General features: G+C 43.7%; 3 protein-coding genes and 1 pseudogene across 3 annotated transcripts; 2 read left to right on the forward strand and 2 right to left on the reverse strand.

The window, feature by feature from the left end:
- Positions 1 to 17,310: 17,310 nt before the first annotated feature.
- LOC117553101 (olfactory receptor 11A1-like) lies at positions 17,311 to 18,225 on the forward strand (the record flags this gene model as incomplete). The annotated part of the gene is made up of 1 exon (XM_034226888.1): positions 17,311 to 18,225. A coding segment is annotated over one exon (915 nt), but the record flags the coding sequence as incomplete, so codon positions are not given.
- Positions 18,226 to 28,216: 9,991 nt separating this feature from the next.
- On the reverse strand, positions 28,217 to 29,143 carry LOC117553099 (olfactory receptor 4D1-like). Its single transcript, XM_034226886.1, has one exon. The coding sequence runs from the start codon at positions 29,141 to 29,143 to the stop codon at positions 28,217 to 28,219; it is 927 nt and encodes a 308-aa protein (XP_034082777.1).
- Positions 29,144 to 37,471: 8,328 nt separating this feature from the next.
- Positions 37,472 to 38,477, forward strand: LOC117553097 (annotated as a pseudogene).
- A 26,690-nt stretch (positions 38,478 to 65,167) lies between these two features.
- Positions 65,168 to 66,106, reverse strand: LOC117553091 (olfactory receptor 2A14-like). The gene has a single exon (XM_034226871.1). It carries the CDS (start codon positions 66,104 to 66,106, stop codon positions 65,168 to 65,170), a length of 939 nt encoding a protein of 312 aa, XP_034082762.1.
- Positions 66,107 to 72,089: the final 5,983 nt, after the last annotated feature.

Raw genomic sequence — 72,089 nt, forward strand, 5'->3', positions numbered from 1 at the left:
TCAACATCTTGGTTTCTAGTCGTCAACATTTATTTTATTGTTCATCAACCTTTATTTTTTTGGTCGTCACCCTCCTAGTTTCTAGTCGTCACCATCTTGGTTTCTGGTCGTCACCATCTTGGTTTCTGGTCGTCACCATCTTGGTTTTCTACTCGTCACCATCTTGGTTTCTACTCGTCACCATCTTGGTTTCTACTCGTCACCATCTTGGTTTCTATTCGTCACCATCGTGGTTTCTAGTCATCACCATCTTGGTTTCTAGACGTCACCATCTTGTTTTCTAGTCTTCACCATCTTGGTTTCTAGTCGTCACCATCTTGGTTTCTAGTCGTCACCATCTTGGTTTCTAGTCGTCAACATCTTGGTTTCTTGTTGTCATCATCTTGTTTTTTGGTCGTCACCATCTTGTTTTCTGGTCATCACCATCTTGGTTTCTAGTCGTCACCATCTTGGTTCTAGTCGTCACCATCTTGGTTTTTGGTCGTCTCCATCTTGGTTTCTAGTCGTCACCATCTTGGTTTCTGGTCGTCACCATCTTGGTTTGTGGTCGTCACCATCTTGGTTTTTGGTCGTCACCATCTTGGTTTCTAGTCGTCACCATCTTGGTTTCTGGTCGTCTCCATCTTGGTTTCTAGTCGTCTCCATCTTGGTTTCTAGTCGTCACCATCTTGGTTTCTAGACGTCAACATCTTGGTTTCTAGTCGTCACCATCTTGGTTTCTACTCGTCACCATCTTGGTTTCTACTCGTCACCATCTTGGTTTCTACTAGTCACCATCTTGGTTACTATTCATCACCATCTTGTTTTCTGGTCTTCAACATCTTGGTTTCTAGTCGTCACCATCTTGGTTTGTAGTTGTCACCATCTTCTTTTTTGGTCTTCAACATCTTGGTTTCTAGTCGTATCCATCTTGGTTTCTACTCGTCACCATCTTGGTTTCTACTCGTCACCATCTTGGTTTCTACTCGTCACCATCTTGTTTTTTGGTCGTCACCATCTTGGTTTCTGGTCGTCACCATCTTGGTTTGTAGTTGTCACCATCTTGTTTTTTTGTCGTCACCATCTTGGTTTCTAGTCGTCACCATCTTGTTTTTTGGTCGTCACCATCTTGGTTTCTAGTCATCACGATCTTGGTTTGTAGTTGTCACCATCTTGTTTTTTGGTCGTCACCATCTTGGTTTCTGGTCGTCACCATCTTGGTTTCTACTCGTCACCATCTTGGTTTCTACTCTTCACCATCTTGGTTTCTACTCGTCACCATCTTGGTTTCTATTCGTCACCATCGTGGTTTCTAGTCGTCACCATCTTGGTTTCTAGACGTCACCATCTTGTTTTCTAGTCTTCACCATCTTGGTTTCTAGTCGTCACCATCTTGGTTTCTAGACGTCACCATCTTGGTTTCTAGTCGTCACCATCTTGGTTTGTAGTTGTCACCATCTTGTTTTTTGGTCATCACCATCTTGTTTTCTGGTCATCACCATCTTGGTTTCCAGTCGTCACCATCTTGGTTTCTAGTCGTCACCATCTTGGTTTTTGGTCGTCTCCATCTTGGTTTCTAGTCGTCACCATCTTGGTTTCTGGTCGTCACCATCTTGGTTTCTGGTCGTCACCATCTTGGTTTTTGGTCGTCACCATCTTGGTTTCTAGTCGTCACCATCTTGTTTTTTGGTCGTCACCATCTTGGTTTCTAGTCGTCACCATCTTGTTTTTTGGTCGTCACCATCTTGGTTTCTAGTCATCACGATCTTGGTTTGTAGTTGTCACCATCTTGTTTTTTGGTCGTCACCATCTTGGTTTCTGGTCGTCAACATCTTGGTTTCTACTCGTCACCATCTTGGTTTCTACTCTTCACCATCTTGGTTTCTACTCGTCACCATCTTGGTTTCTATTCGTCACCATCGTGGTTTCTAGTCGTCACCATCTTGGTTTCTAGATGTCACCATCTTGTTTTCTAGTCTTCACCATCTTGGTTTCTAGTCGTCACCATCTTGGTTTCTAGACGTCACCATCTTGGTTTCTAGTCGTCACCATCTTGGTTTCTAGTTGTCACCATCTTGTTTTTTGGTCATCACCATCTTGTTTTCTGGTCATCACCATCTTGGTTTCCAGTCGTCACCATCTTGGTTTCTAGTCGTCACCATCTTGGTTTTTGGTCGTCTCCATCTTGGTTTCTAGTCGTCACCATCTTGGTTTCTGGTCGTCACCATCTTGGTTTCTGGTCGTCACCATCTTGGTTTTTGGTCGTCACCATCTTGGTTTCTAGTCGTCACCATCTTGTTTTTAGGTCGTCACCATCTTGGTTTCTAGTCGTCACCATCTTGGTTTCTACTCGTCTCCATCTTGGTTTCTAGTCGTCAACATTTATTTTTTTGTCGTCACCCTCCTAGTTTCTAGTCGTCACCATCTTGTTTTCTGGTGGTCAACATCTTGGTTTCTAGTCTTCACCATCTTGGTTTTTGGTCGTCACTATCTTGGTTTCTAGTCATCACCATCTTGGTTTTTTGTTGTCTCCATCTTGGTTTCTAGTCGTCACCATCTTGGTTTCTGGTCGTCACCATCTTGGTTTCTAGTCGTCACCATCTTGGTTTCCAGTCGTCAACATCTTGGTTTCTAGTTGTCACCATCTTGATTTTTGGTCGTCACCATCTTGTTTTCTGGTCATCACCATCTTGGTTTCTAGTCGTCACCATCTTGGTTTCTAGTCGTCACCATCTTGGTTTTTGGTCGTCTCCCTCTTGGTTTCTAGTCGTCACCATTTTGGTTTCTGGTCGTCACCATCTTGGTTTGTGGTCGTCACCATCTTGGTTTTTGGTCATCACCATCTTGGTTTCTTTTCGTCACCATCTTGGTTTCAGGTCGTCACCATCTTGGTTTGTGGTCGTCACCATCTAGGTTTCTGGTGGTCACCATCTTGGTTTCTAGTTGTCTCCATCTTGGTTTCTAGTCGTCACCATCTTGGTTTCTGGTCGTCACCATCTTGGTTTTTGGTCGTCACCATCTTGGTTTTTGGTCGTCACCATCTTGGTTTCTAGTCGTCACCATCTTGGTTTCTGGTCGTCACCATCTTGGTTTCTGGTCGTCACCATCTTGGTTTTTGGTCATCACCATCGTGGTTTCTAGTCGTCACCATCTTGTTTTTAGGTCGTCACCATCTTGGTTTCTAGTCGTCTCCATCTTGGTTTCTAGTCGTCACCATCTTGGTTTCTAGTTGTCTCCATCTTGGTTTCTAGTCGTCACCATCTTGGTTTCTAGTCGTATCCATCTTGGTTTCTAGTCGTCACCATCGGTTTCTAGTCGTCACCATCTTGGTTTCTAGTCGTCACCATCTTGGTTTCTAGTCGTCTCCATCTTGGTTTCTAGTCGTCAACATTTATTTTTTTGGTCGTCACCCTCCTAGTTTCTAGTCGTCACCATCTTGGTTTCTGGTCGTCACCATCTTGGTTTTTGGTCGTCACCAACTTGGTTTCTGGTCGTCACCATCTTGGTTTCTGGTCGTCACCATCTTAGTTTTTGGTCGTCACCATCTTGGTTTCTAGTCGTCACCATCTTGTTTTTAGGTCGTCACCATCTTGGTTTCTAGTCGTCTCCATCTTGGTTTCTAGTCGTCACCATCTTGGTTTCTAGTCGTCTCCATCTTGGTTTCTAGTCGTCATCATCTTGGTTTCTAGTCGTCAACATCTTGGTTTCTAGTCGTCACCATCTTGGTTTCTACTCGTCACCATCTTGGTTTCTACTCGTCACCATCTTGGTTTCTACTAGTCACCATCTTGGTTACTATTCATCACCATCTTGTTTTCTGGTCTTCAATATCTTGGTTTCTAGTCGTCACCATCTTGGTTTGTAGTTGTCACCATCTTCTTTTTTGGTCTTCAACATCTTGGTTTCTAGTCGTATCCATCTTGGTTTCTACTCGTCACCATCTTGGTTTCTACTCGTCACCATCTTGGTTTCTACTCGTCACCATCTTGTTTTTTGGTCGTCACCATCTTGGTTTCTGGTCGTCACCATCTTGGTTTGTAGTTGTCACCATCTTGTTTTTTTGTCGTCACCATCTTGGTTTCTAGTCGTCACCATCTTGTTTTTTGGTCGTCACCATCTTGGTTTCTAGTCATCACGATCTTGGTTTGTAGTTGTCACCATCTTGTTTTTTGGTCGTCACCATCTTGGTTTCTGGTCGTCACCATCTTGGTTTCTACTCGTCACCATCTTGGTTTCTACTCCTCACCATCTTGGTTTCTACTCGTCACCATCTTGGTTTCTATTCGTCACCATCGTGGTTTCTAGTCGTCACCATCTTGGTTTCTAGACGTCACCATCTTGTTTTCTAGTCTTCACCATCTTGGTTTCTAGTCGTCACCATCTTGGTTTCTAGACGTCACCATCTTGGTTTCTAGTCGTCACCATCTTGGTTTGTAGTTGTCACCATCTTGTTTTTTGGTCATCACCATCTTGTTTTCTGGTCATCACCATCTTGGTTTCCAGTCGTCACCATCTTGGTTTCTAGTCGTCACCATCTTGGTTTTTGGTCGTCTCCATCTTGGTTTCTAGTCGTCACCATCTTGGTTTCTGGTCGTCACCATCTTGGTTTCTGGTCGTCACCATCTTGGATTTTGGTCGTCACCATCTTGGTTTCTAGTCGTCACCATCTTGTTTTTTGGTCGTCACCATCTTGGTTTCTAGTCGTCACCATCTTGTTTTTTGGTCGTCACCATCTTGGTTTCTAGTCATCACGATCTTGGTTTGTAGTTGTCACCATCTTGTTTTTTGGTCGTCACCATCTTGGTTTCTGGTCGTCAACATCTTGGTTTGTACTCGTCACCATCTTGGTTTCTACTCTTCACCATCTTGGTTTCTACTCGTCACCATCTTGGTTTCTATTCGTCACCATCGTGGTTTCTAGTCGTCACCATCTTGGTTTCTAGATGTCACCATCTTGTTTTCTAGTCTTCACCATCTTGGTTTCTAGTCGTCACCATCTTGGTTTCTAGACGTCACCATCTTGGTTTCTAGTCGTCACCATCTTGGTTTCTAGTTGTCACCATCTTGTTTTTTGGTCATCACCATCTTGTTTTCTGGTCATCACCATCTTGGTTTCCAGTCGTCACCATCTTGGTTTCTAGTCGTCACCATCTTGGTTTTTGGTCGTCTCCATCTTGGTTTCTAGTCGTCACCATCTTGGTTTCTGGTCGTCACCATCTTGGTTTCTGGTCGTCACCATCTTGGTTTTTGGTCGTCACCATCTTGGTTTCTAGTCGTCACCATCTTGTTTTTAGGTCGTCACCATCTTGGTTTCTAGTCGTCACCATCTTGGTTTCTACTCGTCTCCATCTTGGTTTCTAGTCGTCAACATTTATTTTTTTGGTCGTCACCCTCCTAGTTTCTAGTCGTCACCATCTTGTTTTCTGGTCGTCAACATCTTGGTTTCTAGTCTTCACCATCTTGGTTTTTGGTCGTCACCATTTTGGTTTTTGGTTGTCTCCATCTTGGTTTCTAGTCATCACCATCTTGGTTTCTGGTCGTCACCATCTTGGTTTCTGGTCGTCACCATCTTGGTTTCTAGTCGTCACCATCTTGGTTTCATCTTGGTTTCTAGTCGTCTCCATCTTGGTTTCTAGTCGTCAACATTTATTTTTTTGGTCGTCACCCTCCTAGTTTCTAGTCGTCACCATCTTGTTTTCTGGTCGTCAACATCTTGGTTTCTAGTCTTCACCATCTTGGTTTCCAGTCGTCACCATCTTGGTTTCTGGTCGTCACCATCTTGGTTTTTGGTCGTCTCCATCTTGGTTTCTAGTCGTCACCATCTTGGTTTCTGGTCGTCACAATCTTGGTTTCTGGTCGTCACCATCTTGGTTTCTGGTCGTCACCATCTTGGTTTTTGGTCGTCACCATCTTGGTTTCTAGTCGTCACCATCTTGTTTTTAGGTCGTCACCATCTTGGTTTCTAGTCGTCACCATCTTGTTTTTATGTCGTCACCATCTTGGTTTCTAGTCGTCTCCATCTTGGTTTCTAGTCGTCACAATCTTGGTTTCTAGTCATCTCCATCTTGGTTTCTAGTCGTCACCATCTTGGTTTCTAGTCGTATCCATCTTGGTTTCTAGTCGTATCCATCTTGGTTTCTAGTCGTCACCATCATGTTTTCGGCTCGTCAACATCTTGGTTTCTAGTCGTCACAATCTTGGTTTCTAGTCATCTCCATCTTGGTTTCTAGTCGTCACTATCTTGGTTTCTAGTCGTATCCATCTTGGTTTCTAGTCGTATCCATCTTGGTTTCTAGTCGTCACCATCATGTTTTCGGCTCGTCAACATCTTGGTTTCTAGTCGTCAACATTTATTTTATTGTTCATCAACCTTTATTTTTTTGGTCGTCACCCTCCTAGTTTCTAGTCGTCACCATCTTGGTTTCTGGTCGTCACCATCTTGGTTTCTGGTCGTCACCATCTTGGTTTCTACTCGTCACCATCTTGGTTTCTACTCGTCACCATCTTGGTTTCTACTCGTCACCATCTTGGTTTCTATTCGTCACCATCGTGGTTTCTAGTCATCACCATCTTGGTTTCTAGACGTCACCATCTTGTTTTCTAGTCTTCACCATCTTGGTTTCTAGTCGTCACCATCTTGGTTTCTAGTCGTCACCATCTTTGTTTCTAGTCGTCAACATCTTGGTTTCTCGTTGTCATCATCTTGTTTTTTGGTCGTCACCATCTTGTTTTCTGGTCATCACCATCTTGGTTTCTAGTCGTCACCATCTTGGTTCTAGTCGTCACCATCTTGGTTTTTGGTCGTCTCCATCTTGGTTTCTAGTCGTCACCATCTTGGTTTCTGGTCGTCACCATCTTGGTTTGTGGTCGTCACCATCTTGGTTTTTGGTCGTCACCATCTTGGTTTCTAGTCATCACCATCTTGGTTTCTGGTCGTCTCCATCTTGGTTTCTAGTCGTCACAATCTTGGTTTGTGGTCGTCACCATCTTGGTTTGTGGTCGTCACCATCTTGGTTTTTGGTCGTCACCATCTTGGTTTCTAGTCGTCTCCATCTTGGTTTCTAGTCGTCACCTTCTTGGTTTCTGGTCGTCACCATCTTGGTTTTTGGTCGTCACCATCTTGGTTTTTGGTCGTCACCATCTTGGTTTCTGGTCGTCACCATCTTGGTTTCTGGTCGTCACCATCTTGGTTTCTGGCCGTCACCATCTTGGTTTTTGGTCGTCACCATCTTGGTTTCTAGTCGTCACCATCTTGTTTTTAGGTCGTCACCATCTTGGTTTCTAGTCGTCTCCATCTTGGTTTCTACTCGTCACCATCTTGGTTTCTAGTTGTCTCCATCTTAGTTTCTAGTCGTCACCATCTTGGTTTCTAGTCGTATCCATCTTGGTTTCTAGTCGTCACCATCTTGGTTTCTAGTCGTCACCATCTTGGTTTCTAGTCGTCACCATCTTGGTTTCTAGTCGTCTCCATCTTGGTTTCTAGTCGTCAACATTTATTTTTTTGGTCGTCACCCTCCTAGTTTCTAGTCGTCACCATCTTGTTTTCTGGTGGTCAACATCTTGGTTTCTAGTCTTCACCATCTTGGTTTTTGGTCGTCACCATCTTGGTTTCTAGTCATCACCATCTTGGTTTTTGGTTGTCTCCATCTTGGTTTCTAGTCGTCACCATCTTGGTTTCTGGTCGTCACCATCTTGGTTTCTAGTCGTCACCATCTTGGTTTCTAGTCGTCAACATCTTGGTTTCTAGTTGTCACCATCTTGATTTTTGGTCGTCATCATCTTGTTTTCTGGTCATCACCATCTTGGTTTCTAGTCGTCACCATCTTGGTTTCTAGTCGTCACCATCTTGGTTTTTGGTCGTCTCCATCTTGGTTTCTAGTCGTCACCATCTTGGTTTCTGGTCGTCACCATCTTGGTTTGTAGTCGTCACCATCTTGGTTTTTGGTCATCACCATCTTGGTTTCTAGTCGTCACCATCTTGGTTTCTGGTCGTCACCATCTTGTATTGTGGTCGTCACCATCTTGGTTTTTGGTGGTCACCATCTTGGTTTCTAGTTGTCTCCATCTTGGTTTCTAGTCGTCACCATCTTGGTTTCTGGTCGTCACCATCTTGGTTTTTGGTCGTCACCATCTTGGTTTTTGGTCGTCACCATCTTGGTTTCTAGTCGTCACCATCTTGGTTTCTGGTCGTCACCATCTTGGTTTCTGGTCGTCACCATCTTGGTTTTTGGTCATCACCATCTTGGTTTGTAGTCGTCACCATCTTGTTTTTATGTCGTCACCATCTTGGTTTCTAGTCGTCTCCATCTTGGTTTCTAGTCGTCACAATCTTGGTTTCTAGTCATCTCCATCTTGGTTTCTAGTCGTCACCATCTTGGTTTCTAGTCGTATCCATCTTGGTTTCTAGTCGTATCCATCTTGGTTTCTAGTCGTCACCATCATGTTTTCGGCTCGTCAACATCTTGGTTTCTAGTTGTCACAATCTTGGTTTCTACTCGTCACCATCTTGGTTTCTACTCGTCACCATCTTGGTTTCTAGTCGTCACCATCTTGGTTTGTAGTTGTCACCATCTTGTTTTTTGGTCGTCACCATCTTGGTTTCTAGTCGTCACCATCTTGTTTTTTGGTCGTCACCATCTTGGTTTCTAGTCATCACGATCTTGGTTTGTAGTTGTCACCATCTTGTTTTTTGGTCGTCACCATCTTGGTTTCTGGTCGTCACCATCTTGGTTTCTGGTCGTCACCATCTTGGTTTCTACTCGTCACCATCTTGGTTTCTAGTCGTCAACATCTTGGTTTCTCGTTGTCATCATCTTGTTTTTTGGTCGTCACCATCTTGTTTTCTGGTCATCACCATCTTGGTTTCTAGTCGTCACCATCTTGGTTCTAGTCGTCACCATCTTGGTTTTTGGTCGTCTCCATCTTGGTTTCTAGTCGTCACCATCTTGGTTTCTGGTCGTCACCATCTTGGTTTGTGGTCGTCACCATCTTGGTTTTTGGTCGTCACCATCTTGGTTTCTAGTCGTCACCATCTTGGTTTCTGGTCGTCTCCATCTTGGTTTCTAGTCGTCACAATCTTGGTTTGTGGTCGTCACCATCTTGGTTTGTGGTCGTCACCATCTTGGTTTTTGGTCGTCACCATCTTGGTTTCTAGTCGTCTCCATCTTGGTTTCTAGTCGTCACCTTCTTGGTTTCTGGTCGTCACCATCTTGGTTTTTGGTCGTCACCATCTTGGTTTTTGGTCGTCACCATCTTGGTTTCTGGTCGTCACCATCTTGGTTTCTGGTCGTCACCATCTTGGTTTCTGGTCGTCACCATCTTGGTTTTTGGTCGTCACCATCTTGGTTTCTAGTCGTCACCATCTTGTTTTTAGGTCGTCACCATCTTGGTTTCTAGTCGTCTCCATCTTGGTTTCTACTCGTCACCATCTTGGTTTCTAGTTGTCTCCATCTTAGTTTCTAGTCGTCACCATCTTGGTTTCTAGTCGTATCCATCTTGGTTTCTAGTCGTCACCATCTTGGTTTCTAGTCGTCACCATCTTGGTTTCTAGTCGTCACCATCTTGGTTTCTAGTCGTCTCCATCTTGGTTTCTAGTCGTCAACATTTATTTTTTTGGTCGTCACCCTCCTAGTTTCTAGTCGTCACCATCTTGTTTTCTGGTGGTCAACATCTTGGTTTCTAGTCTTCACCATCTTGGTTTTTGGTCGTCACCATCTTGGTTTCTAGTCATCACCATCTTGGTTTTTGGTTGTCTCCATCTTGGTTTCTAGTCGTCACCATCTTGGTTTCTGGTCGTCACCATCTTGGTTTCTAGTCGTCACCATCTTGGTTTCTAGTCGTCAACATCTTGGTTTCTAGTTGTCACCATCTTGATTTTTGGTCGTCATCATCTTGTTTTCTGGTCATCACCATCTTGGTTTCTAGTCGTCACCATCTTGGTTTCTAGTCGTCACCATCTTGGTTTTTGGTCGTCTCCATCTTGGTTTCTAGTCGTCACCATCTTGGTTTCTGGTCGTCACCATCTTGGTTTGTAGTCGTCACCATCTTGGTTTTTGGTCATCACCATCTTGGTTTCTAGTCGTCACCATCTTGGTTTCTGGTCGTCACCATCTTGTATTGTGGTCGTCACCATCTTGGTTTTTGGTGGTCACCATCTTGGTTTCTAGTTGTCTCCATCTTGGTTTCTAGTCGTCACCATCTTGGTTTCTGGTCGTCACCATCTTGGTTTTTGGTCGTCACCATCTTGGTTTTTGGTCGTCACCATCTTGGTTTCTAGTCGTCACCATCTTGGTTTCTGGTCGTCACCATCTTGGTTTCTGGTCGTCACCATCTTGGTTTTTGGTCATCACCATCTTGGTTTGTAGTCGTCACCATCTTGTTTTTATGTCGTCACCATCTTGGTTTCTAGTCGTCTCCATCTTGGTTTCTAGTCGTCACAATCTTGGTTTCTAGTCATCTCCATCTTGGTTTCTAGTCGTCACCATCTTGGTTTCTAGTCGTATCCATCTTGGTTTCTAGTCGTATCCATCTTGGTTTCTAGTCGTCACCATCATGTTTTCGGCTCGTCAACATCTTGGTTTCTAGTTGTCACAATCTTGGTTTCTACTCGTCACCATCTTGGTTTCTACTCGTCACCATCTTGGTTTCTAGTCGTCACCATCTTGGTTTGTAGTTGTCACCATCTTGTTTTTTGGTCGTCACCATCTTGGTTTCTAGTCGTCACCATCTTGTTTTTTGGTCGTCACCATCTTGGTTTCTAGTCATCACGATCTTGGTTTGTAGTTGTCACCATCTTGTTTTTTGGTCGTCACCATCTTGGTTTCTGGTCGTCACCATCTTGGTTTCTGGTCGTCACCATCTTGGTTTCTACTCGTCACCATCTTGGTTTCTACTCGTCACCATCTTGGTTTCTACTCGTCACCATCTTGGTTTCTATTCGTCACCATCGTGGTTTCTAGTCATCACCATCTTGGTTTCTAGACGTCACCATCTTGTTTTCTAGTCTTCACCATCTTGGTTTCTAGTCGTCACCATCTTGGTTTCTAGTCGTCACCATCTTGGTTTCTAGTCGTCAACATCTTGGTTTCTCGTTGTCACCTACTTGTTTTTTGGTCGTCACCATCTTGTTTTCTGGTCATCACCATCTTGGTTTCTAGTCGTCACCATCTTGGTTCTAGTCGTCACCATCTTGGTTTTTGGTCGTCTCCATCTTGGTTTCTAGTCGTCACCATCTTGGTTTCTGGTCGTCACCATCTTGGTTTGTGGTCGTCACCATCTTGGTTTTTGGTCGTCACCATCTTGGTTTCTAGTCGTCACCATCTTGGTTTCTGGTCGTCTCCATCTTGGTTTCTAGTCGTCACCATCTTGGTTTGTGGTCGTCACCATCTTGGTTTGTGGTCGTCACCATCTTGGTTTTTGGTCGTCACCATCTTGGTTTCTAGTCGTCTCCATCTTGGTTTCTAGTCGTCACCTTCTTGGTTTCTGGTCGTCACCATCTTGGTTTTTGGTCGTCACCATCTTGGTTTTTGGTCGTCACCATCTTGGTTTCTGGTCGTCACCATCTTGGTTTCTGGCCGTCACCATCTTGGTTTTTGGTCGTCACCATCTTGGTTTCTAGTCGTCACCATCTTGTTTTTAGGTCGTCACCATCTTGGTTTCTAGTCGTCTCCATCTTGGTTTCTACTGTTCACCATCTTGGTTTCTAGTTGTCTCCATCTTAGTTTCTAGTCGTCACCATCTTGGTTTCTAGTCGTATCCATCTTGGTTTCTAGTCGTCACCATCTTGGTTTCTAGTCGTCACCATCTTGGTTTCTAGTCGTCACCATCTTGGTTTCTAGTCGTCTCCATCTTGGTTTCTAGTCGTCAACATTTATTTTTTTGGTCGTCACCCTCCTAGTTTCTAGTCGTCACCATCTTGTTTTCTGGTGGTCAACATCTTGGTTTCTAGTCTTCACCATCTTGGTTTTTGGTCGTCACCATCTTGGTTTCTAGTCATCACCATCTTGGTTTTTGGTTGTCTCCATCTTGGTTTCTAGTCGTCACCATCTTGGTTTCTGGTCGTCACCATCTTGGTTTCTAGTCATCACCATTTTGGTTTCTAGTCGTCAACATCTTGGTTTCTAGTTGTCACCATCTTGATTTTTGGTCGTCATCATCTTGTTTTCTGGTCATCACCATCTTGGTTTCTAGTCGTCACCATCTTGGTTTCTAGTCGTCACCATCTTGGTTTTTGGTCGTCTCCATCTTGGTTTCTAGTCGTCACCATCTTGGTTTCTGGTCGTCACCATCTTGGTTTGTAGTCGTCACCATCTTGGTTTTTGGTCATCACCATCTTGGTTTCTAGTCGTCACCATCTTGGTTTCTGGTCGTCACCATCTTGGTTTGTGGTCGTCACCATCTTGGTTTTTGGTGGTCACCATCTTGGTTTCTAGTTGTCTCCATCTTGGTTTCTAGTCGTCACCATCTTGGTTTCTGGTCGTCACCATCTTGGTTTTTGGTCGTCACCATCTTGGTTTTTGGTCGTCACCATCTTGGTTTCTAGTCGTCACCATCTAGGTTTCTGGTCGTCACCATCTTGGTTTCTGGTCGTCACCATCTTGGTTTTTGGTCATCACCATCTTGGTTTCTAGTCGTCACCATCTTGTTTTTAGGTCGTCACCATCTTGGTTTCTAGTCGTCTCCATCTTGGTTCCTAGTCGTCACCATCTTGGTTTCTAATTGTCTCCATCTTGGTTTCTAGTCGTCACCATCTTGGTTTCTAGTCGTATCCATCTTGGTTTCTAGTCGTCACCATCGGTTTCTAGTCGTCACCATCTTGGTTTCTAGTCGTCACCATCTTGGTTTCTAGTCGTCTCCATCTTGGTTTCTAGTCGTCAACATTTATTTTTTTGGTCGTCACCCTCCTAGTTTCTAGTCGTCATCATCTTGTTTTCTGGTCGTCAACATCTTGGTTTCTAGTCTTCACCATCTTGGTTTTTGGTCGTCACCATTTTGGTTTTTGGTTGTCTCCATCTTGGATTCTAGTCGTCACCATCTTGGTTTCAGGTCATCACCATCTTGGTTTCTGGTCGTCACCATCTTGGTTTCTAGTCGTCACCATCTTGGTTTCTGGTCGTCACCATCTTGGTTTCTGGTCGTCACCATCTTGGTTTCTAGTCATCACCATCTTGGTTTCTAGTCGTCACCATCTTGGTTTCTGGTCGTCACCATCATGGTTTCTGGTCGTCACCATCTTGGTTTCTAGTCGTCACCATCTTGGTTTCTGGTCGTCACCATCTTGGTTTCTGGTCGTCACCATCTTGGTTTTTGGTCGTCACCATCTTGGTTTTTAGTCGTCACCATCTTGTTTTTAGGTCGTCACCATCTTGGTTTCTAGTCGTCACCATCTTGTTTTTATGTCGTCATCATCTTGGTTTCTAGTCGTCTCCATCTTGGTTTCTAGTCGTCACAATCTTGGTTTCTAGTCATCTCCATCTTGGTTTCTAGTCGTCACACTCTTGGTTTCTAGTCGTATCCATCTTGGTTTCTAGTCGTATCCATCTTGGTTTCTAGTCGTCACCATCATGTTTTCTGCTCGTCAACATCTTGGTTTCTAGTCGTCAACATTTATTTTATTGTTCATCAACATTTATTTTTTTGGTCGTCACCCTCCTAGTTTCTAGTCGTCACCATCTTGTTTTCTGGTCGTCACCATCTTGGTTTCTAGTCGCCACGATTTTGTTTTTTGGTCATCAACATCTTGTTTTTTGTTATATTCCACAATGTCAAATGCTTTATATTTCAGGAAGCTCTATACTTATATACTAATGCCCCTGTTCCACCAAACAGGATCCGGTTCAAGATCCGTTCTTGTGCTTTTCTGGTGCTGAACCGGTTCTTCTCTGTAGCACCACTTGTGTTTCCACCACTCAGAGCCTGAGTGAAGCTCCAGTGAAGCTGCGTCATTGCGTCATCGTTTGTGTCATCACGTAAACGTTTACGTGCCTTCTTATGACACCCACACGGCGCGGAAATCCCTCATATCGACAGCGTTAACGTTCGTTGCCATGGAGATACATGCTGTCTAGCATTAGCATGCTAGATCTATCGTTTGTTTACTTGCAAGCTCAGTAGCTGTAGTAGGCCAGCTTTAGCTTTGTTGTTAGTTAACTTTTTATTTTGTATTATATTTTTATTATATCATAACATAGTACTTTTTTTAATGCATGTAACATATGTAACATATGTAACATTAAGCTGTTTGTGGCTCTTTTTCCTGCTGTAACTACGCAAATGCCCCTTCCGTGGGACTAATGAAGGTATTCTGATTCTGATTCACTGGCATCCATCCTGGCTCCTAGTTGTCTGTGTTGCTGAACAGAATTTGCGGCATTTTGTTGTTGTTGATTAGGTTAATCCTGCACTCCGACGTAAGCGTGAAGTATTGGTTCTTGGGTCTTGGTTCTTGGTTCTTGGTTCTTGGTTCTTGGTTCTTGGTTCTTGGTTCTTGGTTCTTGGTTCTTGGTTCTTGGTTCTTGGTTCTTGCGAGTGGGTTCAGCTAAGAACCGGTTTTTAGTGCTTAGAGCTGGCTCAGCTGCGGTGGAAACAGGAAGAACCAGCTTTATGTATTCAGTGTGTTATGACCTGTCTACATTAAAACACTTTATTTTTGATACTTTGTTTGTCTCTGCATCGTGCATTTGATTCCACGCCCTTGTACAACCCTAACATTAGGTTAATCCCGCCCTCCGACGTAAGCGTGAAGTATTGGTTCTTGGTTCTTGGTTCTTGGTTCTTGGTTCTTGGTTCTTGGTTCTTGGTTCTTGGTTCTTGGTTCTTGCGAGTGGGGTCAGCTAAGAACCGTTTTTTGGTGCTTAGAGCCGGCTCCACTGCGGTGGAAACAGGAAGAACCAAAACTAAATCAGGCTGTAGCCCGGAACTGGCTCTGGAAGCGGTTTGGTGGAAAAGGGGCATAAATATAGACATGAAAGAGTGTAAGGTCTGTTATAGTTTGTCCCTAATGGCGTCACTATTCAGCAGTGGGGAAACCCCCTTACTCTAACAGCAGGAGGCCCCTGACTCAATGGGATTTTACTGTAAGCTTTAGTTTCATTTTCGAGGAAAGTCTGGACATGTCCAGTCTCACAGTCAGAAATGACACACCCCCACATATATGGGTATGTTGGTGTGTACTTGCTTCTGCTTCTCTTACCTGTTAACCTAAATTAATTATGAGCTGTCCTCTCCTGATTTAGGGTAAGATTGCGCACACTTAGATAGGGCCATACCTCATTAAAGATACTAGAATCCTAAGGGATCGCTTAAACAGATTTGGTAAGTCGTCTGCCTTAAAACAGCAGTTCATTGAACCTGGTTCTTCAGGAGTTAGTAGAGGTGAGACCTTGCTGATCCAGGTGGATCCGAGCCTGGCGGTAAACTTCCATAGACTCAATAGCTTCTGATAGGTCAATTAGAAGGTTTGAATTAATAGTCAGAAGGAAATTAATACAGACCCGCTGACCTCAAGACAACACATATCCGACCTAAAACATAAGCTGGTTCCAATTCTATTTTAGTCTAAATTAATGCAACATTTACAAAATTAACAATTTATTTTCATATCAGGATGATTTTTACTTAGGTAAGAGGATAAAGAGACCCAGACATCATAATATTCTTACCTTTGCTGTTGTTCTGATCAAAAGTTGTGTTCAATGGCATCAAAACGATTAAAACGCTGCTGAACGTTAATCCAATGTTTAATCCAAATGTTCTGTGTCACTTTGAAATGATTTCAGATAATCCATCCAAGAGTATGTTTATTTTCTCTTTCGTTAGTTAAGATTTTTGTGTTTAAAGGTTTGTTTTAACATAATTGTGTTACGCCCAGGTCTGGGGGAACTTAGGCGCAGCACAAAATGTGCACTCTCCCCACTCTCCCCACTCTTCCCACTCCCAAGAACACGGACACTGAGTCAGAGAATGCCGTTTGGTACATTTAATTACCAAACAGGAGTAACAAAACCATAAAACAAACAAACCTTTAAACACAAAAATCTTACCTAACGAAAGAGAAAATAAACATACTCTTACCTACTCTACTATAAAAACAGGAGAAAACGAATATTCAACTTTCGCACTCCTAAGAAAAAAGTAAAGTGTGTCTACAAAGACAGGTTCAGTAGCTTTTCATACAACAGTCTCACGACAGAAGAGAAGAACCGGTATAAATAAGTATTAGCACAACAGGACAGATATCGTACGCACATTTGTGTTGGGAGTAGGAGAAGTCAAGTCAGAGAGAGCGGCTGAGGAACTGCATGGCTGCAGCTTAATACCCTCCCGTCTCCCCAGGTGGACCAATCAGCATGCAGAAGATAGCTAATCAGCTAACGGGCACCACCTGCTTGCTCACACACACACACAGACACAGGAGGAGGGAAAAATGTACACACAAATGACCTAACGACCCAGGGTCGTAACATTAGTCATCACCATCTTGGTTTGTAGTCGTCACCATATTGGTATTTGATCGTCAACATCTAAGTTTTTGGCCGTTAACATCCTGTTATTTTTCTTCAATATCTTAGTAGTTGGTCCTGACCATGTTGGCTTTTGGTCGTCAACATTATCACAATATATTTACTTTCTGTTTTATTTGGAAATCCATGTTTGTTCCTGGCTGTTGGCCCCTTGATCCCTCCTCTTGTTCCCTTGTTTGTTGAGGTTGAGTTTTTCTTTGTTTATTCTTAGTTATAAGGTTTTTATAAATTAAAGCTGGCTTTTCGTTGAAACTACGGAGATCTTGTTTTGACTGCTCTTGGGTCCACCTTCTTGCCAAACCGCGATGAACAAATAAGTACGAACCAACAAAAAAATGGCCGGGTTAGGTGCTGGAGCTGAAGCCGGGCTGGAGATGGCAGGATGTTAAAATGACATCTTATCATCGGCCCAGAGAATTCACCAAAGACCCTTCTGTCTGGTTTGTCCGGTGGAGAATCATCTGGTGGTGAAACCCTGAGTTACAGAAGTAGGATCCCTGAAGGATGACGTCAGTGAGCTGCAGACAGAAGGTAAAATCAGCAGCTCAGAGTTTCAGCTCAGTGAGGAGAGCAGCACCTCACACACTCTGGATCTCTGTATTATACACATTGATATAGGACGCTCAGTTTGGATCATCTGTCTAATGTGTTCTCATGATGAAGAACATGTGTTCACTGTTATTGCCATGTTTAAAGTGACATCTACATCCAGGTAATGCACTGCTCATGTTGTGATGCTTGAAGAACCACAGGAGGATCATGGTGAACTCTACTCACATTTCATATTTCACTATGGTGTCCTACTTCGACATATTTCATACTGACTGCATACTCTGACACTGGTCTTTTTAAATACCTTTATTTCCTGATCATTCTTGCTTTGTATATTTGTATTATAGGTGCCAATGTGTTGCTGATTGTGGTTATCTGTGTGAACAGGAGCTTACATAAACCTATGTACCTTTTTCTGTGCAGCCTGTTTGTAAATGAACTGTATGGTAGTACAGGGTTGTTTCCATTCCTTCTGGTTCAGATCCTCTCTGACATTCACACTGTCTCTGCTCCGCTCTGCTTCCTGCAGGTTTATTCTGTGCATACATATGTGTGTGTGGAATTCATTAATTTAGCCGTCATGTCTTATGACAGATATCTTGCTATCTGTTATCCTCTGCAATATAACACACATATGACGTTTAAAAAGGTTGCAATGCTTATAACAATGACATGGTTATTGCCTTTCATTGCAATTTGGATTCTAATATCACTGAGTGTGTCTTTGCAGCTGTGTGGGAACATCATTAACAACGTTTACTGTAATAACTACTCCATTGTTAAGCTGGCCTGCTCTGACACTACAGTCAATAATGTGTATGGACTCATCTTTACTTTTTTCATAATCATGTTTCCTGTGTCTCTGATCGTGTACTCGTACATGAGGATCCTCAGAGTGTGTTTCTCTGGCTGTAAGCAGAGCAGACAGAAATCTGTCAGCACCTGCACACCTCACCTCGCTTCCCTCATCAACTTCTCCTTTGGGGCTTTCTTTGAAGTATCACAGAGCAGGTTTAATATGAGCGGTGTACCCAACATGTTGAGAATATTTTTATCATTATATACCCTCACTTGTCAGCCTCTCTTCAGCCCTATGATGTACGGCCTCAACATGTCCAAGATATACATCCTGTGTAAAAATCTGCTGCTAGTTGGGGTTAGGAATAACCTCTAACAGATGAGTTCAGTTTGAGTCAGAACAGGAGTTATAAATGTTGTCTCTAAAGGTCTGACCTTCTTCAGAAAGTGACCACAATCTGTTGCTGCAGTCACTGAAAGCTCTTCTTCTACACGTTGTACGGTCTAAAATTATAATGTATTGGGGTGATTTAGAAACTGGTTTGAAAGTGTCCATTGAGCATGAATGAAGTCAGTAAAGACTTTCTCCGACCACATGAACTTAATAAAGTGAATCTGAGTGAAAGCAGCAGAACGTCTGTTCTCCAGTTTCTCTCCTCACAACCAAATTGCCTTTTCTATTACATTGACAGGAAACACATTCCCCTAATCTTATACTGACGGATCACAAATACAATTTACATTTTGAAGTGGTTCCTTTTGAACGTTCCCATCAGGATAAAGTATAATTCTTTACTTCTTTATTTCATCTCCTACATGATATTGTTACTGCCTTCTAAAACTTTAAAAACTCTGTTGTGAAGTAACACTTTGCATTATACACCTTTCTATATTTAATTGATGATTTAACAGGCTGCTATTTCAAGACGTATGTGTTCATGTACTTTAAATACTGCTGCTGCTTATTATTTTGTTACCATGAATGTGTACTTAGTTTATTTAATATGTAAGTGTACTCATTCTATATCTGCCTTTGTATCTGCACTGTCCCTTTGCTGTACATTTTCTGATTGGACAAATAAAGGATTTCTGATTCTAATTCTGATTAAAAGCTAAATGATCTGAAATCGTGTAACCTCTGCACTCACACAAAGATGTATGGAACAAAATGTTGAAGTTCATTAATCTCAATTGAGTAGAAATAAAGTGAACTAAATAAGGGGACAGAATACGTTGCCTTTATAAATGAGATTGACCTGCCTACCTTTATCAGGTTATTATTATCTTAAATTATAACTGTCCATCTGGTCCAATTTGATCAGATTAAATTGATTTAAATTTCCACATTTGTAAATTTGGGATTTTTGGCTCTTTACAATCTGAACAGCATTCAAAGATTCAAAGCCGTTATCCTGATATTCACAGCAGCTACAGCAGGGATGGGCAAATGGCGGCCCTGAGATTAATTTATAAACAACGTAATTAATTAAAAAAAACTTGTAGTACTGATACGTCCACTAGACTCCTAGTTACGTTGCGAGCTGTTTACATGATTTCGTTCGGCAGCCAAATACCGCAAAATAATCTGTGACGCGTTCGTGTGTATTGTGTTTGTTTCCCGGGGAACCCTCACAAGAAACACCGGCTGTTGTTATGCCTGCTGTGACGTTAAGTTGCCTCTTGTAATTATGCCTTTACAAACTTAAAGGCTGTATTTATCATCTGAATTTGGCGATGAAGAAACACACTCCTCAATGTCAGTTTCGGTAGTTTAATGACAAGGATGACGACACCCTGAAACAGAACAATGCAGCAAGATAAGCTGACAAAGTACTACATCCATGCATGTCATGACCAATACAAATATATACAACGACACAGAGTATAGACACACCAAACAATAGTGGAAACAATCTTACATGAATGAGTGGATGAACATCTCAACTCGAGGCGGAGTGAATGAACAATGTTTGAACTAAAATGGCCGCTCGGCACTACCGGGTCAGAGCACGGCATATCCGGACAGCGACATTAGTGACGCTGCCCTCTAGTGGCCGGCGATAAACTCTTCATCCCCCCCAGACCGGAAAGCTATGGGCCGGAATAGATTAACGGTCTAAATCCCGCATCCAGCTGCCGGACTCGGGCTCGTAACGTGCAGGCGGCCTCCTCACGCGGCCCTCGGCGGCGACTGCGGCACCGGGAGCGGTGCACCCAGGAAGGCACCCGTAGGAACGGTGAGGTCAGAGGACGCCTCACCAGTAGGCGCCGGTGGGGAAGCGCCCATAGCCGAGTCACGGGGTCCAACAGCCGGCTGCTGAGTAATCCCCTGGGGCGTCGACCAGCCCGGGTGGATAGGTGGGGGCTGATGTCCCAGGGCAGCGGGCGGCGGCGACGGCGCAGCCGACTGCTCACGGGCGCAGGGTGTGGCCAGCGTGTAGGCACGGAGGAACCGCCGGTTGCGCAGTGTCAGACGTCCCGAACCGTCAACCCTGACCCGATACTGGTCGTGGCCCGGCGACTCCACCACGATCCCTGACCTGTCCCATTTGTGGGGGCTCGGGCCTTGCTGGTTCTGGAGGAATACCCTTTCGCCGAGTGCCAACGGGCGGAGCGGTCTTGAGTGAGTCCCCAGAGACTCGGTGGTACGGGACATACGGGTCCGAAGGGCGTCCTCCTTCACCGCCCATGCCTCGCGCCATAGCAGGCGGATATGCGGGTTCGAGAACGTCTCGAGGCGGTTCACGAAGGAGAGCGAGCCACCAAGGGGGCGGCCGAAGATGATCTGCGCTGGCGAGAGGTTGCATTCGGGGTCAGGCGTGTTTCGCAACTGCAGCATAGCACGCAGGAAGCTAACGGAAGACACACAGTGTTTGACGTGCCATAAGCGGAGGAAGTCCTCAGTGTGGCTTGCCTTGAATTCCGGACCACCGTCGCTCGAGAGCTCCTCCGGTATGCCGAAGGTGGCGAAGAACGAACGGAGGTGTTGGACCAGGCCAGCTGAGCCCGCCAGGGCAGTACCCGCCGTAGAGCTCAGGACCTCTACCCAGCCCGAGAGCCGGTCCCCGACAAGGGGACTAGGTAGTGGTGGCCCCCATAGTCGAAGAAGTCAGCAAACACCGCCTCGAATGGCGTGGACGGGGGTGAGGACGGCCGGGGGGGTGTAGCCGCCTGTGACGGAGCATTGCGGTTGCAGTCTGCACACCCCTCCCTGGTGGCCTGAATGTCCCCGGACATCCCGGGCCAGTAAACTATGGCTCGGGCATGCTGCCCCATTGCTGAGGTCCCCTGGTGAGCGGCATGGAGATGCCGAAGGACTCGGGATGGGGGGACCACGACGCGGTCCCAATAAAGCAGGACGCCGTCCTGTGCGTAGACGGACTCACAGACAGGGTCGTTAACGTCAATCCCACCCTCCTGCTCCATGAGTTGGAGGAGGGTCCAAGAGACGGCTCCGAGCTCCCGTGCGTCGTCGCGGATGGAGGCCATGAGTGCTGACTCCACAGCGTCAGGCCCGCTCGGCAGCCCCAATGAGAGGCCGTTCGCTGAGCACGAGGGGGAATGATCGATTATTATTTGTCAGGGCTGTCCAATTTTCGATTTTGATCATGGTCAGTTTATGGCATCCCTAATTCCGACACCCTGAAGCCAGCTAAATCGATGCACCTCTCCGCGAACTGAAGCTTGTCCGGGTTCAACACGATGCCCGACCGACCGACACGCGTCAGGAAGTCGATGGTCTTCCACCAGTGTTGCTCCAGGTCGGTGTCATAGTGGATGGTGTCATCCACACAACGTTCCTCGCGTTCATAGTCCGAGAGGACGGCGTCAAACCGACGGTTGTAGCCATCCCCTGATGACAGGAAACCCTGTGGTGCCCCGGTGTAGCTCCAACGGCCGAAGGGTGTGATGAAGGTAGTGAGGTGGCGATCCGACTCACGCAGGGGGACACTGTGGTAGCCGTTCCAGGCGTCCGTGACGGTCTTCCAGGTGCCCTTCGGGACGCGGCGTGCAAGGTGGAACGGGGACTCAGTGGCGAAGGTCTCACGTTGACAGAACTTGTTGAGGCAGGGGGAGGTCCACGGTCCTGCGGGGGGAACCGTTGTGCTTCCGAGTGACTACCATACGATGGCACCACGCCACTGGCTCGCCGTATGGCACGCGTTCAATGACCCCAAGGGCTTCGTCCCGCAGGAGGTCATCGTGGACCCTCTGCTGCCAGTGTAGAGGCACTGTAGCCGCGGTGTGGCATGCTTTAGGCGTAGCTGCGGGGTCCACGTGCATCTCGATAGGTGGCCCCTCCATGCATGGCAGTGCCCGATGGGGGCAAGTATTGAATGTCGACAAGGCATATCTCCTGAGTAGCCAACCTTTCATCCGGTTGTTGTTCTCTGGCGTACAAGGGAACGGCAGTGCTGCAGGGCGCGCCGGGGGGACCGTGCGCTGAGGACATGAACACTGGGCGTCCCGGGGGTCACCTGGCCCCACGCAGCCGCCGTTGGCTAACCTCGTCGCATTGACGGACAAGGGCTGGTCTGGCGTGTCAGCCGTGTCAGGGCTACGCCTGTCCTTGGGCCCCCTGCAACGTCGTCCGACGGGAAGTTCACGGGCAAGAGGCCGAGGTTGAGCAACGACTCGTAGGAGAGGTACATGGCCCGGACCGAGCTGCTCACATATACCATGGAACGACAGGATGTAACACACCCCCCGCTGCAGGTCGTCGAGAGCCTAGCGAAGAATGCTCCCTCGATGGCTATAGGGGAGCGGTTGGCAGCCGACAGGCTGAGGCTGACGGGTCGCAGGTCGTCCCGCGAGAAACCGCAGGCCAGGAACTCCTCCAGAGACCAAAGGTCCGACTGCGCGCCAGTGTCCGCGACGGCAGATATCCGAGCTCCGTCGGCCGAGCCCCGGTTGCTGGTGCCATCCCTCAGCCCGACTGGCATGTCCATCGAGATGGTGAATAATGCTCGGGGGTGGTCTCTCAGCCTGGCTCGTCTCCATTCGCCCTTGGAGAAGATGTGGTGCTCGAGTCTGATAGGTGCAGGCCTGTTGACACAGCCGTGCAACGTAGGGGAGCAGCGTCGGCGATGGCTCCCGTATTGCGCACTTGTTTGGCATTGTTTGGGATGACCTAATTAAAATAGCGTCCCCCCAGTAAAAAAATCCCCACTACACCACTGGTCCAGACCAATGTGTAAAAACATACGACCACTGAGACTTAGAATAAAATGTCTTTAACAGAATAAAAGAGAGGAAGGTGTGTCTGTCCTCTAATGCTCACTTTAGTCTTTGACCACCCTCTTTCCGCTTATACGATATTGAACAAATTAGACAAGTTAGCGACATTAGCCAGACGCTGAAAGACCTGCAGTGTAGTTTCATGTGCTTTCTGGAAACATGGCTACATCAGGATATATCTGATAACCAACGCGGTATCACGGCAAGACGTGAACATGTGGCGATTTACCATGCTGGGAGACGTGAAGATGTCACGATTTCGTCCCTTCAAACGTGACAGTTAAGGCCCTGACACACCAGGACGATTTCGGCCATTTTTGTTAGTCGGAAGACGAAGCGTGTCCTGTCGCCCAAACTCAATTTGGTGTGTCCCGTGACACGCCTTATTTGGACTGCCTGACCCGATACATCGGGTCAGGCAGTCGGACCAAGCAATCACTCTGATTGGCTGTTCAGCTAGCGAATCAGTGCATGAGAAGCGAAACGGAAGTGAGGGACGTAAACAAACGATTTAAGAAGGCACACACAGACTGCTATTCATTTTCATCTCATCATGGCGATCTGGAATGACGCAAACGAAGACCTGCTCATGACCTTGATCCAGGAGAGGCCAGCTCTGTACGACATCACAGAGAAAAGGTACTCGAACCGAGTAGTGAAAACCGGACTCTGGCGAGAGATTGAAACGCAACTTGGTTTCTCGGGTAAGATTATCTTTTTCATCAATTGAGCTCTTTAGCAGATATTGTTGGCTTTTTATTGTTTGCCAGCGTACAGTGACGTTAATGTGAAATGTAATTTGTTATTTCAACCTTGTGTTTTGTTGTTATCTTGTTGCTAGCTGTTGCTAGCTGTGCAGTTTGGCACTGCATATAGATATGAATTGGACATGCTAACTAGCCACAATGCTTACATCGTTTATTTGTGTGAGAAAGAGAAAGAAAGAGCTGAAGAATTGGGATTCTCTGCGAACCCAGTGCACCCGGTACAGGAGACTTGCCCCTTCGGGTAGTTGTGGAGCACAAAGGACTGGCAGACAGCAGTGGATCATAACCAGGATGCAGTTTTTAGAGCCCTACACAAGAAGGAAGGAGAGTACTTCAAACCTCACCATCACGGTAACTATTTTATTTGTTGAGTACAAATAAGTGTTTCTTGCTTCTTTCATTTACAAAAACCTTATTTTCATTCATTTGGTGGTTACAGTGTTAAATATAACAATAACAGAATAATATATATATTATTGTATTATAATTATTGATGTGCTCATCAACTTAATGTTGCAGCTGGTAAAGGAGGAGCTAATTGAAATACATGATATACTGCTGGGTAGCTCATGAAATTCACCATGAGATCAATAACGCTTTTATCTTAACCTATAATAATACATGATAAAATATGTCTTGATTATATTTTGTAGTGTTCTGAATCTTCTAGAAGTATGTCTTTAGCATCTGAATAGAGCCATCACAATGTGTCTACAATGTACCTCTCACACTTGACCACACCCCAAACTAATGGCACACACATTTCAGGGTATTGTTTTGTTATGAATGCTCAGTAAACAGTTTTAAGAAGCCATGGTATTAAATCCAACTAACTGTGAATTTATTTTAAAAAATGTAAGGAACTGCAGAATCAACCCCCGGTGGCACCAGCAGTGAAACCTGGACCAGCACCACAAGGACTCCTTCCACTTTGATGCTGAGCCCTGCACTCACTCCCCTGGCAGAATCCACCATCTGCACCACACCGGCACCGCGGCTCGGAGAGAGGCCGAGCACACTCAGCACTGAAGGCCTCCGGCGAAGCGCAGAATGATGATACTAAATGAGATACTGTCTACCGCTGTTCATTGTTCAAGATTGAAATGTAAATGTGCAAGCCGTTTTTCTGCCCCTCTATTCACATGTAGCCTTTCATACGTGATGGTTTCTTCATTCTTGAACTGTTGTGGAGCAGAACTATACAGTTGCAGGATTAGTCTCAAGTACCTCAATATAATTATAGTATGTCTGAACTTTATGTGCTCATTTCATCATTCATGTATTTTATATTCTACTAAAACTGAATCAAACCATAAACAAGGTGGCCTGTTGGGATTACTATATATATATATATATATATATATATATATATATATAATATATATAATATATATGCATTATTTGATCCCACTTTATGCTTTGCTCTTGCTGCTTGTTTTACACTGATTGTATATCTTATTTCTTACTGATGTAAAGCACTTTGAACTGCAATCCCCTGTATGAAAGGTGCGATACAAATAAAGTTATTATTATTCAGATGGATGTTTCTGCCCCTCTGTTCATTCTCCCATTATCCTCCTCAATCTGCCTAGAAGTATTTTAATGTTGTAGCTGTTACTATAACCAATACTAATGCTAGGTTGATCCTTAGTTGATACTGATGGTTGGTTAAAAAATCCCGTTCAAAACTTTCATCTAAACCATTCCCTCAATATCAATCAATCAATCAATCAATCAATCAATCAATCAATCAATCAATCAATCAATCAATCAATCAATCAATGTTTATTTATATAGCCCAATATCACAAATGTTACATTTGTCTCAGTGGACTTCACAGTTTGTACAAAATATCAGTATGACAATAGGACACCCTCTGTCCTCAGACCCTCTGTCCTCAGACCCTCTGTCCTTAGACCCTCTGTCCTTAGACCCTCTGTCCTTAGACCCTCTGTCCTCAGACCCTCTGACCTTAGACCCTCTGTCCTTAGACCCTCACATCGTACAAGGAAACACTTCCAGAGAAAACCCACAGTTTAAAGGGAACATGGGAGAAACCTCAGGGAGAGCAACAGAGGAGGGATCCCTCTCCCAGGACGGACAGACGTGCAATAGATGCCGTGTGTAAATTAAAGAGATAATACATTTGCAACATAGGTAGTCCAAATGTTTGGAATGCATGTGTGAATAATAGGAAGATGAATCCACGAGGATATCCATCCAGGACCTATGATCCAGGACCACAGCCACGACTCAAGATCCAGGGCTCGCGATGCAGGACACAGGACCGCAGGATCATCCATGACTCCGGATCCCGGCGTATATAGACACCAAAAAGAAAGACATGTGGGGAAGCTGGGTTAATCGGAACATGAGAGTACACAGGTATAGACAGAGAGAAGGAAGAAGTAAGATGTCCCCCGACAAACTAAGCCTATATCAGCAAAACTAGGGGCTGGATCTAATCAGCCCTAACTATAAGCTTTATCAAAAAGGAAGGTCTTAAGCGCACTCTTAAAAACGGATAGGGTGTCTGCCGCCCGAACACAAACTGGAAGCTGATTCCACAAATGTGGAGCTTGATAAGAAAAGGCTCTGGCTCCCATTGTACTTTTAGAGACTCTAGGAACAACCAACAACCCTGCATTCTTGGAACGCAATGCCCTAGTAGGACAGTAGGGTATAATGAGTTCTTTAAGGTAAGATGGCGCCTGCCCATTAAGGGCTTTGTAGGCGAGAAGAAGAATTTTAAATGCTATCCTGTGTTCTATAGGGAGCCAGTGTAAGGCAGCCAGAACAGGAGTAATGTGGTCCCTTTTCCTAACTCTGGTTAGTACACGAGCTGCAGCATTTTGAATCAGCTGAAGCCACTTGACTGACTTCTTGGTACACCCTGATAATAAAGAGTTACAATAATCCAGCCTTGAAGTAACAAATGCATGGACTAGTTTCTCTGCATCGTTTTGAGGCAAGATATGCCTGATTTTTGCAATGTTACGTAGATGGAAGTAGGCGGTCCTTGAGATTGATTTTATGAGGGCGTTAAAGGATAAATCCTGATCAAATATAACACCAAGATTCCTTACAGTCTCACTGGAGGCCAAATTAATGCCATCCATAGTTAGTATATCTTTAGATAAATGGAACAAATTCAGAAGCTTTATCTTAATTTTCACAACTGCTACAATCAAAATCTGAAGGCCTAGGCTCCTCTTACAGTGGAACACACAATATACTTAGCTTATACAATATATATATATATATATTGGCCTTCAGATTTTGATTGTAGCAGTTGTGAAAATTAAGATTAAGCTTCTGAATTTGTTCTTGTTATAATCCAGACCTTTTGAATATTTGAAAGGCCAACACTCTTGTATTCTTCAAAAAGTATCTCAAAACTAACTCTGATTGTATGTGAAGCATCTTTGAGCACTAGAACAAGCCCTATACAAATCCCATCTATAATCATTATACAGATCCACATCTCTCCTCAGGGTGGACATTGCTGACACACTCAGCTTAATGGTTTTGTTTTTATATTACATTATTACTTGTATACACTTTAATAAACTCATGTGTGGTCAGAGAAAGTCATTCAATAACTGTATTCATGTTCAATGGAACATTTCAAGTTGCATTTCAAAATATGTGCCAATACATGTTGATGAGATGGCTAACGTGTCTGGATTTCAGATCTTATTGCTTTGCTCCTTAACAATATGTGGAAGAAACATTCCTTAATTCTCTATTTGGGACACATGAGGTGCATTTAATAGTGATTTTACATTCATAGTGTATTGTTGGATATTTTATTTTAAGAGTTGAAAATTATCTGGAAACTCCCGGTGCATCAATTGCATGGTCCCTGTTGAATAAAGAAAGATAACAGTTCAATATGTTGAAGCATTTTTATTCCTCTTCTGACTCAAACTGAACCATCCTGTTACATGTTATTCCCAACACAGGCTAGCAGCAGATTCTTACACAGGATGTATATTTGGGACACATTACATGTGAGAGAAGACGAAGGTGAACATATTGTCAACATATTGGGAACATAGTTGATATGAAGCTGCTCTGTGTCTGTTCACAGCGAGGAGCTTCATTCAGCTTTAACTTCAGTTTCACTCCTAACGTCCGGACTCATGGACCTTTCAGGGTTCTCCTAAAATCACTGAGGCTGATATGAAAAGTGAAAAGCAAGAGAAGAAACAGAAAAAGAGAGCAGCATCAAGCTCAGCACATGTACAGCTGCACGTTTAATTTCCTTCCTCTGCACACAGTGAACGAGACACGTCATTAGAGTTAATACTGCTGAAGTCAGGGTCCTTTCATTCTCTTTCTCTGCAATCTCTTGATGACCTACACTTCTCCGTACAACAGGCGCTTACATATGATGCGGATTTTAGTCATCTTCAGCCCGTACAGGACTGGGGTAAAGAGAGGCTGGCATGTTAGAAAGTACAGGGATAATAAAATGCGCAGCATATTCGGCACATATTTCATAGCAAATCTGTTCTGTAATACTTCAAAGCAAGATCCAAAAGAAGCATTGAGCAGGGAAGCGAGGTGAGGTGTGCAGGTACTGAGAGCTTTCTGTCTGGTCTGTTTGGAGCCAGAGAAACACACTCTGAGGATCCTCATGTACGAGATCAAAGTGAGAGAAACAGGAAACATTATTAAGAAAAAAGTTATAATTAGTCCATATATATTATTGACTGTAGTGTCAGAGCAGGCCAGCTTAACAATGGAGAAGTTATCACAGTAAACTTTGTTAATGATGTTCCCACACAGCGTTAAAGGAACAGTCAGAAAAATCAAAATCAAAATGGCAATAAGTGGAAACAGCCACGTAAGAGCAATAAGAAAGGCAACCCTGTTAGAAGTCATACGAGTGTTATATTGCAGAGGATAACAGATAGCAAGATATCTGTCATAAGACATGGTGGACAAATTAGTAAATTGTATACCTGTATATGTATACAGAGAATAAATCTGCAGGAAGCAGAGCGGAGCAGAAACAGTGTGAATGTCAGAGAGGATCTGAACCAGAAGGAATGGAAACAACCCTGTACTACCACACAGTTCATTTACAAACAGGCTGCACAGAAAAAGGTACATAGGTTCATGTAAGCTCCTGTTCACACAGATAACCACAATCAGCAACACGTTGGCACCTATAATACAAATATACAAAGCAAGAATGATCAGGAAATAAAGGTATTTAAAAAAACCTGTGTCAGAGTATGCAGTCAGTATGAAATATGAAATGTGAGTAGAGTTCACCATGATCCTCCTGTGGTTCTTCAAGCATCACAACAAGAGCAGTGCATTACCTGGATGTAGATGTCACTTTAAACATGGCAATAACAGTGAACACATGTTCTTCATCATGAGAACACATTAGACAGATGATCCAAACTGAGCGTCCTATATCAATGTGTATAATACAGAGATCCAGAGTGTGTGAGGTGCTGCTCTCCTCACTGAGCTGAAACTCTGAGCTGCTGCTTTTACCTTCTGTCTGCAGCTCACTGACGTCATCCTTCAGGGATCCTCCTTCTGTAACTCAGGGTTTCACCACCAGATGCAGACGTGCTCCATTCAATCCGTCAATCCACATTATTTTAATGTCACCCAGCGACGTATAGGCCTCTCTTTAAAGAATGCAGACAATTCTCTGTTTGGTGCTGATGGCATCTTGGTTTCTATTCGTCTGCATCTTGTTTTTTGGTCGTCACCATCTTGGTTTGTAGTCGTCACCATCTTGTTTTTTGGTCGTCACCATCTTGGTTTCTGGTCGTCACCATGTTGGTTTGTAGTCGTCACCATCTTGGTTTCTACTCGTCACCATCTTGGTTTCTATTCGTCACCATCGTGGTTTCTAGTCATCACCATCTTGGTTTCTAGACGTCACCATCTTGGTTTCTAGTCGTCACCATCTTGGTTTCTAGACGTCACCATCTTGGTTTCTAGTCGTCACCATCTTGGTTTCTAGTCGTCACCATCTTGTTTTTTGGTCGTCACCATCTTGGTTTGTAGTCGTCACCATCTTGTTTTTTGGTCGTCACCATCTTGGTTTCAACTCGTCACCATCTTGGTTTCTACTCGTCACCATCTTGGTTTCTACTCGTCACCATCTTGGTTTCTATTCGTCACCATCGTGGTTTCTAGTCATCACCATCTTGGTTTCTAGACGTCACCATCTTGGTTTCTAGTCGTCACCATCTTGGTTTCTAGTCGTCACCATCTTGGTTTCTAGTCGTCACCATCTTGGTTTCTAGTCGTCACCATCTTGTTTTTTGGTCGTCACCATCTTGGTTTCTAGTCGTCACCATCTTGGTTTTTGGTCGTCTCCATCTTGGTTTCTAGTCGTCACCATCTTGGTTTCTGGTCGTCACCATCTTGGTTTCTGGTCGTCACCATCTTGGTTTCTGGTCGTCACCATCTTGGTTTTTGGTCGTCACCATCTTGGTTTCTAGTCGTCACCATCTTGGTTTCTAGACATCCCCATCTTGTTTTCTGGTCGTCACCATCTTGTTTTTTGGTCATCAACATATTGGTTTCTGGTAGTTACCATCTTTGTTTGTAGTCTTCACCATCTTGGTTTCTAGACATCCCCATCTTGTTTTTTGGTCGTCACCATCTTGGTTTGTAGTCGTCACCATCTTGTTTTTTGGTCGTCACCATCTTGGTTTCTGGTCGTCACCATGTTGGTTTGTAGTCGTCACCATCTTGTTTTTTGGTCGTCACCATCTTGGTTTCTGGTCGTCACCATGTTGGTTTCAACTCGTCACCATCTTGGTTTCTACTCGTCACCATCTTGGTTTCTATTCGTCACCATCATGGTTTCTAGTCATCACCATCTTGGTTTCTAGACGTCACCATCTTGGTTTCTAGTCGTCACCATCTTGGTTTCTAGATGTCACCATCTTGGTTTCTAGTCGTCACCATCTTGGTTTCTAGTCGTCACCATCTTGGTTTCTAGACGTCACCATCTTGGTTTCTAGTCGTCACCATCTTGGTTTCTAGTCGTCACCATCTTGTTTTTTGGTCGTCACCATCTTGGTTTGTAGTCGTCACCATCTTGTTTTTTGGTCGTCACCATCTTGGTTTCAACTCGTCACCATCTTGGTTTCTACTCGTCACCATCTTGGTTTCTATTCGTCACCATCGTGGTTTCTAGTCATCACCATCTTGGTTTCTAGACGTCACAATCTTGGTTTCAACTCGTCACCATCTTGGTTTCTACTCGTCACCATCTTGGTTTCTAGTCGTCACAATCTTGGTTTCTAGTCGTCACCATCTTGGTTTCTAGACGTCACCATCTTGGTTTCTAGTCGTCACCATCTTGGTTTCTAGTCGTCACAATCTTGGTTTCAACTCGTCACCATCTTGGTTTCTACTCGTCACCATCTTGGTTTCTAGTCGTCACAATCTTGGTTTCTAGTCGTCACCATCTTGGTTTCTAGACGTCACCATCTTGGTTTCTAGTCGTCACAATCTTGGTTTCAACTCGTCACCATCTTGGTTTCTACTCGTCACCATCTTGGTTTCTAGTCGTCACAATCTTGGTTTCTAGTCGTCACCATCTTGGTTTCTAGACGTCACCATCTTGGTTTCTAGTCGTCACCATCTTGGTTTCTAGTCGTCACCATCTTGTTTTTTGGTCGTCACCATCTTGGTTTCTATTCGTCACCATCGTGGTTTCTAGTCATCACCAGCTTGGTTTCTAGACGTCACCATCTTGGTTTCTAGTCGTCACCATCTTGGTTTCTAGTCGTCACCATCTTGGTTTCTAGTCGTCACCATCTTGGTTTCTAGTCGTCACCATCTTGTTTTTTGGTCGTCACCATCTTGGTTTCTAGTCGTCACCATCTTGGTTTTTGGTCGTCTCCATCTTGGTTTCTAGTCGTCACCATCTTGGTTTCTGGTCGTCACCATCTTGGTTTCTGGTCGTCACCATCTTGGTTTCTGGTCGTCACCATCTTGGTTTTTGGTCGTCACCATCTTGGTTTCTAGTCGTCACCATCTTGGTTTCTAGACATCCCCATCTTGTTTTTTGGTCGTCACCATCTTGGTTTGTAGTCTTCACCATCTTGTTTTTTGGTCGTCGCCATCTTGGTTTCTGGTCGTCACCATGTTGGTTTGTAGTCGTCACTATCTTGTATTTTGGTCGTCACCATCTTGGTTTCTGGTCGTCACCATGTTGGTTTCAACTCGTCACCATCTTGGTTTCTACTCGTCACCATCTTGGTTTCTATTCGTCACCATCGTGGTTTCTAGTCATCACCATCTTGGTTTCTAGACGTCACCATCTTGGTTTCTAGTCGTCACCATCTTGGTTTCTAGATGTCACCATCTTGGTTTCTAGTCGTCACCATCTTGGTTTCTAGTCGTCACCATCTTGGTTTCTACACGTCACCATCTTGGTTTCTAGTCGTCACCATCTTGGTTTCTAGTCGTCACCATCTTGTTTTTTGGTCGTCACCATCTTGGTTTGTAGTCGTCACCATCTTGTTTTTTGGTCGTCACCATCTTGGTTTCAACTCGTCACCATCTTGGTTTCTACTCGTCACCATCTTGGTTTCTATTTGTCACCATCGTGGTTTCTAGTCATCACCATCTTGGTTTCTAGACGTCACCATCTTGGTTTCTAGTCGTCACAATCTTGGTTTCAACTCATCACCATCTTGGTTTCTACTCGTCACCATCTTGGTTTCTAGTCGTCACAATCTTGGTTTCTAGTCGTCACCATCTTGGTTTCTAGACGTCACCATCTTGGTTTCTAGTCGTCACCATCTTGGTTTCTAGTCGTCACCATCTTGTTTTTTGGTCGTCACCATCTTGGTTTCTGGTCGTCACCATCTTGGTTTCTAGTCGTCACCATCTTGGTTTCTAGTCGTCACCATCTTGGTTTCTGGTCGTCACCATCTTGGTTTCTGGTCGTCACCATCTTGGTTTCTGGTCATCACCATCTTGGTTTCTGGTCGTCACCATCTTGTTTTCTGGTCGTCAACATCTTGGTTTCTAGTCATCACCATCTTGGTTTCTGGTCGTCACCATCTTGGTTTCTAGTCGTCACCATCTTGGTTTCTGGTCATCACCATCTTGGTTTCTGGTCGTCAACATCTTGGTTTCTGCTCGTCACCATCTTGGTTTCTGCTCGTCACCATCTTGGTTTCTTGTCGTCACCATCTTGGTTTCTGGTCATCACCATCTTGGTTTCTGGTCGTCAACATCTTGGTTTCTAGTCGTCACCATCTTGGTTTCTGGTCGTCACCATCTTGGTTTCTAGTCGTCACCATCTTGGTTTCTGGTCATCACCATCTTGGTTTCTGCTCGTCACTATCTTGGTTTCTGGTCATCATCATCTTGGTTTCTGGTCATCACCATCTTGGTTTCTGCTCATCACCACTTATTCACAGCACCACCCACCCTGGATGTTATGCCCCTGGTTATACTTAAAGGTGGTCGATTTTGTGGTGCTCTACTGTCCGCACACAGCACCTTAGCACTTAGCACTGCTGCATCTTATTCCCATCTCTCCCTGACATGTGCAAACCCAGATGTTCACACCCTACAGAACCTCATGCCCCTGGAAACACTTTGCGGTGATCTACCCTAAGCCCATCAGCATCCATAGTCGGCCTTCTTCAAGGCACCCCCCCCCCCGTGCTGGAGGTTCACACTTTAACAGTTTTGTCATATTTCGTCTTTCCACGGGTGGGTGTGTCTGGCAAAGATGTGTACCCAAACTCAAGCACTCTCACTCTGACTAAACACATAAGTACATCCAAGTAAGACATTAGTGCCCCTTAGCTGCCCCCCGCTCCAGGAGCTTCAAAGTGCAGACCTCTGAGCCCTGTAAAATATTATTATTCCGACCGCCAAGCACCGGCATGTGGACCCGGTCAGGAGGCCCTCCGATGGCGGGTCAAATTTGCTGATAGCACAGCTGACGGCTGGACACTAGCCGTCGAGGAACACCAGGGCAGGACCAGGCAGTTCACTCTTTGCAGACGAGCATATATGACAAGCATCCCGCCGCGGGACCCGTGGTGGGACCCCTGAGTCAGACGGTTCGTCTCGGTCACGCTTCATATCGGGCGGCCCGGGAGGGAAGAGACACGCAGGGTTACCCCCACGCAGCACACCCTCCCTGCCATCAGAGTCGAACCCGCTGTTCGGAGGAACCGACCGCCAGAGCACCGACACGAGGCCGGGCCGGCGGAGGCCCTCCGATGGCGGGTCAGACAAGCATATATGGTTGTTACGCAGGATCATACAGGTAGCCTGTGATTAAGTAGGGTCGACCCTATATCATGTGAAGCCACCGAACGTTGGTCCCCGGGGAAACCGGTGCCCGGAGCAAGGCTGATTACTGAATGCTGCAGCCGACCAAGGCTGCTAAGCAACAGTGGAGGGTTAGAGAAACGACAGTGTTTGCCTGGCGCACCGCGGCGTAGGTGGGGAGGTTCCAGCCCGGAACCTCCATCCCGCCGCGGGACCCGTGGTGGGACCCCTGAGTCAGATGGTTCGTCTCGATCACGCTTCATATCGGGCGGCCCGGGAGGGAAGAGACACGCAGGGTTACCCCCACGCAGCACACCCTCCTTGCCATCAGAGTCGAACCCGCAGTTCGGAGGAACCGACCGCCAGAGCACCGGCACGAGGCCGGGCCGGCGGAGGCCCTCCGATGACGGGTCACGTTTGCCATTCTATCAGTGAGAAATCAGGAAAAAGTCTGACTTAACTTTTGGAAGAACCAGAGAAAATGGTGAAAATTGATAAATTGTATCCGAAAATAGTGTTCCATAAGGCGGGTAGAGTCCCCTGACAACTCTCCTTACATTCCTCCAGAGTCTGAAAAAGTCTGACTTAACTTTTGGAAGAACCAGAGAAAAGGGTGAAAATGGATAAATTGTATCCGAAAATAGTGTTCCATAAGGCGGGTAGAGTCCCCTGACAACTCTCCTTACATTCCTCCAGAGTCAGAAAAAGTCTGACTTAACTTTTGGAAGAACCAGAGAAAAGGGTGAAAATGGATAAATTGTATCCAAAAATAATGTTCCATACGGCGGGTAGAGTCCCCTGACAACTCCCCTTACATTCCTCCAGAGTCAGAATAAGTCTAAGTTAACTTTTGGAAGAACCAGAGAAAGGGGTGAAAATGGATAAAATGTATCCGAAAATAGTGTCTCATTATTCCGAGACAACCCTTGAATTCCTCCAGAGGCCAGTTCAAAAACTTAAAGTTTGGTAAGAACCATGATTGGAGGCAACAATTGTATCCGATCCAAAGTGCTCATGCAGCGGATGCATTCCTCCATGATTTCCCCATCATGTGAAATAGGCCGTTTTTTTCTAAGTGCTCTCAAAAACCGGGTTTCCGATTTCGTGCAGATGGTAGCTTGGAAAAGATGAATGAATTTTTTCGACGGAGGAAGGGAGGTCTCGATTCCCCTCTCCGTTGTAAACTGTAACGGGGTAGTGCAAATGTCTCCGGGGCTTCCGCCGGAAGCGCCGAAGACATGAGCTTTTTGCAGCCCCTCCTCCGTTGGCACTTAGCCGTTTTTTCGAGAATTTTTTTTTATTTCTTTTTTGATTATTTTAAGATATAATTGACCGTTTTATTTACTTTTTGTTGCTTTCCACGGATGGGGGCGCATGGCAGGCCACCTATGAGCTCCCAAATTCGGCCTGGAACCTCCGGGAATTGTGTCCATTTCATCCACATGTGACTACCCATTAAATGTACATGAAATGGACGCGACCAAATGTACATGAAATGGACAGGAACTTCATTTTTGATTATTTTAAGATATAATTGACCGTTTTCTTTACTTTTTTTTGCTTTCCACGGGTGGGGGCGCATGGCAGGCCACATATGAGCTCCAAAATTCGGCCTGGAACCTCCGGGAATTGTGTCCATTTCATCCACATGTGACTACCCATTAAATGTACATGAAATGGACGCGACCAAATGTGGCAGCAGGTTCACTGCTGTAAGCAGGGTCCCACACTCACAGGCAGAGATCCAGGGTGATGCACATGGCTTTCTTACCTTGGAATGAGTGTGTGAAAGCTGGGTAAAAGTACTGTGAATACAGGGAGGGAGAGAGAGCAGCAGCAGCAGCAGCAGCAGCAGCAGCAGCAGCAGCAGCAGCAGCAGCAGCAGCAGCAGCAGCAGCAGCAGCAGCAGCAGCAGCAGCAGCAGCAGCAGCAGCAGCAGCAGCAGCAGCAGCAGGATGTGACCCAGAGAGCTCCTTCCAGCACCTCGCTCTCCCACCACCCAGAGGACAGGCTGCTTCACAGCACTATGTAACCCAGGAAAGAAGCTTGAAACCTGTCCATTTCATCCACATTTGACTAAAAAAAAGTACAGGAATATGTCAATTTTTCATGAAATGTAAAGCAGAGTCACTGCTGTGTCAGCAGGGTGTCAGCTTTGTGGACCCCAATTTAGCAGGAGATGTCCATGATATTGACAAACATATTTATATACAGAATGATGATTATTTTACCCTCAGACACATGCATAGAGAACCCCCAAGTGTTGCATGTGTGTAGGCATAGTTGGTAAAATGTGTCCAGCCGGTGGCAGGGAATTTGTATTGGTAGTTGACATCACATTTCCATTGTGCGGACATCAGTACATTTGAAGGACAAGTCCCATGTTAACTATGTCCATAAGACAGACATTTTCCTTACAGTTTCTAGTCGTTACCATCTTGGTTTATAGTCTTCAACATCTTGTTTTCTAGTCGTCACCATCTTGGTTTCTGGTCATCACCATCTTGGTTTCTGGTCGTCACCATCTTGGTTTCTGGTCATCACCATCTTGGTTTCTGGTCGTCACCATCTTGGTTTCTGGTCATCACCATCTTGGTTTCTGGTCGTCACCATCTTGGTTTCTGGTCATCACCATCTTGGTTTCTGGTCATCACCAGATTGGTTTCTGGTCGTCAACATCTTGGTTTCTAGTCATCACCATCTTGGTTTCTAGTCGTCACTGCCAGTTTCCTCAGGACCTGGTGGTGGCACCATCGACTCCAGCCCTAGTGAACTTGATGTTTTTTGTTAGCGGTTTCGGGCATAGATAATGAGGCGGGAAACTGACAAAATCTAAAAATGACAAGTCTCCCCGAAACAAATGAAAAGATTGTTTGACCGGGTTTTGGTTCTGAAGCGGTTTATTGATTCTCCTTTCCAGGCTTTAACACAGCCTTCGCCGTCTTTGTTTATGAACCTCTGTCACTCAAACGCAAGTTTCCAGAACTAATATTGTATTTGACATTGTAGCAAAAACATCGTTAGGGTTTTCAGTAACTATCCCAAACAACAGGGAGAAAGACGTCATACCAATGAGGACCCTGGCTATGTTCACAAAACCCGGGTCCCTCCCATGCTGATCAAAGCCCCCACCCCCACCCTCTCCCTTTACATAATCTGCACGTAGAGAAAAAGTCCCTATCCAGAGCGCTCCTCCAGCTCAGGTTCAGCAGGTGAGTGTGCTGAACTGTGACAGCATGTCTTTGCTGCTGGTGACTGAACACTGTGAATAATGTGCTCAGCTCAGGCTAAATGTTTTATATCTTTACCAACAGGAGGATCATGATGAACTCTACGCACGTTTCATATTTCACTCTAAGTGTCTACTTCGACACAGGGTTTTTTAAGTACTTGTTCTTCACGATTGTCATGTGTTTATATGTGTGTATTTTAGGTGCCAACGTGTTGCTGATTGTGGTTATCTGTGTGAACAGGAGCTTACATGAACCTATGTACCTTTTTCTGTGCAGCCTGTTTGTAAATGAAATGTATGGTAGTTCAGGGTTGTTTCCATTCCTTCTGCTTCAGATCCTCTCTGACATTCACACTGTTTCTGCTCCGCTCTGCTTCCTGCAGGTTTATTCTGTGTATACATATGTGTGTGTGGAATATTTAAACTTAACCGTCATGTCTTATGACAGATATCTTGCTATCTGTTATCCTCTGCAATATAACACACGTATGACTTCTCGTAAGGCCGCAAAGCTTATTGCTGCAACATGGTTGTTCCCTTTTCTTTCAATTGTTGTTCTGATATTCCTGACTGTGTCTTTAACGCTATGTGGGAACATACTTAATACAGTGTACTGTGGGAACTTCTTCATTGTTAAGCTGGCCTGCTCTGACACCAGGGTCAATAACATTTATGGGCTCTTTTACACGGTCATCTCCATCATCATTCCTCTGCTTTTAATCCTCTACACGTACATGAGGATCCTCAGAGTGTGTTTCTCTGGCTCCAAACAGACCTGACAGAAAGCTCTCAGCACCTGCACACCTCACCTCGCTTCCCTCATTAATTTTTCTTTTGGAGTCTTGTTTGAAATATTACAGAGCAGGTTTGATATGAGCGGTGTTCCCAACATGCTGCGCGTTTTATTATCCCTGTACTTTCTAACATGCCAGCCTCTCTTTACCCCAGTCCTGTACGGGCTGAAGATGTCTAAAATCCGCATCATATGTAAGCGCCTGTTGTACGGAGAAGTGTAGGTCATCAAGAGATTGCAGAGAAAGAGAATGAAAGGACCCTGACTTCAGCAGTATTAACTCTAATGACGTGTCTCGTTCACTGTGTGCAGAGGAAGGAAATGAAACGTGCAGCTGTACATGTGCTGAGCTTGATGCTGCTCTCTCTTTCTGTTTCTTCTCTTGCTTTTCACTTTTCATATCAGCCTCAGTGATTTTAGGAGAACCCTGAAAGGTCCATGAGTCCGGACGTTAGGAGTGAAACTGAAGTTAAAGCTGAATGAAGCTCCTCGCTGTGAACAGACACAGAGCAGCTTCATATCAACTATGTTCCCAATATGTTGACAATATGTTCACCTTCGTCTTCTCTCACATGTAATGTGTCCCAAATATACATCCTGTGTAAGAATCTGCTGCTAGCCTGTGTTGGGAATAACATGTAACAGGATGGTTCAGTTTGAGTCAGAAGAGGAATAAAAATGCTTGCCTCAATGGTTATTCTTTTGTCCTCTAATTGTATCCTCTCCTCGTACATGAGGATCCTCAGAGTGTGTTTCTCTGGTCGTAAGCAGAGCACACAGAAAGCTGCACACCTCACCACGCTTCCCTCATCAACTTCTTTGAAGAACTGTAAAATATTACAGGCCCAACATGTTAAGTATATTAAAACAAATATATAACTTCCTTACATGCCCACCTCTCTTCAATCCCATAATGTATGGCCTTATAAAGAAACAGTAAGATGTGTCAAAGTGTGTTTGCTTCTGAAGTGAAGATCAGTGGTTGTGTCAGGAAAAAAGAAGCTATAAATGATCAAAGTGTGCTCCATCATTCAAAGTGAATATCTACAGAGAGGGAACATTTAGTCAGCTTTTTTTAAACCTTTAAAGCCCCAAGCCTGTTTTCCAGGTCTCAGGCTCGAAAATGACATTCCCAGAACAAATGACCATATCTTCTAAAAGGGGTAAATTAATAATCTTGTTCTCAAAGTAATGATGAACCTGTGAGTTGGATGTAGAAAAGTCAGAATCAATATAAATGTTTTTTATTTTAAAGAAAATTCAGATTGAACATGGTAAAAACATTTAAATGATAGTGTCCGTCCAAAAATAAACCATTACTTATCGTGAAAACCACCCTTGAATGATGGGTTAGTGGACTAAAAGCTTTAGGAATCAAAACTATAACATATAAGTACCCTGTATCAAGATTGATGCAAAACAAGCGACATTTGACCTCTGGGGTCATTTGAGTGGATTTGCCGTTTCTCTGGAACCCATTGGTCAATTTTGATGATTGACACCTCTTTTTAACCGTTAGAGCCAATAGAATCGAGGGGCTGATCCTAAATCCACATACACATACACCATGAGGAGTGAGAGTGATGCGCATAAAGTTTGCCCAAATCGAAAGCTACGTTACACTCTGAAAACTGAAAACTGAAATTGCCATAAATGTGATGATGGATTATCATAAATCATTTCAAAGTGACACAGACACATTGGATTAAACATTGGATTAACCTTCAGCAGCGTTTTGATCGTTTTGATGCCATTGAACACAACTTTTGTTCAGAACAACAGCAAAGGTAAGAATATTATGATGTCTGGGTTTGCTTCCCATGCCACGAGTCCTGGTCGCTCAGTGATGATACTGATATTTCTGGAATCTGTGGAATCTCAGCTTGCTAGCTGATGTCTTGTTTGTGCAGATCCAATAAGTGGTGGAGTGTTTCTGCCGTGAGTTCTGTGCTAAGTGCGTTAGCATTTTTTCGCTCAGGGCTAATTCAGAGGCTTGGCGTTAGACTTGTGTTTCGTTTGGCTAAAAAAATGTTCATATCATCAGTTAGTTGAGTTTCTTCCCGTTAAGTGGATAGGACACATTCATAGTTTGTTAAATGTTAAGAAGCCCTCAGACGCTGTTTCTTGCAAGAGAACTGGGACTGTGACAGTTCTAATGAATTCAAAAGATTGGGTCCGGCAGAATATGAGTTTGACACTTTATATTACATATGTTGTTGGTTGATTGTCATTTGCCAAATTAGCTTTGCACACATTAATACCATTAGGATCAGAAATGTTCATATGTTTATAGAAGTCAGACTTGAATCTCTTTATCCTCTAAGAGAGCGTCTTGCATGTCAAATGATTATGTATTCCTCCACGTGTTCCCTCGCGTCCGTGACCAATTACAGCCCAGAAAGATCTGGCATATACGCAATCTTTTTGGTTCATCAATTTTTGGTTTATACCTAAGTAAAAATCATCCTGATATGAAAATAAATTGTTAATTTTGTAAATTTTGCATTAATTTAGACTAAAATAGAATTGGAACCAGCTTATGTTTTAGGTCGGATATGTGTTGTCTTGAGGTCAGCGGGTCTGTATTAATTTCTTTCTGACTATTAATTCAAACCTTCTAATTGACCTATCAGAAGCTATTGAATCTATGCAAGTTTACCGCCAGGCTCGGATCCACCTGGATCAGCAAGGTCTCACCTCTACTAACTCCTGAAGAACCAGGTTCAATGAACTGCTGTTTTAAGGCAGACGACTTACCAAATCTGTTTAAGCGATCCCTTAGGATTCTAGTATCTTTAATGAGGTATGGCCCTATCTAAGTGTGCGCAATCTTACCCTAAATCAGGAGAGGACAGCTCATAATTAATTTAGGTTAACAGGTAAGAGAAGCAGAAGCAAGTACACACCAACATACCCATATATGTGGGGGTGTGTCATTTCTGACTGTGAGACTGGACATGTCCAGACTTTCCTCATAAATGAAACTAAAGCTTATAGTAAAATCCCATTGAGTCAGGGGCCTCCTGCTGTTAGAGTAAGGGGGTTTCCCCACTGCTGAATAGTGACGCCATTAGGGACAAACTATAACAGACCTTACACTCTTTCATGTCTATATTTATGCCCCTTTTCCACCAAACCGCTTCCAGAGCCAGTTCCGGGCTACAGCCTGATTTAGTTTTGGTTCTTCCTGTTTCCACCGCAGCGGAGCCGGCTCTAAGCACCAAAAAACGGTTCTTAGCTGACCCCACTCGCAAGAACCAAGAACCAATTATTCACGCTTACGTCGGAGGGCGGGATTAACCTAATGTTAGGGCTGTACAAGGGCGTAGAACCAAATGCACGAGGCAGAGACAAACAAAGTATCAAAATAAAGTGTTTTAATGTAGACAGGTCATAACACACTGAATACATAAAGCAACAAAACAAAAACTACTAATACACTAATCTAACTCTATGGACGATAACTCTATGGACAATGACAAAAGGATCTTACGCTGGAAGGCTTGGAACACACAAGACAATCTGGCAACGAGACAGGGGAAGACGAGAACTATATATACTAGACAGACAACACCAGGTGAAGACAATTAGACAATCACAACAGCGGGAAAACAGACAAGGCAGGAAACGTACTTTAGACACATGAGGGTAGACAAGACTATCAAAATAAAACAGGAACCTATCTAAACACATAACATGAAACCTAAACTAGGGAACAATCTTAGCAGAGCCGTCTACGCACAACACCTAATCAACAACAACAAAATGCCGCAAATTCTGTTCGGCAACACAGATAACTAGGAGCCAGGATGGATGCCAGTGAATCAGAATCAGAATACCTTCATTAGTCCCACGGAAGGGGCATTTGCGTAGTTACAGCAGGAAAAAGAGCCACAGACAGCTTAATGTTACATATGTTACATATGTTACATGCATTAAAAAAAGTACTAAGTTGTGATATAATACAAAATATAATACAAAATAAAAAGTTAACTAACAACAAAGCTAAAGCTGGCCTACTACAGCTACTAAGCTTGCAAGTAAACAAACGATAGATCTAGCATGCTAATGCTAGACAGCATGTATCTCCATGGCAACGAACGTTAACGCTGTCGATATGAGGGATTTCCGCGCGTGTGGGTGTCATAAGAAGGCACATAAATGTTTACGTGATGACACAAACAATGACGCAATGACGCAGCTTCACTGGAGCTTCACTCGGGCTCTGAGCGGTGGAAACACAAGTGGTGCTACAGAGAAGAACCGGTTCAGCACCAGAAAAGCACAAGAACAGATCTTAGCAGGGCGCATTAGTATATAAGTATAGAGCTTCCTGAAATATAAAGCATTTGACATTGTGGAATATAACAAAAAATGAGATGGTGACGACTAGAAACCAAGATGGTGACGTCTAGAAACCAAGATGGTGACGACTAGAAAACAAGATGGTGACGACTAGAAACCAAGATGGTGACGACTAGAAAACAAGATGGTGACGACTAGAAACCAAGATGGTGACGACTAGAAACCAAGATGGTGACGACTAGAAACCAAGATGGTGACGACTAGAAACCAAGATGGTGACGACCAAAAAAGAAGATGGTGGCGACTAGAAACAAAGATGTTGACGACTAAAACCAAGATGGTGACGACTAGAAACCAAGATGGTGACGACTAGAAACCAAGATGGTGGCGACTAGAAACCAAGATGGTGACGACTAGAAACCAAGATGGTGACGACTAGAAACCAAGATGGTGACGACTAAAAAACAAGATGGTGACGACTAGAAACCAAGATAGTGACGACTAGAAACCAAGATGGTGACGACCAAAAAAGAAGATGGTGGTGACTAGAAACAAAGATGTTGACGACTAAAAACGAAGATGGTGACGACTAGAAACAAAGATGGTGGCGACTAGAAACCAATATGGTGACGACCAAAAAACAAGATGGTGACGACCAAAAAAGAAGATGGAGACGACTAGAAACCAAGATGGTGACGACTAGAAACCAAGATGGTGACGACTAGAAACCAAGATGGTGACGACTAGAAACCAAGATGGAGACGACTAGAAACCAAGATGGTGACGACTAGAAACCAAGATGGTGACGACTAGAAACCAAGATGGTGACGACTAGAAACCAAGATGGTGACGACTAGAAAACAAGATGCAGCAAGAAGACTAGGAACCAAGATGTGACGATTAGAAACCAAGATGGTGACGACTCAGAACCCAAGATGGTGACGAGTAGAAAACAAGGATGCAGAAGACCTAGAAACCAAGATGGTGACGACTAGAAACCAAGATGGTGACGACCAGAAACCAAGATGGTGACGACTAGAAACCATGATGGTGACGACTAGAAAACAAGATGGTGACGACTGGAAACCAAGATGGTGACGACCAAAAAACAAGATGGGGACAATTAGAAACCAAGATGGTGACGAGCAGAAACCAAGATGGTGATGACTAGAAACCAAGATGGTGACGACCAAAAAACTAATCGTGACGACTGGAAACCAAGATTGGTGACGACCAAAAAACAAGATGGTGATGTTTAGAAACCAAGATGGTGACGACCAAAAAACAAGATTGTGATGTTTAGAAACCAAGATGGTGACGACTAGAAACCAAGATGGTGTCGAACAAAAAACAAGATGTTGACGACTAGAAACCAAGATGGTGACGACCAAAAAACAAGATGGTGAATTCTAGAAACCAAGATGGTGACGACCAAAAAATAAGATGGTGACAACTAGAAACCAAGATTGTCACGGAGGAACTGCACACTGCCAAAACTGCATCCCTCTCCTCTGTCATCATCCTGTTGGACCTGTCTGCTGCATTCGACACGGTGAATCATCAGATCCTCCTTCGCACTCTCCAAAAACTTGGAGTTTCAGGCTCTGCACTTTCCCTCCTCACCTCATACCTGAAAGACCGTACCTACAGGGTGACTTGGAGAGGGTCTGAGTCCGACCCTTGTCAATTAACTACGGGGGTCCCTCAGGGCTCTGTTCTTGGTCCCCTCCTCTTCTCCCTGTACACAAACTCGCTCGGATCAGTCATTAGCCCGCATGGTTTTTCTTACCACTGCTACGCTGACGACACCCAATTAATTCTGTCCTTTCCCCGCTCAGAGACCCAGGTCGTCGCATGCATCTCTGCTTGTCTAGCTGACATCTCTCAGTGGATGTCTGCTCACCACCTCAAGCTCAACCTTGACAAGACTGAGCTGCTCTTCCTCCCGGGAAAAGATTGTCCAACTCTTGACCTGACAATCAACATCGGCACCTCAGTTGTTTCCCCGACTCAGACTGCAAGGAATCTGGGTGTGACCCTAGATAACAGCCTGTCCTTCACTGCAAACATCGCTGCTACAACCCGTTGCTGCAGATACACGCTTTACAACATCAGGAAGATACGTCCCCAGCTGACTCAGAAAGCGACTCAGGTTCTGGTCCAGGCTCTCGTCATCTCACGCCTAGACTACTGCAACTCCCTCCTGGCTGGTCTACCTGCATGTGCCATCCGACCTCTGCAGCTCATCCAGAATGCAGCGGCTCGTCTGGTCTTCAACCTTCCTAAATTCTCCCACACCACTCCGCTCCTCCGCTCCCTTCACTGGCTTCCGGTAACTGCTAGAATCCACTTCAAGACACTGGTACTTGCTTACCATGCTGCGAATGGATCTGGCCCTTCCTACATCCAGGACATGGTTAAACCGTACACCCCAGCGCGTGCACTACGCTCTGCATCAGCCAAACGACTCGTTGCGTCCTCGCTGCGAGGGGGACCCAAGTTCCCATCGGCGAAAACACGTGGGTTTGCTGTCCTGGCTCCAAGATGGTGGAATGAGCTCCCCATTGACATCAGGACGGCAGATAGCTTGCACATCTTCCGGCGCAAACTGAAAACTCATCTCTTTCGACTCCACTTCGAGCGATAGAACTATTAACGAAGCACTTTTATACTAATAAAGGACTGGCTTACCTAAAGCCAGTTGAGTAGCACTTGAAATGTTTGGCTCTATGAAACCTGATGTACTTATATGATTCTGTTTTCTTCAAGGTTGTGTCTTCCTGGTCGAATGTACTTATTGTAAGTCGCTTTGGATAAAAGCGTCAGCTAAATGCAATGTAATGTAATGTAATGTAATGTGACGAGCAGAAACCAAGATGGTGACGACCAAAAAACTAGATCGTGACGACTGGAAACCAAGATGGTGACGACCAAAAAACAAGATGTTGACGACTAGAAACAAAGATGGTGACGACCAAAAAACAAGATGGTCGCGACTGGAAACCAAGATGGTGACGACCAAAAAACAAGATGGTGAAGACTAGAAACCAAGATGGTGAAGACCAAAAACCCAGATGTTGACGACCAGAAACCAAGATGGTGGCGACTAGAAACCAAGATGGTGACGACCAAAAAACAAGATGGTGAATTCTAGAAACCAAGATGGTGACGACCCAAAAACAAGATGGTGACAACTGGAAACCAAGATGGTGATGTTTAGAAACCAAGATGGTGACGACTAGAAACCAAGATGGTGACGACCAAAAAACAAGATGTTGACGACTAGAAACCAAGATGGTGACGACCAAAAAACAAGATGGTGGCGACCGGAAACCAAGATGGTGACGACCAAAAAACAAGATGTTTACGACTAGAAACCAAGATGGGGATGTCTAGAAACCAAGATGTTGATGACCAAAAAACAAGATGGTGACGACCAGAAACCAAGATGGGGATGTCTAGAAACCAAGATGTTGATGACCAAAAAACAAGATGGTGACGACCAAAAAACAAGATGGGGATGTCTAGAAACCAAGATGGTGAAGACTAGAAACCAAGATGGTGTCGAACAAAAAACAAGATGGTGACGACTAGAAACCAAGATGTTGATGACCAAAAAACAAGATGGTGACGCCTAGAAACCAAGATGGTGACGACCAGAAAACAAGATGGTGACGACCAGAAAACAAGATGGTGACGACTGGAAACCAAGATGGTGACGACCAAAAAACAAGATGGTGATGTTTAGAAACCAAGATGGTGACGACCAAAAAACAAGATGTTGATGTTTAGAAACCAAGATGGTGACGACTAGAAACCAAGATGGTGTCGAACAAAAAACAAGATGTTGACGACTAGAAACCAAGATGGTGACGACCAACAAACAAGATGGTGAATTCTAGAAACCAAGATGGTGACGACCAAAAAACAAGATGGTGACAACTAGAAACCAAGATGGTGACGAGCAGAAACCAAGATGGTGACGACTAAAAACCAATATGGTGACGACCAAAAAACTAAATCGTGACGACTGGAAACCAAGATGGTGAGGACCTAAACACAAGATGGGGACATTTAGAAACCAAGATGGTGACGACCAAAAAACAAGATGGTGATGTTTAGAAACCAAGATGGTGACGACTAGAAACCAAGATGGTGTCGAACAAAAAACAAGATGTTGATGACTAGAAACCAAGATGGTGACGACCAAAAAACAAGATGTTGACGACTAGAAACCAAGATGGTGACGACCAAAAAACAAGATGGTGGCGACTGGAAACCAAGATGGTGACGATCAAAAAACAAGATGGTGACGACTAGAAACCAAGATGTTGATGACCAAAAAACAAGATGGTGACGACCAAAAAACAAGATGGGGATGTCTAGAAACCAAGATGGTGAAGACTAGAAACCAAGATGGTGTCGACCAAAAAACAAGATGGTGACGACTAGAAACCAAGATGTTGATGACCAAAAAACAAGATGGTGACGACTAGAAACCAAGATGGTGATGACTAGAAAAAAAGATGGTGACGACCAGAAAACAAGATGGTGACGACTAGAATCCAAGATGGTGACGACCAGAAAACAAGATGGTGACGACTAGAAAACAAGATGGTGACGACCAAAAAACAAGATGGTGACGACTAGAAACCAAGATGGTGACGACTAGAAACCAAGATGTTGACGACCAGAAACCAAGATGGTGAAGACCAGAAACCAAGATGTGAAGACCAGAAACCAAGATGGCGACGACCAAAAAACAAGATGATGAATTCTAGAAACCAAGATGGTGACGCCCAAAAAACAAGATGGTGACGACTAGAAACCAAGATGGTGACGAGTAGAAACCAAGATGGTGATGGGGCAGAAACCAAGATGTTGACGACCAGAAACCAAGATGGCGACGACCAAAAAACAAGATGGTGAATTCTAGAAACCAAGATGGTGACGACCAAAAAACAAGATGGTGACGACTAGAAACCAAGATGGTGACGAGTAGAAACCAAGATGGTGACGAGCAGAAACCAAGATTGTGAAGACTAGAAACCAATATGGTGACGACCAAAAAACTAAATCGTGACGACTGGAAACCAAGATGGTGACGACCAAAAAACAAGATGGTGAAGTTTAGAAACCAAGATGGTGACGACCAAAAAACAAGATAGTGATGACTAGAAACCAAGATGGTGACGACCAGAAACCAAGATGGTGACGACCAGAAAATAAGACGATGACAACGAGAAACCAAGATGGTGACGACCAAAAACAAAGATGATGACGACCAAAAAACAAGATGGTGATATTTAGAAACCAAGATGGTGAAGACCAAAAAACAAGATGGTGACGACTGGAAACCAAGATGGTGGAAACCAAAAAACAAGATGGTGACGACAAGAAACCAAGATGTTGATGACCAAAAAAAAGATGGTGACGACCAAAAAACAAGATGGTGACGACTGGAAACCAAGATGGTGACGACCAAAAAACAAGATGGTGACGACTGGAAACCAAGATGGTGACAACCAAAAAACAAGATGGTGACGACTGGAAACCAAGATGGTGACAACCAAAAAACAAGATGGTGACGACAAGAAACCAAGATGTTTATGACCAAAAAACAAGATGGTGACGACCAAAAAACAAGATGGTGACGACTGGAAACTAAGATGGTGACAACCAAAAAACAAGATGGTGACGACTGGAAACCAAGATGGTGATGACCAGAAACCAAGATGGGGATGTCTAGAAACCAAGATGGTGACGACCAAAAAACAAGATGGGGACAATTAGAAACCAAGATGGTGACGAGCAGAAACCAAGATGGTGACGACTAGAAACCAAGATGGTGACGACCAAAAAACAAGATGGTGATGTCTAGAAACCAAGATGGTGACGACCAAAAAACAAGATGGGGACAATTAGAAACCAAGATGGTGACGAGCAGAAACCAAGATGGTGACGACTAGAAACCAAGATGGTGACGACCAAAAAACAAGATGGTGATGTTTAGAAACCAAGATGGTGACGACCAAAAAACAAGATTGTGATGTTTAGAAACCAAGATGGTGACGACTAGAAACCAAGATGGTGTCGAACAAAAAACAAAATGTTGACGACTAGAAACCAAGATGGTGACGACCAAAAAACAAGATGGTGACGAGCAGAAACCAAGATGGTGACGACCAAAAAACTAAATCGTGACGACTGGAAACCAAGATGGTGACGACCAAAAAACAAGATGTTGACGACTAGAAACCAAGATGGTGACGACCAAAAAAAAAGATGGTCGCGACTGGAAACCAAGATGGTGACGACCAAAAAACAAGATGGTGAAGACTAGAAACCAAGATGGTGAAGACCAAAAACCCAGATGTTGACGACTAGAAACCAAGATGGTGACGACTAGAAACCAAGATGGTGACGACTAGAAACCAAGATGGAGACGACTAGAAACCAAGATGGTGACGACTAGAAACCAAGATGGTGACGACTAGAAACCAAGATGGTGACGAGTAGAAAACAAGATGCAGAAGACTAGAAACCAAGATGGTGACGACTAGAAACCAAGATGGTGACGACTAGAAAACAAGATGCAGAAGACTAGAAACCAAGATGGTGACGACTAGAAACCAAGATGGTGACGACTAGAAACCAAGATGGTGACGACTAGAAACCATGATGGTGACGACTAGAAACCAAGATGGTGACGACCAGAAACCAAGATGGTGACGACTAGAAAACAAGATGGTGACGACTAAAAAACAAGATGGTGACGACTAGAAACCAAGATACAGACGACTAGAAACCAAGATGGTGAAGACTAGAAACCAAGATGGTTAATTCTAGAAACCAAGATGGTGACGACTAAAAAACAAGAAGGTGACGACTAGAAACCAAGATACAGACGACTAGAAACCAAGATGGTGAAGACTAGAATCCAAGATGGTGAATTCTAGAAACCAAGATGGTGACGACCAAAAAACTAAATCGTGACGACTGGAATCCAAGATGGTGACGACCAAAAAACAAGATGTTGACGACTAGAAACCAAGATGGTGACGACCAAAAAAAAAGATGGTCGCGACTGGAAACCAAGATGGTGACGACCAAAAAACAAGATGGTGAAGACTAGAAACCAAGATGGTGAAGACCAAAAACCCAGATGTTGACGACTAGAAACCAAGATGGTGACGACTAGAAACCAAGATGGAGACGACTAGAAACCAAGATGGTGACGACTAGAAACCAAGATGGTGACGACTAGAAACCAAGATGGTGACGAGTAGAAAACAAGATGCAGAAGACTAGAAACCAAGATGGTGACGACTAGAAACCAAGATGGTGACGACTAGAAAACAAGATGCAGAAGACTAGAAACCAAGATGGTGACGACTAGAAACCAAGATGGTGACGACTAGAAACCAAGATGGTGACGACTAGAAACCATGATGGTGACGACTAGAAACCAAGATGGTGACGACCAGAAACCAAGATGGTGACGACTAGAAAACAAGATGGTGACGACTAAAAAACAAGATGGTGACGACTAGAAACCAAGATACAGACGACTAGAAACCAAGATGGTGAAGACTAGAAACCAAGATGGTGAATTCTAGAAACCAAGATGGTGACGACCAAAAAACAAGATGGTGACGACTAGAAACTAAGATGGTGAATTCTAGAAACCAAGATGGTGACGACCAAAAAACAAGATCGTGGCGACTAGAAACCAAGATGGTGACGACCAAAAAACCAGATGGTGACGACTAGAAACCAAGATGGTGAATTCTAGAAACCAAGATGTTGACGAGCAGAAACCAAGATGGTGACGACTAGAAACCAATATGGTGACGACAAAAAAACTAAATCGTGACGACTGGAAACCAAGATGGTGACGACCTAAACAAAAGATGGAGACATTTAGAAACCAAGATGGTGACGACTAGAAACCAAGATGGTGACGACCAAAAAACAAGATGGTGATGTCTAGAAACCAAGATGGTGACGACCAAAAAACAAGATGGGGACAATTAGAAACCAAGATGGTGACGAGCAGAAACCAAGATGGTGACGACTAGAAACCAAGATGGTGACGACCAAAAAACAAGATGGTGATGTTTAGAAACCAAGATGGTGACGACCAAAAAACAAGATTGTGATGTTTAGAAACCAAGATGGTGACGACTAGAAACCAAGATGGTGTCGAACAAAAAACAAAATGTTGACTACTAGAAACCAAGATGGTGACGACCAAAAAACAAGATGGTGACGAGCAGAAACCAAGATGGTGACGACCAAAAAACTAAATCGTGACGACTGGAAACCAAGATGGTGACGACCAAAAAACAAGATGTTGACGACTAGAAACCAAGATGGTGACGACCAAAAAAAAAGATGGTCGCGACTGGAAACCAAGATGGTGACGACCAAAAAACAAGATGGTGAAGACTAGAAACCAAGATGGTGAAGACCAAAAACCCAGATGTTGACGACTAGAAACCAAGATGGTGACGACTAGAAACCAAGATGGTGACGACTAGAAACCAAGATGGAGACGACTAGAAACCAAGATGGTGACGACTAGAAACCAAGATGGTGACGACTAGAAACCAAGATGGTGACGAGTAGAAAACAAGATGCAGAAGACTAGAAACCAAGATGGTGACGACTAGAAACCAAGATGGTGACGACTAGAAAACAAGATGCAGAAGACTAGAAACCAAGATGGTGACGACTAGAAACCAAGATGGTGACGACTAGAAACCAAGATGGTGACGACTAGAAACCAAGATGGTGACGACTAGAAACCAAGATGGTGACGACTAGAAACCAAGATGGTGACGACTAGAAAACAAGATGGTGACGACTAAAAAACAAGATGGTGACGACTAGAAACCAAGATACAGACGACTAGAAACCAAGATGGTGAAGACTAGAAACCAAGATGGTTAATTCTAGAAACCAAGATTGGTGACGACTAAAAAACAAGAAGGTGACGACTAGAAACCAAGATACAGACGACTAGAAACCAAGATGGTGAAGACTAGAATCCAAGATGGTGAATTCTAGAAACCAAGATGGTGACGACCAAAAAACTAAATCGTGACGACTGGAATCCAAGATGGTGACGACCAAAAAACAAGATGTTGACGACTAGAAACCAAGATGGTGACGACCAAAAAAAAAGATGGTCGCGACTGGAAACCAAGATGGTGACGACCAAAAAACAAGATGGTGAAGACTAGAAACCAAGATGGTGAAGACCAAAAACCCAGATGTTGACGACTAGAAACCAAGATGGTGACGACTAGAAACCAAGATGGAGACGACTAGAAACCAAGATGGTGACGACTAGAAACCAAGATGGTGACGACTAGAAACCAAGATGGTGACGAGTAGAAAACAAGATGCAGAAGACTAGAAACCAAGATGGTGACGACTAGAAACCAAGATGGTGACGACTAGAAAACAAGATGCAGAAGACTAGAAACCAAGATGGTGACGACTAGAAACCAAGATGGTGACGACTAGAAACCAAGATGGTGACGACTAGAAACCAAGATGGTGACGACTAGAAACCAAGATGGTGACGACCAGAAACCAAGATGGTGACGACTAGAAAACAAGATGGTGACGACTAAAAAACAAGATGGTGACGACTAGAAACCAAGATACAGACGACTAGAAACCAAGATGGTGAAGACTAGAAACCAAGATGGTGAATTCTAGAAACCAAGATGGTGACGACCAAAAAACAAGATGGTGACGACTAGAAACTAAGATGGTGAATTCTAGAAACCAAGATGGTGACGACCAAAAAACAAGATCGTGGCGACTAGAAACCAAGATGGTGACGACCAAAAAACCAGATGGTGACGACTAGAAACCAAGATGGTGAATTCTAGAAACCAAGATGTTGACGAGCAGAAACCAAGATGGTGACGACTAGAAACCAATATGGTGACGACAAAAAAACTAAATCGTGACGACTGGAAACCAAGATGGTGACGACCTAAACAAAAGATGGAGACATTTAGAAACCAAGATGGTGACGAGCAGAAACCAAGATGGTGACGACCAAAAAACAAGATGGTGGCGACCGGAAACCAAGATGTTGATGACCAGAAAACAAGATGGTGACGACTAGAAACCAAGATGTTGATGACCAGAAACCAAGATGGGGATGTCTAGAAACCAAGATGGTGACAACCAGAAAACAAGATGGTGACGACTGGAAACCAAGATGGTGACGACCAAAAAACAAGATGGGGACAATTAGAAACCAAGATGGTGACGAGCAGAAACCAAGATGGTGACGACTAGAAACCAAGATGGTGACGACCAAAAAACTAAATCGTGACGACTGGAAACCAAGATGGTGACGACCAAAAAACAAGATGGTGATGTTTAGAAACCAAGATGGTGACGACCAAAAAACAAGATTGTGATGTTTAGAAACCAAGATGGTGACGACTAGAAACCAAGATGGTGTCGAACAGAAAACAAGATGCAGAAGACTAGAAACCAAGATGGTGACGACTAGAAACCAAGATGGTGACGACTAGAAAACAAGATGCAGAAGACTAGAAACCAAGATGGTGACGACTAGAAACCAAGATGGTGACGACTAGAAACCAAGATGGTGACGACTAGAAACCATGATGGTGACGACTAGAAACCAAGATGGTGACGACCAGAAACCAAGATGGTGACGACTAGAAAACAAGATGGTGACGACTAAAAAACAAGATGGTGACGACTAGAAACCAAGATACAGACGACTAGAAACCAAGATGGTGAAGACTAGAAACCACGATGGTTAATTCTAGAAACCAAGATGGTGACGACTAAAAAACAAGAAGGTGACGACTAGAAACCAAGATACAGACGACTAGAAACCAAGATGGTGAAGACTAGAAACCAAGATGGTGAATTCTAGAAACCAAGATGGTGACGACCAAAAAACTAAATCGTGACGACTGGAATCCAAGATGGTGACGACCAAAAAACAAGATGTTGACGACTAGAAACCAAGATGGTGACGACCAAAAAAAAAGATGGTCGCGACTGGAAACCAAGATGGTGACGACCAAAAAACAAGATGGTGAAGACTAGAAACCAAGATGGTGAAGACCAAAAACCCAGATGTTGACGACTAGAAACCAAGATGGTGACGACTAGAAACCAAGATGGAGACGACTAGAAACCAAGATGGTGACGACTAGAAACCAAGATGGTGACGACTAGAAACCAAGATGGTGAAGAGTAGAAAACAAGATGCAGAAGACTAGAAACCAAGATGGTGACGACTAGAAACCAAGATGGTGACGACTAGAAAACAAGATGCAGAAGACTAGAAACCAAGATGGTGACGACTAGAAACCAAGATGGTGACGACTAGAAACCAAGATGGTGACGACTAAACACCATGATGGTGACGACTAGAAACCAAGATGGTGACGACCAGAAACCAAGATGGTGACGACTAGAAAACAAGATGGTGACGACTAAAAAACAAGATGGTGACGACTAGAAACCAAGATACAGATGACTAGAAACCAAGATGGTGAAGACTAGAAACCAAGATGGTGAATTCTAGAAACCAAGATGGTGACGACCAAAAAACAAGATGGTGACGACTAGAAAGTAAGATGGTGAATTCTAGAAACCAAGATGGTGACGACCAAAAAACAAGATCGTGGCGACTAGAAACCAAGATGGTGACGACCAAAAAACCAGATGGTGACGACTAGAAACCAAGATGGTGAATTCTAGAAACCAAGATGTTGACGAGCAGAAACCAAGATGGTGACGACTAGAAACCAATATGGTGACGACAAAAAAACTAAATCGTGACGACTGGAAACCAAGATGGTGACGACCTAAACAAAAGATGGAGACATTTAGAAACCAAGATGGTGACGAGCAGAAACCAAGATGGTGACGACCAAAAAACAAGATGGTGGCGACCGGAAACCAAGATGTTGATGACCAGAAAACAAGATGGTGACGACTAGAAACCAAGATGTTGATGACCAGAAACCAAGATGGGGATGTCTAGAAACCAAGATGGTGACAACCAGAAAACAAGATGGTGACGACTGGAAACCAAGATGGTGACGACCAAAAAACAAGATGGGGACAATTAGAAACCAAGATGGTGACGAGCAGAAACCAAGATGGTGACGACTAGAAACCAAGATGGTGACGACCAAAAAACTAAATCGTGACGACTGGAAACCAAGATGGTGACGACCAAAAAACAAGATGTTGACGACTAGAAACCAAGATGGTGACGACCAAAAAAAAAGATGGTCGCGACTGGAAACCAAGATGGTGACGACCAAAAAACAAGATGGTGAAGACTAGAAACCAAGATGGTGAAGACCAAAAACCCAGATGTTGACGACTAGAAACCAAGATGGTGACGACTAGAAACCAAGATGGTGACGACTAGAAACCAAGATGGAGACGACTAGAAACCAAGATGGTGACGACTAGAAACCAAGATGGTGACGACTAGAAACCAAGATGGTGACGAGTAGAAAACAAGATGCAGAAGACTAGAAACCAAGATGGTGACGACTAGAAACCAAGATGGTGACGACTAGAAAACAAGATGCAGAAGACTAGAAACCAAGATGGTGACGACTAGAAACCAAGATGGTGACGACTAGAAACCAAGATGGTGACGACTAGAAACCATGATGATGACGACTAGAAACCAAGATGGTGACGACCAGAAACCAAGATGGTGACGACTAGAAAACAAGATGGTGACGACTAAAAAACAAGATGGTGACGACTAGAAACCAAGATACAGACGACTAGAAACCAAGATGGTGAAGACTAGAAACCAAGATGGTTAATTCTAGAAACCAAGATGGTGACGACTAAAAAACAAGAAGGTGACGACTAGAAACCAAGATACAGACGACTAGAAACCAAGATGGTGAAGACTAGAAACCAAGATGGTGACGACTAGAAACCAAGATGGAGACGACTAGAAACCAAGATGGTGACGACTAGAAACCAAGATGGTGACGACTAGAAACCAAGATGGTGACGAGTAGAAAACAAGATGCAGAAGACTAGAAACCAAGATGGTGACGACTAGAAACCAAGATGGTGACGACTAGAAAACAAGATGCAGAAGACTAGAAACCAAGATGGTGACGACTAGAAACCAAGATGGTGACGACTAGAAACCAAGATGGTGACGACTAAAAACCATGATGGTGACGACTAGAAACCAAGATGGTGACGACCAGAAACCAAGATGGTGACGACTAGAAAACAAGATGGTGACGACTAAAAAACAAGATGGTGACGACTAGAAACCAAGATACAGACGACTAGAAACCAAGATGGTGAAGACTAGAAACCAAGATGGTGAATTCTAGAAACCAAGATGGTGACGACCAAAAAACAAGATGGTGACGACTAGAAACTAAGATGGTGAATTCTAGAAACCAAGATGGTGACGACCAAAAAACAAGATCGTGGCGACTAGAAACCAAGATGGTGACGACCAAAAAACCAGATGGTGACGACTAGAAACCAAGATGGTGAATTCTAGAAACCAAGATGTTGACGAGCAGAAACCAAGATGGTGACGACTAGAAACCAATATGGTGACGACAAAAAAACTAAATCGTGACGACTGGAAACCAAGATGGTGACGACCTAAACAAAAGATGGAGACATTTAGAAACCAAGATGGTGACGAGCAGAAACCAAGATGGTGACGACCAAAAAACAAGATGGTGGCGACCGGAAACCAAGATGTTGATGACCAGAAAACAAGATGGTGACGACTAGAAACCAAGATGTTGATGACCAGAAACCAAGATGGGGATGTCTAGAAACCAAGATGGTGACAACCAGAAAACAAGATGGTGACGACTGGAAACCAAGATGGTGACGACCAAAAAACAAGATGGGGACAATTAGAAACCAAGATGGTGACGAGCAGAAACCAAGATGGTGACGACTAGAAACCAAGATGGTGACGACCAAAAAACTAAATCGTGACGACTGGAAACCAAGATGGTGACGACCAAAAAACAAGATGGTGATGTTTAGAAACCAAGATGGTGACGACCAAAAAACAAGATTGTGATGTTTAGAAACCAAGATGGTGACGACTAGAAACCAAGATGGTGTCGAACAAAAAACAAGATGTTGACGACTAGAAACCAAGATGGTGACGACCAAAAAACAAGATGGTGAATTCTAGAAACCAAGATGGTGACGACCAAAAAATAAGATGGTGACAACTAGAAACCAAGATGGTGACGAGCAGAAACCAAGATGGTGACGACCAAAAAACTAAATCGTGACGACTGGAAACCAAGATGGTGACGACCAAAAAACAAGATGTTGACGACTAGAAACCAAGATGGTGACGACCAAAAAACAAGATGGTCGCGACTGGAAACCAAGATGGTGACGACCAAAAAACAAGATGGTGAAGACTAGAAACCAAGATGGTGAAGACCAAAAACCCAGATGTTGACGACCAGAAACCAAGATGGTGGCGACTAGAAACCAAGATGGTGACGACCAAAAAACAAGATGGTGAATTCTAGAAACCAAGATGGTGACGACCCAAAAACAAGATGGTGACAACTGGAAACCAAGATGGTGATGTTTAGAAACCAAGATGGTGACGACTAGAAACCAAGATGGTGACGACCAAAAAACAAGATGTTGACGACTAGAAACCAAGATGGTGACGACCAAAAAACAAGATGGTGGCGACCGGAAACCAAGATGGTGACGACCAAAAAACAAGATGTTTACGACTAGAAACCAAGATGGGGATGTCTAGAAACCAAGATGTTGATGACCAAAAAACAAGATGGTGACGACCAAAAAACAAGTTGTCTAGAAACCAAGATGGTGAAGACTAGAAACCAAGATGGTGTCGAACAAAAAACAAGATGGTGACGACTAGAAACCAAGATGTTGATGACCAAAAAACAAGATGGTGACGACTAGAAACCAAGATGGTGACGAACAGAAAACAAGATGGTGACGACCAGAAAACAAGATGGTGACGACTGGAAACCAAGATGGTGACGACCAAAAAACAAGATGGTGATGTTTAGAAACCAAGATGGTGACGACCAAAAAACAAGATGGTGATGTTTAGAAACCAAGATGGTGACGACTAGAAACCAAGATGGTGTCGAACAAAAAACAAGATGTTGACGACTAGAAACCAAGATGGTGACGACCAACAAACAAGATGGTGAATTCTAGAAACCAAGATGGTGACGACCAAAAAACAAGATGGTGACAACTAGAAACCAAGATGGTGACGAGCAGAAACGTAGATGGTGACGACTAAAAACTAATATGGTGACGACCAAAAAACTAAATCGTGACGACTGGAAACCAAGATGGTGACGACCTAAACACAAGATGGGGACATTTAGAAACCAAGATGGTGACGACCAAAAAACAAGATGGTGACGACTAGAAACCAAGATGGTGTCGAACAAAAAACAAGATGTTGACGACTAGAAACCAATATGGTGACGACCAAAAAACAAGATGTTGACGACTAGAAACCAAGATGGTGACGACCAAAAAACAAGATGGTGGCGACTGGAAACCAAGATGGTGATGATCAAAAAACAAGATGGTGACGACTAGAAACCAAGATGATGATGACCAAAAAACAAGATGGTGACGACCAAAAAACAAGATGGGGATGTCTAGAAACCAAGATGGTGAAGACTAGAAACCAAGATGGTGTCGACCAGAAACCAAGATGTGACGACCAGAAACCAAGATGGCGACGACCAAAAAACAAGATGATGAATTCTAGAAACCAAGATGGTGACGACCAAAAAACAAGATGGTGACGACTAGAAACCAAGATGGTGACGAGTAGAAACCAAGATGGTGATGGGGCAGAAACCAAGATGTTGACGACCAGAAACCAAGATGGCGACGACCAAAAAACAAGATGGTGAAATCTAGAAACCAAGATGGTGACGACCAAAAAACAAGATGGTGACGACTAGAAACCAAGATGGTGACGAGTAGAAACCAAGATGGTGACGAGCAGAAACCAAGATTGTGAAGACTAGAAACCAAGATGGTGACGACCAAAAAACAAGATGGTGAAGTTTAGAAACCAAGATGGTGACGACCAAAAAACAAGATAGTGATGACTAGAAACCAAGATGGTGACGACCAGAAACCAAGATGGTGACGACGAGAAAATAAGACGATGACAACGAGAAACCAAGATTGTGACGACCAAAAAACAAGAGGGTGACGACCAGAAAACAAGATGGTGATGACCAGAAAACAAGATGGTGACGACTGGAAACCAAGATGGTGACGACCAAAAAACAAGATGGGGATGTCTAGAAACCAAGATGGTGACGACTGGAAACCAAGATGGTGACAACCAAAAAACAAGATGGTGACGACTAGAAACCAAGATGGTGACGACCAGAAACCAAGATGGTGACGACCAGAAAACAAGATGGTGACGACTAGAAACCAAGATGGTGACGACCAGAAACCAAGATGTTGATGACCAAAAAACAAGATGTTGATGACCAAAAAACAAGATGGTGACGACTAGAAACCAAGATGGTGACGACCAGAAACCAAGATGGTGACGACCAGAAAACAAGATGGTGATGACTAGAAACCAAGATGGTGACGACCAAAAAACAAGAAGATGACAACGATAAACCAAGATGGTGAAGACTAGAAACCAAGATGGTGACGACTAGAAAATAAGATGGTGACGACTAGAAACCCAGATGTTGACGACCAGAAACCCAGATGGCGACGACTACAAACCAATATGGTGACGACCAAAAAACTAAATCGTGAAGACCAGAAACCAAGATGGTGGCGACTAGAAACCAAGCTGGTGACGACCAAAAAACAAGATGGTGACAACTAGAAACCAAGATGGTGACGAGCCGAAACCAAGATGGTGACGACTAGAAACCAAGATGGTGACGACCAGAAACCAAGATGGTGACAACTAGAAACCAAGATGGTGACGAGCAGAAACCAAGATGGTGACGACTAGAAACCAAGATGGTGACGACCAGAAACCAAGATGGTGACAACTAGAAACCAAGATGGTGACGAGCAGAAACCAAGATGGTGACAACTAGAAACCAATATGGTGACGACCAAAAAACTAAATCGTGACGACTGGAAACCAAGATGGTGACGACCAAAAAACAAGATGGTGATGTTTAGAAACCAAGATGGTGAGGACTAGAAAACAAGATGGTGACGACCAAAAAACAAGATGTTGACGACTAGAAACCAAGATGGTGTCGAACAAAAAAACAAGATGTTGACGACAAGAAACCAAGATGGTGACGACCAAAAAACAAGATGTTGACGACTAGAAACCAAGATGGTGATGACCAAAAAACAAGATGGTGGCGACTGGAAACCAAGATGGTGACGACCAAAAAACAAGATGGTGATGACTAGAAACCAAGATGTTGATGACCAAAAAACAAGATGGTGACGACCAAAAAACAAGATGGGGATGTCTAGAAACCAAGATGGTGAAAACTAGAAACCAAGATGGTGTCGACCAAAAAACAAGATGGTGACGACTAGAAACCAAGATGTTGATGACCAAAAATCAAGATGGTGACGACTAGAAACCAAGATGGTGACGACCAGAAAACAAGATGGTGACGACCAGAAAACAAGATGGTGACGACTGGAAACCAAGATGGTGACGACCAAAAAACAAGATGGGGATGTCTAGAAACCAAGATGGTGACGACTAGAAACCAAGACGGTGACGACTATCAATCAATCAATCAATCAATGTTTATTTATATAGCCCAATATCACAAATGTTACATTTGTCTCAGTGGACTTTACAGTTTGTACAAAATATCAGTATGACAATACGACACCCTCTGTCCTTAGACCCTCACATCGTACAAGGAAAAACTTCCGGAGAAAACCCACAGTTTAAAGGGAAAAATGGGAGAAACCTCAGGGAGAGCAACAGAGGAGGGATCCCTCTCCCAGGATGGACAGACGTGCAATAGATGCCGTGTGTAAATTGAAAAGATAATACATTTGCAACATAGGTAGTCCAAATGTTTGGAAATGCATGTGTGTATAATAGGAAGATGAATCCACGAGGATATCCATCCAGGACCTATGATCCAGGACCACAGCCACGACTCAAGATCCAGGGCTCGCGATCCAGGACAGAGGAGCGCAGGATCATCCATGACTCCGGATCCCGGCGTATATAGACACCAAAAAGAAAGACATTTGGGGAAGCTGGGTTAATCGGAACATGAGAGTACACAGGTATAGACAGAGAGAAGGAAGAAGTAAGATGTCCCCCGACAAACTAAGCCTATATCAGCAAAACTAGGGGCTGGATCTAATCAGCCCTAACTATAAGCTTTATCAAAAAGGAAGGTCTTAAGCGCACTCTTAAAAACGGATAGGGTGTCTGCCGCCCGAACACAAACTGGAAGCTGATTCCACAAATGTGGAGCTTGATAAGAAAAGGCTCTGGCTCCCATTGTACTTTTAGAGACTCTAGGAACAACCAACAACCCTGCATTCTTGGAACGCAATGCCCTAGTAGGACAGTAGGGTATAATGAGTTCTTTAAGGTAAGATGGCGCCTGCCCATTAAGGGCTTTGTAGGCGAGAAGAAGAATTTTAAATTCTATCCTGTGTTCTATAGGATGCCAGTGTAAGGCAGCCAGAACAGGAGTAATGTGGTCCCTTTTCCTAACTCTGGTTAGTACACGAGCCGCAGCATTTTGAATCAGCTGAAGCGACTTGACTAACTTCTTGGTACACCCTGATAATAAAGAGTTACAATAATCCAGCCTTGAAGTAACAAATGCATGGACTAGTTTCTCTGCATCGTTTTGAGGCAAGATATGCCTGATTTTTGCAATGTTACGTAGATGGAAGTAGGCGGTCCTTGAAATTTATTTTATGTGGGCGTTAAAGGATAAATCCTGATCAAATATAACACCAAGATTCCTTACAGTCTCACTGGAGGCCAAATTAATGCCATCCATAGTTAGTATATCCTTAGATAATTTGTTTCGTAGATTCTTCGGGCCAAGTACAATAACTTCAGTTTTGGTCGTGTTTAACATCAAAAAGTTTAAGGTCATCCACGTTTTTAAGTCCTTAAGGCAGTCTTGAATTTTATTTAGATGATTAATTTCATCAGGCTTGATTGATAAATATAGTTGAGTATCATCCGCATAACAATGAAAGTTTACAGAATGATTCCTTATAATATTGCCTAACGGAAGCATATATAATGTGAACAAAATAGGTCCGAGCACTGAGCCCTGTGGCACTCCATGGCTAACTTTGGTTTGCGTGGAAGATTCATCATTGACACGTACAAACTGAGAGCGTTCAGATAGATAGGACCTAAACCAGTCTAAAGCAGTTCCCTGTATGCCAACTAAGTGCTCTAGTCTTTGCAATAAGATATCATGGTCGATAGTATCAAATGCAGCACTGAGATCGAGCAAAACAAGAATAGAGACACGTCCCTTGTCAGAGGCTATTAGAATGTCATTTGTGACTTTAACCAGAGCTGTCTCTGTGCTATGATGTGTTCTAAAGCCAGACTGAAAAGCTTCAAATAAATCATTGTTTTTTAAGTAATCACACAACTGTTTTGCGACCGCTTTCTCAAGAATTTTTGAGAGGAACGGAAGATTAGAAATAGGTCTATAGTTGGCTAAAACCTCTGGATCGAGGTTGTGCTTTTTAAGAAGCGGTTTTATCACTGCTACTTTGAATGATTGTGGAACATAGCCTGATAATAAAGACATATTCATAATATTTAATAAATAAGTGCTAATTAATGGAAAAACTTCCTTCAACAGCTTAGTTGGAATTGGGTCTAACATGCACGTTGATGGTTTAGAAGAGAGAATCATTGAATTTAATTGTTCAAGGTTTATGGCTGAAAAGCATTCTAGTTTACTATCTAGTGTAATATTAGAACTTACGTTTCCGGGAGCTGTTGATAACACTATACTGGTCAAAGGCAAGAGGTCATTAATTTTGTTTCTAAGAGTAACAATTTTATCGTTAAAAAAGCACATAAAATCATTACTACTGAGTGCTATGGGAATAGAAGGCTCAATCGAGCTGTGGCTTTCTGTCAGCCTGGCTACAGTGCTGAAAAGAAATCTTGCATTATTCTTATTCTCATCTATTAATGAAGAGTAGTAAGCTGCTCTCGCTTTACGCAATGCTTTCTTATATTCATTGAGAGTAATATGCCAAATTAAACGAGATTCTTCAAGTTTAGTAGAACGCCATATCCTTTCAAGTTGTCTCGACTTTTGCTTTATTTTGCGGGTTTCGGCATTATGCCATGGAGCTAGTCTATGTTGTTTTATTTTCTTCTTTTTCAAAGGAGCAACAGAGTCTAATTTTATTCGCAGCGCATCTGTAGCACTATCAACAACATGATCAATTTGGGGTGGTGTACATTTTGTATAAGTTTCCTCCCTTACATGCAGACATGCTATCGAGTTAAGTATTGGTGGAATCTCTTCCTTAAATTTGGCTATAGCACTAACAGATAGGTTTCTGCTGCAGGAGCTTTTGACTAATGCTTTGTAGTCTAGTAACAGTACTTCAAAAGTTACTAAGAAATGGTCGGATAAAGCAGGATTATGCGGTTCGACTAATAGTTGCTCAATTTCAATACCATAAGTCAGAACAAGGTCGAGAGTGTGATTATAGCAGTGGGTTGGTTTATTTACACTCTGACAAAAACCAACAGAATCTAATATAGAGTTAAATGCAACAGTAAGGCTATTTTTATCATCGTCAACATGAATATTAAAGTCACCTACGATAATTACTTTATCTGTTTTAAGAACCAAAGTTGATAAAAACTCAGAGAATTCAGATAAGAATTCTGAATAAGGACCTGGTGCACGGTACACTGTAACAAATAAGATTGGCTGCAAAGTTTTCCAGGTCGGATGCGTAAGACTAAAAACGAGACTTTCAAAGGAGGTATAATTTAATTTTGGTTTAGTATTGATAAGTAAACTTGAGTCAAAGATGGCTGCAACTCCACCTCCTCGGCCCGTGCCTCGGGCAATATGAGTATTGATATGGCTGGGTGGAGTGGCCTCATTTATGCTGACATATTCTTCATGTCTCAACCAAGTTTCAGTGAGACAGCATATATCAATATTATAATCTGATATTAAATAATTTACCAATATTGCTTTAGATGCTAGAGATCTTATGTTTAAGAGACCACATTTAATATTCCTGTTTTGTTGCACTGTAGTAGTTGTTACATTTACTTTGATTAGGTTATTATGTATGACACCTCTATTAGGTTTTACCTTAACTTGTCCTTGGGCAGACACACACACCGCTAATATTGGGTATTTTATTGGGTTCGGGATTCCTATGGATGACTGCCTAGGAGAGAGCGCAGAGAAGCGTGTAAGACTGCGACTCCGCCTCCTGGTCTCAACTCCAGTTTGTCATGGATTAAGTCCACAAAGCCCTGAAATGTTTGCCGAAATGAGATTTGCACCTTCCAAAGTAGGATGAATGCAGTTAATAGAAAAGTGGACGAGCCCACTACAAGCCTTTCAGCTATAATGCCCAAATCAACAAAGTATGATGAGGCATACATCTCCCTTGACATCTAACGTGGTCGGTGGGGAGCTCTCGTTGCACTGCTGCAGCACCGTGCGTGCACACAGAGATCTGCCGGTGGAGAACAGAGCATTCAAAAGTGATAATCTACTCTACTCTCTACAGAGCTAGATGTGGTCAATGCTCATTTGCCATAAGTATGTTCGCGGAAACACGAGCAATCTGTCCATCAGCTGGCCAAAAGGCATCATATTCATACAGGGAAATGCACCGTTTTCAACTTCCTTAACTCAGAGTTCTGTTGCTCTAATTACGTGTAAGGTGGGAGAAGTACTCAGATCAAGTACTTAAGTAAAAGTAGTATGCTGCAGGGTAGCTTGTGAATTTACTCCAGGTGGAACTAAAGTCTGATTCAACACTTGATTAGATTTCACATCATTCATCCACATCTGTAAAGTAAGTAAAGGTATTAAATACATGTAGTGGAGTAGAAGTACACCATGTACCTCTGAACTGTAGAGGAGCAGAATTACAAAGAAGCAATAGTGGAAATACTTAAGTACCTCAATATAAGTACAGTACTTCAATAAATCTACTTACTACCACCACTGCAGGTATTTTATGTGTGCTAGCAGCCCATAATCCACACTATACATAACATTAATCAATGTGAATTCTGTTTCTAATTTGTTACGTTTTTCCCCTAAGAAATAACCTATAAAAATACGGTTAAAGAACCGGATCGATAAGCAGTATCTGTAATTGTTTCAATTAGGCCTCATTATTTCACAGTGGCACAGGATCATCTGCCAATACAAGCGCTTTTGTTCATGTTCAATCCATAATAAAATATACAATTATAGTTGGATCTTTTTGTCTTGTTATTATTAGCAGAGAAAATGTTATGTTTGTACAACTATATACAATGAATTCTACCAATCTCAGTGGGAATCAGATTAGGGGGGGCTCGAAAATATTTCCAATTATACAAGGGGGGCCTGACTGAAAAAGGTTGGGAACCGCTGTGTTAGAGGTTATTCCCAACCCAAGCTAGCAGCAGATTTTTACACAGGATGTATATCTTGGACATGTTGAGGCCGTACATCATAGGGCTGAAGAGAGGCTGACAAGTGAGGAAATATAATGATAAAAATATTCTCAACGTGTTGGGTACACCGCTCATATTAAACCTGCTCTGCAATATCTCAAAGAAAACTCCAAAGGAGAAGTTGATGAGGGAAGCGAGGTGAGGTGTGCAGGTGCTGAGAGCTTTCTGTCTGCTCTGCTTACAGCCAGAGAAACACACTCTGAGGATCCTCATGTACGTGAAGAAAAATACAGATAGGGGACCACAGACAGTGAAAAAAGTAGCAATAAGTTCATACACATTATTGACTGTAGTGTCAGAGCAGGCCATCTTAACAATGGAGTAGTTATCACAGTACACTTTGTTAATGATGTTCCCACACAGCGTTAAAGACACACTCAGTGATATCGTGACAAAGACAGCAACAAAAGGAGGAAACCATATGGCGGCAATGAGCACGACAACCATATTATACGTCATACGTGAGTTATATTGCAGAGGATAACAGATAGCAATATATCTGTCATAAGACATGACGGCTAAATTAGTAAATTCCACACTTCCATAAGAGTACACAGAGAAAACCTGCAGGAAGCAGAGCGGAGCAGAGACAGTGTGAATGTCAGAGAGGATCTGAACCAGCAGGAATGGAAACAACCCTGTACTACCATACAGTTCATTTACAAACAGGCTGCACAGAAAAAGGTACATAGGTTCATGTAAGCTCCTGTTCACACAGATAACCACAATCAGCAACACGTTGGCACCTAAAATACACACATATAAACACATGACAATCGTGAAGAACAAGTACTTAAAAACCCCTGTTTCAAAGTAAGCACCAAGTATAAAATATGAAATATGAGTAGAGTTCACCATGATTCCACTTTGGTTCAGAATACTGTGCACAGGAACAACAGGAATAATACTAAACTCACATTTGGTCTGCTAAAACAAGTTTAAATGTTAACATGCATCACATAGTAAAGCTGCAATAATAATAAATACATTTTTGATGCAGAACATTTGTTTGTCAGCCTTTTAAATCTCCAGATGTTCAGCTTTTCTCTTTTAAATATCAGAGTAAAGCGAGGTTCTGTGGACATTTAAGGACATTACCTTGGACATATCTCACACATGTTTTGCACAACACCATTATTCTACCAGATAATCTGCAGATCAAACCATATTCAATAAAGTGACTTTGCCTTGACAATGATAATAAAAGTAATCGAGTCGCAGCAAAAGCATCAACACAAACAGCATTCAGTCTCTCTGCAGTCAACACATGAGAAATGCATAATTAGTGCTAAGCATCTCAAGCTTACCCGTCTCTGGTTCAGACATAAAGGTTCGTGATATATCTGCAGACACAGTTGAAGCCTGAGAGGCCATCCTAACTTAGCCGAGACTCTGTGCTGCGTGTTTTAAGCTTTTAACATCAGAGGACGTCCCTATCCTTAAAGTCACAGGAAGTTCTCCCTCTGATTTATTATTGAACATTTGTGGGTATTCAAAGAGAGACATATAGAAATAACAGAACATTCATACTGCAGGAAAAACAAAGTTTATTATATACTTCACATCTTTCCATTGAGCAGTGAAATGCTTTGCTAGCACCTCCTAGTCGAAGAGTAGTAATGATAACAAAATATACGAAATAAAGTATTTACATGACAGAAAATAGAAGATTGTGATACATTTTAAACAATTTCAGCTGCTGTCAGAGTTTAACACAGTGTAGCTAACCGTAAGCCTGAGGTTTAAATTCAACACAGTGTAGCTAACCGTTAGCCTGAGGTTTAAATTCAACACAGTGTAGCTAACCGTAAGCCTGAGGTTTAAATTCAACACAGTGTAGCTAACCGTTAGCCTGAGGTTTAAATTCAACACAGTGTAGCTAACCGTAAGCCTGAGGTTTAAATTCAACACAGTGTAGCTAACCGTTAGCCTGAGGTTTAAATTCAACTAAATGTAGCTAACCGTTAGCCTGAGGTTTAAATTCAACACAGTGTAGCTAACCGTTAGCCTGAGATTTAAATTCAACACAGTGTAGCTAACCGTAAGCCTGAGGTTTAAATTCAACACAGTGTAGCTAACCGTAAGCCTGAGGTTGAAATTCAACACAGTGTAGCTAACCGTAAACCTGAGGTTTAAATTCAACACAGTGTAGCTAACCGTAAGCCTGAGGTTTAAATTCAACACAGTGTAGCTAACCGTAAGCCTGAGGTTTAAATTCAACACAGTGTAGCTAACCGTAAGCCTGAGGTTTAAATTCAACACAGTGTAGCTAACCGTTAGCCTGAGGTTTAAATTCAACACAGTGTAGCTAACCGTAAGCCTGAGGTTTAAATTCAACACAGTGTAGCTAACCGTAAGCCTGAGGTTTAAATTCAACACAGTGTAGCTAACCGTAAGCCTGAGGTTTAAATTCAACACAGTGTAGCTAACCGTAAGCCTGAGGTTTAAATTCAACACAGTGTAGCACACCGTAAGCCTGAGGTTTAAATTCAACACAGTGTAGCTAACCGTAAGCCTGAGGTTAAAACTCAACACAGTGTAGCTAACCGTTAGCCCGAGAATGACTTGTGGTTTCTCCTCCTTAGGCCATTTGGCGGGAGATTAATGTGTGCATCTGGACCCGGTGACGACATTACCTATTGACGCAGCAACCACTGTAAGTTATATTCTTGTTTAATTAGACTTCTCGGTTTCATTTATTCGACTCTGTATAATTGTTATTGTACCTTAAACGGCTAAATCGCTTTTGAGAGATTTTAAATCTCAGATCTGCTCAGGCGAAACCTGCTTCACAGGTCTCAGCACTCAAGCCTGCATTATTAATATAGGCAGGGCCAGTCTATTGTCGCCCATCAGCTGTAGATAGTTAACTAATTAGAGGGGCGTGCCCCTACAGCTGTGAGAACTGAGCAATCAGGCGTCCATTTTTAGGTATCGCTTTTCTGGAGCGTCAGCTTCAGCGTCAGACAGCCGAAGACTGACAAAGACATTAGAGTCCTGCTGGAGTCAAAGACTGACAAAGACATTAGAGTCCTACAGGAGTGACGAGGGAGGCAAAGAGGAGGCAAATCCTACTTTGATTGAGCTAAGTATCGCTGGTGTTTTTATTTTCTATTTTGTTTCATTTTATTTGGTTGTTTAGCCCCTCATGCTATAATCATGTGTATTTTCTCCATTCCTGTTCATGTGTCTTCTCGCAATTATCACTGGCCCCGTGTATCTCGTAATCGATATAACCGGCCTGCTCTCGTCTATCCCACGTGCTCCACTGAGATCCAACATCTAGTTTCAGGCGGCCTGTGGAATTGCCAGTCAGCTGTTCCTAAGGCTGACTTCATCTCTGGCTACGCCTCCCTGCAGCCTCTGGATTTCCTTGCTCTCACTGAGACCTGGATTACTCCATCCAACACATCCACCCCAGCAGCTCTCTCCACTACATATTCCTTCTCCCATACACCCAGACCCACTGGCAGAGGAGGTGGCACTGGTCTCCTGCTCTCTCCCAAATGGAGCTTTTCCCTCTTCAAGCTACCTAACTTCACTCCTTCCACCTTTGAGTTCCATGCCGTCACAGTAACCCATCCTATACAGTTAACCATTGTTGTTCTCTACCGTCCACCAGGCGCCTTGGGGGACTTCTTGGAGGAATTAGATCATCTCCTCTCACACATCCCTGAAACTGGCCCTCCCGCTGTACTTCTCAGAGACTTCAACCTCCAGACGGGGAAGATAGACGAACTAACATCTCTGTTAACCGCCTTTGCTTTCTCACTGTCTCCATCCCCACCAACTCATAAAGCTGGCAATGTCCTTCATCTCATATTCTCAAGGAACTGCGCTACTTCTAACCTCTCTGTAAACCCGCTCCACACATCCGATCACTTCTTCATTTCATTCTCTCTATCCCTTTCAAAACATAACAAACTAATCTCTTCCCATCCTACACTTGTACGCCGTAACCTTCGTTCCCTCTCCCCCTCTACCTTTGCCTCGTCGGTGCAATCAGCCCTCCCTTCCTCTGATTCGTTCCATCTCCTGCCTCCAAACTCTGCTGCAGAAACTCTCCTCTCTACTCTCTCATCCACTCTGGACTCTCTCTGTCCTCTCACATCTCTGCAGGCTCGTCAGTCCCCTCCTGCTCCCTGGCTAAATGATGCACTGCGTGCTAATAGAACCGTCCTTAGGGCAGCAGAGCGGAAATGGTGGAAATCCAAACACCGTGACGACCTCCTAACCTATCAAGCTCTCCTCTCCTCTTTCTCTGCTTCGATCTCTCAGGCAAAAAGCACTTTCTTTCAAGATAAGATCCAATCTTCCTATTCCAATCCTAAAAAACTATTTTCCATCTTCTCCACCCTCTTGGACCCTCCAAAAGCCCCTCCCCCCTCCTCACTTCTGTCAAGCGACTTTGTTACCCACTTTGAAAAAAAGGTTGATGATATTTGCTCTTCTTTTTCTGACTCACCTTTACTCACCGCTGGGTCACCAGACCCTCCTTCCACCAACACACTAACCTCCTTTTCCCCTCTCTCTCCAAGTGAGGTTCTTATCCTCATTACCTCTGCCCGCCCTACCACCTGTCCTCTGGACCCTATCCCTTCAAACCTCCTTCAGACTATCGCTCCTGATATTCTACCGTTTCTCACCCATTTCATCAACACTTCTCTAACTTCTGGTCACTTTCCAAACAGTCTCAAGGAGGCAAGAGTAAACCCTCTCCTAAAGAAACCCACTCTCAACCCGTCTGATGTTATAAACTACAGGCCTGTCTCTCTCCTCCCGTTCCTGTCTAAATCACTTGAACGCGCTGTCTTTAAACAACTCTCCTGCTATCTCCATCAGAACAACCTTCTGGATCCGCACCAGTCTGGTTTCAAGGCAGGTCACTCCACAGAAACTGCCCTCCTTGCTGTCACTGAGGAACTGTACACTGCTAAAGCAAGCTCCCTCTCCTCTGTCATCATCCTTTTGGACCTGTCTGCTGCATTCGACACGGTGAATCATCAGATCCTCCTTCGCACTCTCCAAAAACTTGGAGTTTCAGGCTCTGCACTTTCCCTCCTCACCTCATACCTGAAAGACCGTACCTACAGGGTGACTTGGAGAGGGTCTGAGTCCGACCCTTGTCAATTAACTACGGGGGTCCCTCAGAGCTCTGTTCTTGGTCCCCTCCTCTTCTCCCTGTACACAAACTCGCTCGAATCAGTCATTAGCCCGCATGGTTTTTCTTACCACTGCTACGCTGACGACACCCAATTAATTCTGTCCTTTCCCCGCTCAGAGACCCAGGTCGTTGCACGCATCTCTGCTTGTCTAGCTGACATCTCTCAGTGGATGTCTGCTCACCACCTCAAGCTCAACCTTGACAAGACTGAGCTGCTCTTCCTCCCGGGAAACGATTGTCCCATTCTTGACCTAACAATCAACATCGGCACCTCAGTTGTTTCCCAGACTCAGACTGCAAGGAATCTGGGTGTGACCCTAGATAACAACCTGTCCTTCACTGCAAACATCGCTGCTACAACCCGTTGCTGCAGATACACGCTTTACAACATCAGGAAGATACGTCCCCAGCTGACTCAGAAAGCGACTCAGGTTCTGGTCCAGGCTCTCGTCATCTCACGCCTAGACTACTGCAACTCCCTCCTGGCTGGTCTACCTGCATGTGCCATCCGACCTCTGCAGCTCATCCAGAATGCAGCGGCTCGTCTGGTCTTCAACCTTCCTAAATTCTCCCACACCACTCCGCTCCTCCGCTCCCTTCACTGGCTTCCGGTAACTGCTAGAATCCACTTCAAGACACTGGTACTTGCTTACCATGCTGCGACTGGATTTGGCCCTTCCTACATCCAGGACATGGTTAAACCGTACACCCCAGCGCGTGCACTACGCTCTGCATCAGCCAAACGAATCATTGCGCCCTCGCTGCGAGGGGGATCCAAGTTCCCATCGGCGAAAACACGTGGGTTTGCTGTCCTGGCTCCAAGATGGTGGAATGGGCTCCCCATTGACATCAGGACAGCAGATAGCTTGCACATCTTCCGGCGCAAACTGAAAACTCATCTCTTTCGACTCCACTTCGAGCGTTAGAACTATTAACGAAGCACTTTTATACTAATAAAGGACTGGCTTACCTAAAGCCAGTTGAGTAGCACTTGAAATGTTTGGCTCTATGAAACCTGATGTACTTATATGATTCTGTTTTCTTCAAGGTTGTGTCTTCCTGGTCGAATGTACTTATTGTAAGTCGCTTTGGATAAAAGCGTCAGCTAAATGCAATGTAATGTAATGTAATGAAACCGTTGATGGAGGGATCACACTGTGCTGAAGTTCCTTTATAGCCCAACATTAGCCGCCTTTAGCTTAGCGGTGGAGACGTGAAGTCATGTGACCGTGCTATAGTTCCTTTATAGCCCAACATTAGCCGCCTTTAGCTTAGCGGTGATGACGTGAAGTCATGTGCCCGTGCTGTAGTTCCTTTATAGCCCAACCAGGGTTTCCGCTAGGATTTTTTCTCGCCGGTCAAACGTCCGGGCAGAATTTATTTTACCGCATACATTTGAAACTTACCGGTCATATTTCAATAATAATAATAAGAGTTATGTAGCAGAGTTTCCGTTAGCAGGTAATTACCGGACTATGAGTAGATATGCTGATGTTTAAAACTCAGTTCACGGGCTCATTTTTATATTGCTTCAGTCTATAATCGTAACAGATCGAAAAAATTCAGATTCATTTTTCAATAAATGATTCCACAAACAACAAACAACATAATTATTACATTCAAGGCAAGGCAAGGCAAGTTTATTTATATAGCACTTTTCAACACAAGGCAATTCAA

The sequence above is a fragment of the Gymnodraco acuticeps genome, unplaced genomic scaffold (assembly GCF_902827175.1).
Source record: "Gymnodraco acuticeps unplaced genomic scaffold, fGymAcu1.1, whole genome shotgun sequence".
NCBI classification, from domain to species: Eukaryota; Metazoa; Chordata; class Actinopteri; order Perciformes; family Bathydraconidae; genus Gymnodraco; species Gymnodraco acuticeps.

Bases quoted from the DNA above. Each gene is read 5' to 3' on its own strand.
- LOC117553091 (XM_034226871.1), bottom strand. From the start codon at position 66,106: ATGGTGAACTCTACTCATATTTCATATTTTATACTTGGTGCTTACTTT.
- LOC117553099 (XM_034226886.1), bottom strand. From the start codon at position 29,143: ATGGTGAACTCTACTCACATTTCATATTTCATACTGACTGCATACTCT.